The following is a 60,948-nucleotide window of genomic DNA, read 5'->3' on the forward strand; positions in this document are numbered from 1 at the left end:
TATTTTCCAAGGCGCCTGAAGGCAGGCCAAGAAGCAATGGATGGAAACTAATAAAGGAGAGAAGCAACCTACAACTAAGGAGAAACTTCCTGACAGAACAATTAACCAGTGGAACAACCTGACTCCAGAAGTGGTGAATGTTCCAACACTGGAAGTTTTTAAGAAGAAACTGGACAGCCACTTGTCCAAAATGGTATAGGGTTACCTGCCTGAGCAGGGGGTTGGACTTGATGACCTCCAAGGTCCCTTCCAACTTTATTATTATTATTATTATTATTATTATTAGTAGTAGTAGTAGTAGTAGTATTAGTAGTTTCTTAAATTTTGAAAAACATAGAAGTGTCTTGTTTTCCTTCCCCGTTTCTTCTAAACACAAACACACACACACACACACACAGACACAAACATATGCTAATTTTTGAATTCCAGTTCAGCAATTAAATCTCCCGTGTCTCTCAGGAATCTTTGAGGGGATGAGACAGGGCAACATAAGGAAAGACTACCTGGAGTGCTCCTAGTTTTGGTTCTCAAGCCAGTTCAACTAAAACAGACTAACAGAGATTTTGTGACGTGCTTTTTATTGGGAAACTTTGTAGAGTTGGAAAAGTAAAGGACATGAAAGGACATTTTATCAGGCTTGGTGGATATGTAAAAAAGCTTACAAAATTGGATTCAAATGCATACGCAGAGGATTTTAAAAATAAATATTCAGCTGAAGTCAGAATGCTTCCTTTGAAGATTGATAGATAAACAAGTAGAGAAATGCCGTAGATTAGAAGATAATTTCAATATATGATTGCTGTCACAAGATTACTATATGTACAAAGTTAGAAAGAATTCAACATTACCCTTTTGTGTCCTGAGCCTGCAAAAGCAGGCTCGGGATGTTGCATTGGTCCCGGGCATTCCAAAAGCTGCAGGGACCAGACTGAGTGGTGCCAGCCTTGTGCGCATGCGCAGGTCGCGAAAACGCTCTGCTACTTGTTGCCATTGTGTCCGGGTCTCTGGGCAGATAAAGAGAGGCCTGCGTGCCATTTGCGTTGTTGGGGTGTTGCTGTCAAACGAATAAAGAGCTGTTAACTACACAATGTGTCTTCATCATTCACCCACGATCAAAGGACTTAACACTGGCAACGAGGGTGGGATGCTTTACAAGCTGAAAAAAAGAAAGCTTTAAAGACTTACCCAAGAAGTCCTGAAGAGGGGAAGACGGCGTTGGAATCAGCGTTCCAGCCTTCCAGTATAGCATCGCTGGAGGGTAAGCTTGGCTGAAAGACCCTTTCCCCAATAGAAGTTGCAGAGGAGCAAGTGGTGAAGGTTGTAAACTACAGGATGGTGAAGATTGGTCGCTTATCCAAATTTGATGTCTCACACCTAAGAGAGATGGGAATCTTACGTTGCTAGGGTGGAGAATTAGTTCAGGGTAAACCAGATTAGAGAAGATGGCTTGAAGGCTGCAACCCTGTTGTGTGTTTATGGACAGGAAGCTTTTGAAATTGCAGAGAACCTGGTAGCCCCTGCACCTGTGGAGTCAGTAACGTATACAGACTTGAAGAAACTGCTGAAGGAACATTTCCAGCCCAAGCTGTCTGTTATTGCTTGGAGGCACACATTTGAGCAAAGGGACCAGAGGGCAGGTGAATCTGCTAAGGATTTTATTGCAGCCTTAAGGCGAGCAGCCAGACCATGTGAGTTCAAGGATCTGGAAGAGAGGCTGCGAGATTGCTTTGTATGCGGTTTAAGGAACAGAGACTTACAGCAGAAGATTTTTGCAAAAGAAGATATCTCTTTCCAAGATGCTTTATGAGAGGTGACCACTGAGGAAGTAGCAGGCGGGGCAGTAAAGACTTTGCGGCCCACCAGGAGCCCTCCAGAGGCAGCCACCATCCATCAAGAGGACACTCGAGAAGGTTTGAAAGCAGATCCTGAAGAAGAGGTGGATAGGCTTTATCAGACAGTTGAAAGGAGGCAGAAGGAACATCCAGATAAGGCCCCAGCAGCTGTTCAATGCTTCGGGTGTGGAGGACACCACAAGCGAGCTGATTGCAGGTTCTGCTCCGCCATTTGCAGAGCGTGTAGCAGGCAAGGCCACATTGCATCCTTCTGTTTGGGTCACCAGAAGGTCCAACCTCGTGAAGAATTACGTCTGAAAGGTACCAGGGTCCCCAGCCAACACAGGGTGGGTTTCTGTGCATCGCGCAGGAGTATTTTGAGGACAGGCATACATAAACCCCTAAAGAAGAAACTGTCCATTAAAGTAAGGTTGCAAGGGGTTCCTTTATCCATGGAGTTGGACACTGGGTCCGCTCTATCCATTATTTCTATTAACACATTCAAAAGGATTTGCAACAGCAGTGGCCTTCGAGCTAAACTCAGGCCATCCAATATAATACTCACAGATTTTCAGAATTCTATGGTGTGTGTTAAGGGTTTCCTCATTGCTGGAGAGTCATCTCAAAACTTAGCAGAGAGATTAAGGGCTGTCTTGCTTCATTTTCAAAAAGCAGGCCTTAAACTAAAGAAGGATAATTGTAAGATAGAAGTCACTTCTACTGACTTCTTAGGATTTAGGATAGATGCTCAAGGCATTCACCCTGCTGAAACTAAATTGCAAGCTATTCAGCAGGCCCCAAGCCCTAAATCTAAGAGTGAGCTACAAGCCTTTTTGGGCTATTAAATTTTTATCATGCCTTTCTCCCACATAAGGCTGCTGTGGCAGAGCCTTTACACAGGCTCTTGGACAAGCAGGCTCCTTGGCAGTGGACTAAAGTCCATGACAAGAGTTTCAATAGGGTTAAGGCCTTGCTCACGTCTAATGCTGTTTTAGCACATTTCAATGAGCAACCGCCTGTTTGTATCGCCTGCAATGCATCTCCTTATGGGGTGGGAGCTGTACTTAGCCATCTGAAGGCTGAGCAAACTTGAGTCAGCAGTATGATGCTTGTCTGGGGAGACCCCAAATCCAGTAGCAGGTCCTTTTGCAGGCACAATGCTTGGAGAAGACATTGCACAAAAGCTGGGTCAGTTTTGGGGAAAGGCAGAGAAGCCAAAGAAGGGATGCAAAGATCTTTAGCCTTGAGGAACAACCATAAGAAGAAGAGGTATTTGGGTCCATAGGAACTGAAAATCAGAAGGAGTCTGGGAGCATCTTTTCCACCCATCAACTTAAATTCTTTCCAGTCTTAGAAGGGACACCTTTTCCAAATTACAAAATTTCTTAATTGGAGAATGGAGGATACAGCACTTTCCCCATAACTCAGTGGTTCTCAACCTTTTTAATGCCGCAACCCCCAACCGGTCGTAAGTCGAGGACTACTCAACCGGTTGTAAGTCGAGGACTACTCAACTGGTGCAGCACCGTTTGCAGAATGGGACTTTTGGTGGGCTCAGCAGGGCAGAGACAGCCTGGACAATTTCTACTGGCTTTTGAAAGCCAATAGAATTAGTCTCTATTCAAGAGAGTCTATTCTATTGGCTTTCAAAAGCCAATAGAATAAAAGGGAGTAGCACAGCTAAGGAAAAGGGGAAAAAATGGCGGACTGCATTGTTTGGCGACCCCCCTGAAATGGTCATTCGACCCCAAATGGGGTCCCAACCCACAGGTTGAGAACCGCTGCCATATCTGAAAGAAGTTACACAGAAGCTGCAGTTGTGCAGACTATTGTTCCAGACCTATATAGGATAAGTCACAAGAAAGGAGATTCTGGCTGAACAAGAGAAAAAGCATCCTAAAACATTTTTAGAACTGAGCCAGTAAAGCAGAGAAGTCCAGTCTTCCTTAAAAAGGATAGTTTTTGTGCAAGACAGAACATTCACAAATCAGAGAAGCTTTAACTGGGATAACCGTAGGGAGGACGGATTGGCCTAGATGGTCTCAGAGGGTCCTTCAGATTTATCAATGTAAAATTTTATGACGGTAGTCACAAACTAATATATACAGGAATTTATTTCAAAATTCTAACATCCTTTTAAAATTAACATCAAAATTTATCTGTCATGAAATAAGGTCTTTGGAAAAATTTCCCCCAAGCGATTAGATTGGCAAATCAGTTGGCCTCTTGTAGCACAAAGAGGTTGAGATGGTTCCCCTCCTCCTTTGGAATCATTCTCCAAAGGAACTAAATTTGATGGATCCTTGTTGGGACATCATACCTCCCACGGCTGCAGCCTTGGAGTCTCCAAACTCTCTTTATCCTCCTTCCTTCTCCTCCTGGATCTAGAGGAATACACAGTGTTCAGAACATGTGCCAGGGTCATAACAATACTGTAAGCATAGTCAGCATTTGATATCCGTCTTCTGCTCCTTTTGTCTTGGGTCTCTAATGGTGCTTTCTGGGTGCATCTTCTCCGGCCTTTGATAGAAAAGACATGCGTTGAAAAAGAACATTTTTCAAACTGGGGATCTGCAAAGAAATAGGGTTCAAAGCCATCATCTTTTGTCCTTTCTTCCACCTGAAAAGCAAAAGTCCAAATGCTATGAACATATTTGAGAAGTCTGTGTTTTTTCATTGAATATGTCCCCAAGCCTGTCATGATCCAGACTTTCCCTTTGATGGGCCCTGACAAACCTTCAAAAGTTACATGGAAAGGATGAATTCTGTCAAAAATGGAAACATATCCTATGAAGTGAACAAAGACATTGACTTGTCTCCACTTATAGAAGGCATCCGTGATCCGTGCTCCGTGTTCAGGTGTTGAGAACTGTTGTGATATGACAACACAAATTCCATTCCTGACAAGCATAGGAGTAAATGTTCTCATGAAATTCTCTCCATTCTCTGTGTCCGAGGGAAAAAGACCAATCAAGGTCCATCTGAAATGGAGGAGCAGTTGGACAATTCCTGGGTAGTGGAACCCTTCTTTGGGCAGCGTCCGATGGAAAAAAGGGAATTGACTTTTGTCACTCAGAGCCTCTGAAGCAATTCTGTCATTGATCTGAAAAAGCAAGGAAGACTGTTGTGTTATATTTGGGGGTTAGATCAAGTCCTAAATATTGTCTTATAATAAATCAAAGTGTGATTCTAGTGAATATATTAGAATAGTATATTGTTTCCCAATACTGCCGTACCTTCCTTTTGTATAGGAATCTCTTTAGTGCTGCATCTTTTTATTGTACAGAAGATCCTTTTAATGAACACAGATCCTCTCCTCACCTTCACAAGTGTGCAGCAGAAGCCCCCAAAGCAATAGGGATGGTGTGTCGTGAGAGGATCCAGCTGCTTTGAAATTTGCCCCCTCTCCACTAGATGTCTAGCCATGACATCTCCAATGTCCCGGGTGAAATGTGGCTCTTGAATTCCACATAGACGATATGGTTGGATATATTGTTCATCCTCCACCACCTCACTCACTTTACCCATAGAAAAGTACACAAAGAAACCTGTGCCATTTTGTAAGGGTCTACTAATGTTGACATCTGGATGGAGATGTCCCTGGCAGTTCCATCAAGCAGAACCAAAAGGTTATCCTTCCTTCCACAGTTGTAGTTGGGAACATTGGCTTCTCCAGTCGAGAGCATATCCAGCAAGGCATCTGAAGTGCCAGTGGTGTTCAAATAGTTGTCATGGATGTTGTAGCCAAGTGTGAGATTCTGCAGGAGGTGTGGGTTCTTGTTGACCACTTGAATAGCAAAAATGAAGCATAGGATTCTTGACTTATCAAGAAGAAAGCTAGTATAAAAAAAACACTCATATTATCATCACCATCACCAACAGCAATAAAAAATACTTTTCAAAATTTAATCCTCTTTGTTTCCACAAGTCTACTGAGTCCTAAGCCAGTATGAATCCAAACCATAGGCCAATTATAGCCATCCATTAATATTTCATTTTAATGAGTGCTGGGATGATGGTCCACCATCAGGGTTAACAATCAGAAACATTCCACTATTTGTAGCAGTATTAATTTCATCTGCCCAGTAACCAATTTTCAAACTCATTCAATCATTAAAGTAGAACCATCATAAAAGAAAGAGGATGTTTCGTAAGTTACCAGAATAGCTATTCTAAAAACAGGTGAACCTCTATTTCAGTGGTTCTCAACCTGTGGGTCGGGACCCCATTTGGGGTCGAACGACCATTTCACGGGGGTCGCCAAACAACGCAGTCCATCATTTTTTTCCCCTTTTTCTTAGCTGTGCTACTCCCTTTTATTCTATTGGCTTTTGAAAGCCAATAGAATAGACTCTCTTGAATACACCAGTTGAGTAGTCCTCGACGTACGACCGGTTGAGTAGTCCTCGACTTACGACCGGTTGGGGGTCGCGGCATTAAAAAGGTTGAGAACCACTGCTCTATTTCTATAAAGATCAGCACTGACTGACAATAAGCCATTACAACAATAATAAAAAATAAGCACTACTTTAAACAAAACCAATATTGAGGGTGAAGGTTTGTTCTCCGAGCTTGTGGGTTGGTTTCAGAACATTTCATTACCAGGATAGGTAACTTCTTCAGAGGAATTTAAGGGATGTCACTGTCGGTGGTCTTCTGTTTATAAGGGCTTCAGGTGTGGGTGTGACAAGTAAGGGCCTTGTGATTGGTCAGGTATGAACCAAAAGTGAGAGTCTTGTGATGGGTCTTGTGGCTCATAGCTGAACCCATCACAAGACCCTCACTCAACACACCCACACCTGAAGACCTTATAAACAGAGGAACACCGACACTGGCATCCCCTAAACTCCGCTGAAAGATGTTATCTATCCTGCTAATGAAACGTTCTGAAACCAACCCACCAGCTCAGAGAACGGACCTTCACCCTCATCCTACACCTATGCCACTATTGCAAAACCAATATTCAAATTATGAACTCAGTATTGGATAGGGAGAAGAAAATAACTGAGACTTCTTTGAGGAATTTTTTTTTTTGCTTGATCTTTGGATTTCAGTGTCTTCCACTAAATAAGAGAGAAGTCCATGGAAATCAAAACAATTTGAGAATCTAGACAAGTCCTATAGTACAGGAGAAAGTGAAGGAGGAGGAGGAGGAGGAGGAGGAGGAGGAGGAGGAGGAAGAGGAAGAAAAGTGTTAGAACTGCAAATGGAGTGAACCATCACTCTGAATGACTTACAACTGAAACTGACTATAAGGATCCATGCTGAAAGACAACATTGTAGGTGACGTTATTGTTGCTGTGATGACTATACTAATGAGATGGTCTCTTGTGCTATAGAAGTTCCATGGCTTTTTTTCATCTTTGTGCTGCAAAATCTGTGGGCACCTCATTCTAAATTTCTCAGAGACTCCCTGAGGCAGCAGCAGCAACAGAAGCAGAAGCAGGCGCACCATCATTGATGAGACTGAATCAATCCCTTTCCTGTTTCTAAAACATGAAGAACAAGAAGAGTTAGAAGAATTCAAAGGACTCTCACAGGATGGAAATGCTGGTGGCTTTCATGATTCAAAAAGAGACAGACTGATTTTCCCCTGGAAAGGAGAGAAAACTACATTCAAGTGCATAGTCCCTGCCTTTCACACAACTTGTGCTACACAGGGAACACTGTGGCACTTATCCCTTTCTGATGTAAGATCCCTTCCATGTTGCTTCAATCTGATGTTTATATCGAAGGCTGAAGAAGTAACAAGGGAGTATCAAAGACTGAGATGGTGATAATTAGAATGAGAAACAATTTCTCCTCTCAGGATCCTAAACTTCTGGGATCCATGTGCAGAGGGGTAGCAGGAAAAAAAATCATCTCGTCTCCCCTTGGGGCGCTATTCTGTAGTGGTTGCGGTCCTTCCTGCCAGTACATGTCCAGAAAATGATGCTGGAGGAAGATAGTTCAACATCCAGGGAATTGACTTCTGCTGTTGCTAGAGAAGGTCACCCAGATCTATCACGTTTGATGCCATTCTTGATAGATGACACTTAACTCTACTTCTGCCTGTCTTCTAACACCAAGAAAGCAATCAGTGCCGTTGAATGCTCCTAATTTAAGAGTATGGCCTGTTTGTAATTTGCTTTTGTACCTCTATAATTATGTATGTATGTATGTATGTATGTATGTATGTATGTATGTATGTAAGTAAGTATGTAGGTCTTTGGTTATTTGGGTTTTCTACCAAATAAAATTGGAAGTGTCTTGGCAATGTTTCGACGAAATCCCATTTGTCATCTTCAGGCTGGTGTTTTCGGCTTCCTGCTTCTAGGAGCAATGTGTGATCGTAGCTGTTTCTTCCTTTTAACTGCCAGTGGGGGTATGAACTGATTGGGTGGGAGTTTGGCTGTGTTCTGATTGGGTGGAGGTGTGTTCTGATTGGTTAGGGGCTTGACTGTGCTCTGATTGGACGGGGGATTGGCTGTGCTCTGATTGGATGGGGGAGTGTTCTGTTTGGGTGGGGGCTTTGTTGTGCTCAGGTTAGTCTGAGTTGCAGGGGGATGTGAGATGGTGAGCTGTGTTGCTGTTGTTTGGCTTCGCGTTCGTGCCTCATCTTCATGGTGGGTGTCAGTTTGCTTCATGTATGGATTGGAGGGGTTTAAAGTGGCTAATGATGCAGCTGTGGTTTGGCTTCTGGTTTGTGGTTGTGCCTCATCATCGGTGTGGGTTTGGGTTTGCTTTTTGCGTGGATGTGTGATGGTGACATCCTGTGTGGTTTTCGTGAGTGTGGGTCTGATGTCATTCTTTGTGTTAGGGACTTGTTTGTCAATAAGGGCGGGTTTCCAAATGGCCTGTAGGCGGGAGGTATCATCTTGTTTATTCATGCTGTGTGGGCATTTTTCTATCTCGATGGCTTCTCTGATTATTCTGTTCAGTTAAAGTGTTCAGTTTTGGCAATAGTTCTGGTCTTTTAAAGTCAATTTCATGTGCTGTGGCTTTAAGGTATTGGAACAGGGAAGAAGTTGGTTCCTCTTTTTTGACTGAGTTCTTGTGTTCTTCAATGCATGCACTTATTCTTCTGTTGGTTTGTCCGATGTATGTGATGGGGCAAGCGGTGCATGTTTCTAACTCAATTTTGTCTTTGGGGTTTCTTAGGATGGTGGATATTTTTCTGTTTTTGCAGAATGCTGTCTTGATGTTGTGTTTGTGGAAGATCTTGCATGTATGTTTGTATGTATGTATGTATGTATGTATATGTTTGTGTATATGTTTGTGTATAAGTGTGTGTGTGTGTGTGTGTGTCTTCTATAACTTCTATAACTAAACAGAATAGACACAGACTTCAACCAATAGTTAAGCCATCAGAAAAAACAATCACAGCCAGCCTGCCTTCCATTAAAGACCTGTATAATGCATGAGCCAGAAAGAGGGCTCACATCCTGGACATAAACTTTTTAAACCTCTTCCCTCAGAACGATGCTATAGGGCAGAGGTCCCCAACCTATGAGCCACAGTCCTCTACTGGGCCTTGCCCTCTCGGCCACCCAGCCGCGTGAGTAGATGGGCAGTATGCGTGCACACCCTCGCATGCCACCATTGCCATGAGTGTTGTGCAGGTGGTGATAGCGCCATTAATATTGCGCAGGCAATGGTGTTGCCAAGAATATTGCACAGGGGGCAGCAGCACCGTGAGTGGCAGGTGAGTGGCGGTGTGCCACACACAGGTGGCGGTATTGCCATGAATGCTTCTGCAGCCCCCCTGCGGCCCAATCCAGACTCTAGAGGCCTTTTCAAGGTCACTGCCAACTGGATTTGATAACAGGGAATGCTTCCATGCTCCCCCCCCCCCATGGCCTGATCTGGGCTTTGGAGCATTTTCCAGGCCGCTGCCTCACAGATTTGAGGCCGGGAACTGCTTCCGTAGCCCCCCTGTGAACCAATCAGGCCTAGAAAAAGCCTCTGGAGCCTGGATCGGACCACAGGGGGCACAGAAGCATTCCCTGGTGTCAAATCCAGGTGGCAGTGGCCTTGAAAAGGCCTCTGGAGTCTGGATCAGGCCGCAGGGGGCTGCAGAAGCATCCCCCAGCCTTAGATCTGGGCGGCATCAGGAACCGCAACAGAGAGGAGATGGATCTTTTCCAGGTGAATCCGGTGCATCAGGAAGGGAAGGGGAAGCATATGATATATTAGTGGGTCAGGGAGGCTTTGGGGGCCTGTTCCATCACTAGGCCCTCCATGGCCTTCCCCACCCTGAGATACCTCATGTTCACTTAAGGAGCCACGTACGTTTTAACGTACGTGTATATGTTGAAAATTAAAGATTCTTTAAGGTAAACAATGCCTCAAAGTTCTTTGAAGAGCTTCTTCTTTCGGAACCATGACATCCTGAGCACAATTAACAGATATGCAGTGCCTGCAACCAAAGTTTTATTTGCAAAAGGTGGACCTCTCAGTCTGTCATGCAAAGAAACATCTGGTATGAAGATGTGTGATATAAAGCAAAGAATATTTTATACACACTCCTTTCTTTTTCATTCTTTTTCAGGTCAGCTAAGTTTTTGCTGCTCCATTTCAAAGTGATAAAACTCCCCTTCCCCTTTTTCCATCAGAGGTTCTCCGGAGAAGGATCCAGTATCTGGGGATTGTCAAACTTCTCCATTGGACCTTGACTGGTCTCATTGCAAGAAATACTGAAAACGGAGAGGGATTCAGGAGGACCTTTATCCCTGTGCTTCTCCAAAATAATGTTTCTGTTGTTTTGTTACACGTCACATCAAATATGACTGATTTGATCCACACTGCTAGCTTTTTCAACAAATGGAATCACATTACTATCATTATTTCCTATTCAGAGGCTATGATTGAACTTGAGTTCATGATTTCACAAGCTTCTTACTTATAGAATAATAAAAAGTATTGATTATGACAGTTATGTGCAATTTCACTTTGCACTTGTTATGGAGGTCTCTTCCTTGCACAAAAAACCTTTGTTGTTGTTGTTAATTGCGAAGTCGTGTCCGACCCGTCGCAACCCCATGGACAATGTTCCTCCAGGTCTTCCTGTCCTCTACCATCTTCTGGAGTCCATTTAAATTCACACCTACTGCTTCATGACTCCATCCAGCCATCTCATTCTCTGTCGTCCCTTTCTTCTATTGCCCTCAATCTTTCCCAACATTAGGCTCTTCTCCAGTGAATCCTTCCTTCTCATTAGGTGGCCAAAGTACTTGAGTTTCAACTTCAGGATCTGGCCTTGTAAAGAGCAGTCGGGGTTGATCTCTTCTAGGACTGACCGGTTTGAACGGTCAGGGACTCGCAGGAGTCTTCTCCAGCACCATAGTTCAAAGGCCTCAATTCTTTTGCACTCAGCCTTTCTTATGGTCCAACTTTCACAGCCATACATTGCAACTGGGAAAACCATGGCCTGGACTATACGCACTTTTGTTGGCAGGGTGATGTCTCTGCTTTTTAGAATGCTGTCTAGATTTGCCATAGCTTTCCTCCCCAGGAGCAAGCGTCTTTTAATTTCTTGGCTGCAGTCCCCATCTGAGGTGATCTTTGAGCCCAGAAAAATAAAATCTGTCACTACCTCCATTTCTTCCCCATCTATTTGCCAGGAATTGAGAGGGCGGGATGCCATGATTTTGGTTTTCTTAAAAAAAAACCTAGTGCATTTTTTTTCTAAAATAGCAACATCTAGTGATATTTCAGCCCTTTACTTTTCCACTCTACAATTTGTAAATAAAGCATCTCTTTCTACCTATTCCAAACATGGCTTGTCTTTGAAAGGCTGGGCAAAATGTCCAGACAAAGAGGAACTAGAGACATTCTCCCAGGAAGAGACTGAAAGATCTTGCCCATGGACAACCACATCATTTAGTTCACATTCTGGAGACTTTGGTACAGGCCTTAAGAGTGTGTATTCATCCAGGTCCACAAACATTCTTGTAGTCAGGCACTGAGAGTGAAAGTCAAGATCTGTGAAATGGAAATAGATTCAAAAACAAGCCCAGATGTCTCCAAGAATGACCCATCCTATGCACATCACCTGTCAATGCTGCTAACATCAGATGTTCTTGCTTTAACAACAGATGAAAATGTAGCCGTATTTTCTCTATCGCTTTTAGAGTTCGTTGATGCTGGGAGGGGGAATGTGGATGACAGTCCAGCTAGTCATAACAATAATAACTCAACTGTGGGAACCCAAGATTATTAGGTCCAGAGTTGATAGAAATTTGGCAGGCAGGAGAGATGGGGAGAAAGCCCACGCTTCAAGTTAATTGGGGAATGTGATTTATGATCATTAATTGGAAGAGGGAATTGTGCTTTGCGACTTTGTGCCAGGGGAGGGGAATTCAGTTTTTGGCTTCAACTATGTAGTGCCAATACTTTGTTTCTCGAATAAAAGATTCTTTAAGGAAAACAATGCCTGGAAGTTCTTTTAAAGAGATTCATCTGTCACAACCATAACATCACCACCAGGATGCTCCTGCTACCCCTTCTAACTCAATCCCCCAGTTCTCCCTTCTATGCCAAGGTGTACATATCATTGTACCTTCTTTGCAAACAAGAAACATAATCTTTCTGGCAACTGACCCAGATGCACCAGGAACACAGGCATACCCAATCACCCCTTTCAAGCTCTTGGCAGTCATGGGAGGGGGAATCACACACAGCCTCAGAGATGTGAAGGTCAAAGAGCCCCACCATCATAAAGTGCATCCAAACACAACCAGAAGAAGGGAAACCATGTCCCTTCAAACTGGTTTTTGGTGGTGGGGCAATGAATTAGTATCAAGGAAAAAAATATTTGCCCTATATTTTTCTCCATATTTACTCAATGATACCATTCAAAACTATTCAGTGTCCTCAACCTAGAGTGGCATCAAACTCCATAGCTCTGGGTGACCTTACCCAGCAGTCTCTGGAGAAAAGATACCACATTGAAGGACAGCAGAGGTCAACAGCATAGATGTTGAAATACTGTGTCTTCCTGCAGCATCATTTTCTGGATATGTCCTAACAAGACAGACCACAACCACTATAGAACACTGTCCTCAAGGGTGCATATGTAATTTTTCACTAACATGCTGTACTCCAGCTTCCTTTCTGCAAATGGAGCCAAGGAAGAAGTTTAGGATCCCCAGAGAAAAAGTTGTTTGCCACTGTAATTATCACCATCCTGCACTTTGAGATGTCTTCTTCTCCATCTCCAGTGACTGCCTTTGAGGTAAACATCAAACTGAAGCAACATGGAGGGGATCTTGCATCAGAAAAGGATAAAGGCTTCAGGTCACACTCTATGTTGTATGAATTTTAGGACAGGCAGGGACCGTGCTGTTAAATGTACTCTTCTCTCCTTTCCAGGTGAAGTTTGCTTTGTCTCTATCTGAATGAGGAAAGCCACTGGCACTTGTGAGAGGGCTCCTAATTCTTCAACTCTTCTTCCTTGTTTAGAAACGGGATGCAGATTGATTCATCCCCATGAATTATGGACCTCCTGCCTCTGCTTCTAATGCTACTGTTGTCTCTGCCAGTCTCTGGGAATCGTCGAATGAAATGTCCCCTGACTTTGGAGCACCAGGATGAAAAAAAACCATGCAGCTATTATAGACCAGGGGACCATCTTACTAGTATTATCACCACTGCAACAAAAATATCAAATATAATGTTCCCTTTCAATGAAGCTCCTTCTAGTCAGTCTCACTCGTAAGTCATTCAAGATAATGGAGTTGCATACGCACTGTTCATAATTCTAACACTCTCATTTTGTTCTCCATCTGTCCTTAGGCTTTCCTGAATCATTTTGATTTCCATGCTTTCTTTGCCTTATTTTGAGGAAGAGATTCAAATCCAAGATGAGACAGGAAAAAAAAAATCTGAAAGAGGTCCATATTATTTTCTTCTACCCGTTCAATCTTGAATTCATGCCTTGAATACTGAGTTTTATTTAAATTAGTGATTATTTGAGTGTTATCCTGCCCAGCCCATTTCAAATATAACAACTTGTTCATATTTACCTCCTGATCCTTGTAGAAATACAGCATAACCTATTTTTAGAATTGGTTTCTGAGTCACTTTGGAAATATCCTCTTCTTTTTTAGTGGTTCTACTTTAATTATTCAATTATTTTGAACCCTGGTTACTGGGCAGATGAAAATTAGTAGTGCCACAAAGAATTGTGTATTTGTGATTGTTAACCAAGGTGGAGGACTGTGTCAATTCCAACTTCCCAACATTCATGAAAATTAAATGGAGATGGGTGAGTATCATTTGTCTCTGGGTTTGGAGTCAGTATTGGCTTAAGACTCTGTAGGCTTCAAGAGACAAAGTGGATTAGATTGAAAAAAAAAGAATGTTGTTGCTTCTCTTGATGATGGTAATAACATGATCATTTTTACAAAGGTTTATTCAAAAGTGCTATGCTTTATTTTATTTTTGCTTTATTTTCATTAGTCAAGCAAAAATATAAAAAAATATGTAAATATAATTTGCCATTGATGATGGTGGTGATAGTGATGATAAAATGAACATTTTTTTTACAGTACAATATCTTCGGATCAGTCTAAAATCCTATGCTTTATTTTCGCTATTCAAGTGGTCAATAAAAATTCTCAGCTCCTGCACAATCTCACACTTGGCTACAATCTCCATGACAACTATCTGAACACCTTTGTCACTTCAGATGCCTTGCTGGACATGCTCTCCACTGGAGAAGCCAATGTTCCCAACTACAGCTGTGGAAAGAAAGACAACCTTTTGGCTTTTTTTGATGGAGATGACAGAGACAACTCCATCCAGATGTCAACATTACTAGCCCCATACAAAATTCCACAGGTTTGTATGTGTGCCTCTCTTTCTAGTCAAGTGAGTGGATTGGTAGGATGGGTAAGCGTTACATTCAACTATATCTATGGAATTCAAGAGCTACTTTTTTCCATGGACACTCTAGGAATGTTATCTAGTGTTGGGATTGACAATGGGGAGGGAGAAAGCATCAAAGCAATCATGACATCTTATTATACCATCCCTATTGCTTTGGGGGCTTCTGCTGCACCTTTGCGAAGGTAAGGAGAGGCTCTGTGTCCAATCAAAGGGTCTTCTGTACCACAAGAAACACTGATGGAAAGCTCTTATTTTGTTTATCATCTTAGTCAAAGTAATGATACTTTCAATGATGTACAAATCCCAGATTCATGAAAACAATTCCAATGGCTTGTCTTATCTAAAGTTTATAAGACATATAATATATAAGATATGTAAGACAAACTCTGCCCACAGTCTGGAGTTTGATCCTGACAGGGCTCAAAGTTGATTCAGACTTTCATCCTTTCGAGGTTGGTAAAATGAAGAACACAGATTGTTGAGGGCAATATGCTGACATTGTAAACTGCCCTGAGAGTCCTGTAAAGCATTTTGGGGAGGGATATACCCTGTGGTGAAGCTGGAACAATCTGGAGATGAATATATTTAAACCTGTGAAGATGAAAGTGGATATTCTACCACTTCTTACAATATTAGCTAACCCAGTATTAACAGTAGAGGCTTTCAAGCTTCTGGGTTGTATAATCTCCCAGAATTTGAAATGGATGTCTAACATTACGACCATCGTTACAAAGACATAACAAAGAATGTTCTTCCTGTGTCAACTCAGAAAGCTCAGACTGCCCAAGGAGCTGCTGATACAATTCTATAAAGGAATTGTTGAGTCTGTCATTTACACTTCTATAACTGTCTGGTTTGGTACAGCAACTAAACAGGACAGGTACAGACTTCAGCAGATAGTTAGGACTGCAGAAAAAAACAATTGCAACCAGCCTGACTTCCACTGAGGATCTATATACTGCATGAGCCAGAAAAAAGGCTGAGAAAATAAATACAGACCCCTCACATCATGGACATAAATTGTTTCAACTCCCCCCCCTGCCAAAATGAGACACAAAGACAGCTTTTTTTCCTTTGTGCCATCACTCTGCTTGAATACCTAATTACCACAGTTATGTCTTATATCTATGGATATTTACCCATGTAGTATGGCTGTAGTATTATTATCCTTCTCATCTTTTCTACTACCTTCTCCTTTTGCCATCTTATGATTGTATTACCTTTTTGTTTGTACGTACACTTGTTTGTATGCACATGTTGTTTGTATGCACACGTTGTTTGTATGTTTGTATGTACACTGATTGTATTATCTTGTTCTTTGTATATAGAGACAAATTCCTTGTGTGTCCAATCACATTTGGCCAATAAACTATTTTATTCTATATACATCTAAGTGCTATTGCTAATTGATAATAATAATAATAACAATAATAATAATAATAAAGTTGGAAGGACCTTGGAAGTCATCGTGCTCAGGCAGGAAACCGTATACCATTTCGGACAAATGGCTGTCCAGTCTCTTCTTAAAAATGTCCAGTGTTGGAGCATTCACCGCTTCTGGAGGCAGGTTGTTCCACTGGTTAATTGTTCTAATGGTTCATGATCAAATTCATCATATAGGACTTGAAGAGCAATAAAGCTACTGGAAAGGTTTTACTGGTTGAACATTTCAAGAAATATTCCAATCTGTGGGACCCTCTATTAGCCAGTTCTTTTGCACAAATAAATAAAAGCATATCCCACTTGAATGGAATTTGGCCATAGTAATTCCTATATATGTAAATTTAATGAGAAATATATTACAATTACAGCCTGATTAGTCTAATAGATAGCATGGCTAAAAAAATATCTTGTTCCTCTTGTGTAGAATTCAGAATGGGCAGATAAAGAGTGTATCTTTGAAAAAAGACAAAGAATAAGGGGGCTTTAGATACAGATAACCCAGGCAAATTCACAGCTCATTGCCAGTTCAGTCCTGACCCGTTCATGGTTGACTCAGCCTTCCATCCTTCCAGGGTCAGTAAAATGAGGATCCAAATTGTTGGGGGCAATAGGCTGACTCTGTAAACTGCTTAGAGAGTGTTGTAAAAAGCACTGTGAAGTGTTATATAAGTCTAAGTGCTATTGCTATTATTGACAATGGTTTTGTCACGAACCATCTAATTACACAATATGTCAGTCAGGGGAAACAGTGGTTTGCGGACCCAATAGATCTTATTAATAAATCAGACTCAAAAGTTATGGTCTTTGGAAATGACAGCATAGTCATAAATGCCTGTTCAAGTAAGTAACCCCATTCTTTATCTAGAGGTCTTTTTCTCTGAGACAGGAACTTGACTCCCTCACCATCACAGGAGCTCACTTTGGGCAAAAGCACACAGAAATGTTCAGATTAGATTTTTTTAAAAAAACCATAATTGTTTATCTTATTTAACTGCATTTAATAAATTATATAAATCTGAGATTTGCCCGTGCTCTTATATCGAACTGAAGTTTGAGGTTAAAAAGTATCACTGCTAGAATACAGCCAATCGCATCGTTTGAGAAATATCTTCGGGGGTGAATAAAAGTACCTCAGCTGGTGCTCTGAGAGCTGAATTGGGATTTCACAATTACTTCTTTGTCTAAAATCCAGGCACATAATTTTAAAACAAATCATAGCTATCCATCTTCTTCACCCTCATTTATTAAAGTGTGTGATGTCAAGGTTACCCCATGTTCTTATGTGGAGCTGAAGTTTTGGACCTGAAATATATCATTACTAGAAATAACCCAATCATCCCATCTGACAAGTAGCTTGGAGGTAAATAAAAGGCCTTCAGCTTCTGCCTGAGAATTGAATTGGGAGAGGGTTTTTTTTTCCTTGTCTAAAATCCGGACACATAATTACTGGTATAAAATTTAAGCTATGGAAATTGACTGACTCCCAAAATTCTGCCTGCTAGAACGGACATTTCGATTAAAGATCTCTTGGACTGGACAAGTTACAAATTATATTAAGAGATGTGATCTCTCTCTCTCACTCTTGTACACCTGGAGTACAAGCTAAAAGGATGATTGTAGAAAGAATCTGGGATATCAAAGAGAGAAAGATATAGCCATTGTTGTTATGTCCCGAGCCTTGCAAACGGCTCGGGCGTTTGCAGGCAGTCCCGGGCAGGTGCAAAGCTGCCCGGGACCAGACAGGCTGTCGCCAGCGCCGTGCGCATGCGCGGGTGCTGGCGTGGGAAAAGTAACCCTTTACCCGGGAGTTGCCTATATAAGAGGCTGCGAGGCGTTTGGGCGAGGCTGAAGCCATCTTCCTGTAAGCTGAACGCTGAATAAAAGAAACTGAGAACTCCAGCTGCTTCTCGTGTCTGCTTTCCCGCCAAGGACGCAACACTGGCGACGAAGGTGGGATGCCTTGCACTACCTGGAAAGGAAGAAGTGTAAGCTTACCCAAGGAGTCCTGAGCGGCGGAAGAGGAACGGCGTCGACTCGGCAGCTGCCCGCCAATCCGGTGCGCATTCGGGGGTAGGCTGGCTGATAGACCCGTCTCCTGAAGATCCGAAGATGGCGAAAATCGGAAGGCTTTCGGAATTCGACGTCTCACATCCAGAGCGGTGGGAGTCCTACGTATCCAGAATGGAGAACTACTTCAAGGCAAACCAAGTGAGGGAAGATAGCTTGAAGGCCGCCACCCTGCTTTGCGTTTGCGGCCAAGACGCCTTCGAAATCGCAGAAAACCTTGCAGCACCTGTTCCAGTAGAGTCTGTAAGCTACGCAGACCTGAAGAAGCTGATGAAAGAGCACTTCCACCCCAAGGTGTCCGTTATCTCATGGCGCCACACCTTCGAGCAGAGGGATCAACGGTCCGGTGAAACAGCCAAGGAATACATCGCCGCGCTACGGAAGGCCGCCAAGCCCTGCGAGTTCAAGGACCTCGAGGAACGACTGAGGGACCGATTCGTGTGCGGGTTAAGGCATCGCGAGCTACAACAGAGACTTTTCGCAAAGGAAGAATTATCCTTCCAAGACGCCTTAAGGGAAGTCACCGCAGAAGAAGCAGCAGGCGGCGCCATCAAAAACATGCGGCCGATCAGAAACAGTGCAGAGGGTGCGTCCGTGCACCAGGAAGACGTCCGACGAAACTCCGAGGAGGATCCGGACGAGGAAGTCGACCGTCTACACCCCGCGAAGGAAGAGAACCAGAAGGGAAGCTCTTCGGCTCCGCTCAAGTGCATCGGCTGTGGAGGTCGCCACAGAAGAACCGACTGCAAGTTCCGCTCCGCTACCTGCCGGGCATGCGGCAAACAAGGGCACATTGCAGCTGTGTGTCTGAGCCGACGAAAGGCACAACCCCAAGAAGAACGCCTGAAAGGTACCAGATTCCCCAGCCAGAATAGGGTAGGTTTTTGCGCTTCGCGAAGAAGCATCTGTAGAACAGGCACACACAAGCCCATGAAGAAAAAGCTGTCACTCAACGTGAAGCTACAAGGGGTTCCATTATCTATGGAACTAGACACAGGGTCTGCCCTGTCCATCATTTCATTGCATACATTTAGGAAGATTTGTTCCAGAAGTGGGTCTAAGGCCAAGTTAAGGCCTTCTGATATTGTATTAACAGATTTTCAGAACTCAAGAGTGTGTGTTAAGGGGGAGGCCACCCTTAACGTGCAATACAAGAGTTTGAAGGTCCACTAGACTTATTAGTAGTAGGGGGTGAACGAACGAGTCTCATAGGACTCGATTGGTTTGAGGCCCTGGGGATACACGTCACAGGACTCAACAGCTTACAAACACTCGACCTACAGGAAGTCTGCAAAGAATTTGCAGATGTTTTCAGCCCCCAGCTGGGCACATTCAAAGGACCACCTGTGTCCTTAAAGCTAGACCCCACTGTCACTCCCATTAGGATTAAAGCAAGAAGGGTCCCTTTTGCTTTAAAAAGTAAGATTGACACTGAACTAGACAAACTAATCCAACAGGGAATCCTAGAACCTGTTGATTCCAGCCCGTGGGAGACCCCCATTGTCACGCCTCTAAAGGCAAATGGGGACATTCGCATTTGTGCTGATTACAAATGCACACTCAATAAGGCATTGCAGCAACATGCCTATCCTGTTCCTGTGGTCAGTCACATCCTGGCCTCTCTCAAGGGGGGGCGTGTTTTTGCAAAGCTTGACCTAGCTCAAGCATATCAACAGCTGCCTGTTGATGATGATGCTGCCATAGCTCAGACCATTGTGACCCACAGGGGAGCCTTTAAAGTAAAAAGGCTACAGTTTGGAGTAAATGTCGCTCCTGGGATTTTCCAAAGCGTAATGGAAAACACACTACGAGGTATACCAGGGGTCTGCCCCTACTTTGACGATGTCTTGATTGCAGGAGACTCCACACACATTCTAGCTGAAAGACTTAGGGCTGTCCTGTTAAGATTCAGGGAATCAGGCCTCAAGCTCAGAAAAGACAAATGCAAGATTGGGGTGCCTTCTACTGAATTTCTGGGATTCAAAATTGATGCTGCTGGGATTCATCCTGCTGAATCCAAACTAACTGCTATTTTAGAAGCACCCAGGCCAAAGTCTAAGGCCGAACTTCAGGCCTTCTAGGCCTCCTGAATTTCTACAATTCTTTTCTTCCACATAAAGCTAGTGTAGCTGAGCCTCTTCACAGGCTACTAGACAAACAAGCTGTGTGGCTGTGGTCACAAGCACATGAGGCTTGCTTTAAAGAAGTCAAGGCCTTGCTCACTTCTAACAGTGTTCTTGCACATTTCAACGAGTCTCTTCCTGTGTGCATCGCTTGTGATGCATCCCCCTACGGGGTTGGAGCTGTCCTGAGTCACCTCAGGTCTGATGGAACTCAGGTTCCTATTGCATACTACTCCAGAACACTGTCTTCTGCCGAGCGCAACTACGCTCAGATAGACAGGGAGGCTCTGGCTGTTGTTGCTGGAATTAAAAAATTCCACGATTTTCTATATGGCAGGCATTTCACGGTCTTCACTGACCATAAGCCTCTGCTGGGACTGTTTACCACACGTAAGCAGACTCCCCACATCATTTCCCCTAGAATGCTTAGGTGGTCTATTTTCTTGTCTGCATATGATTTTTCATTACTCCACAAGCCTGGGAAAGAAATGGGCCATGCTGATGGCCTCAGTAGGTTGCCTCTGCCAGTAGTAGAAGCTGACCCCGCGCCAGCTGTCAACATTCTATCAATCCAAGCCTTGCCCGAGCTCCCTCTTAGTGCCAGGGATGTTACCGCTGAAACAGGTACAGATCACACACTTTCACGTGTCCGCTCCTGGGTCCTGTCCGGGTGGCCTGAGCACTGCCCTAGTCCTGAGTTTCAGAGTTTCTGGTCCAAAAGAAACGAACTGTCCCTTTCTCAGGGTTGTCTGCTTTGGGGAAACAGAGTTGTCATTCCCACCTCAATGAGGACTAGGGTCTTAGAATCCCTCCACGAGGGTCATCCTGGCATTGTCCGTATGAAGGCTCTTGCACGAAGCCACTTGTGGTGGCCTGGTTTAGATAAAGATATTGAGGCTAAGGTGCACGCATGCCACCTGTGCCAACGATCTCGCCCAGAGATGCCCCAAGCTCCTGTGCATAGATGGGAGGAAACACAGTCCCCATGGTCTAGGGTGCACATTGACTACGCTGGGCCCTTTCAGGGCCAGTTCTTCTTGGTCCTTGTTGACAGCCATTCAAAATGGCTTGAGGTTGTGCCTGTCTCATCCACCACCACTGCAAAGACTATTCAGGTACTGAGGGGGATTTTTGCTGCACACGGGCTGCCAGATGTCATTGTGTCCGACAACGGCCCTCAATTCACCTCCTCCGAATTCCAAGCTTTCTTACAGGCAAACCTGATTCGTCATGCCACGTCTGCGCCTTTTCACCCGTCCACCAACGGTATGGCTGAACGCATGGTGCGCATCGCAAAGGACGCCTTGAAGAGACTCACCTACGGGGACTGGCATCACAGGTTGGCTGACTTTCTCCTTTCTTATCGCACCACACCGTCCACTTCTACAGGGAGAAGTCCAGCTGAACTTCATTGGGGGCGCCAACTTACTACTAGACTTGACCGGTTGCATCCGGACAGACTGCCTTCATCTACCTCACATCCTAGGGCACCTAGACAACTACTTGTGGGTGCCCCGGTTTGGGCTCGCAATTACGGGCCTGGTCATACATGGGTCCCCGCTTCTGTGTCCAGGATCACAGGTCCTCTCTCCTACGAGGTTGCCCTGGACAACGGTCGTGTCCTACGTCGGCACATCGACCAACTTCGCTCTAGGCGAGACTTTTCTGCTGAGACTCCTGGGTCTTTTCCAGGGGGGGAGGGGGACCCTTTGGAGCAAAGGGAAGGGCAAGAGCTACTGCCCATCTCCACTGAGGGAGCCACAAACGGCTCGTCCCAAGATTCCGCAATTGCTCCGAAAAGGAAGTCATGGAGCTTACCCACACAACAGGCACTCACGCCTACTCCAGCCAGGGAGTCACCCCGGGGGCATACTCACTTTCCACACACATCACACAGCACTCCAGCAACGGAGGATACCCGGGGGCATCCCAACAAATCATTCCCCGCAAGAGAGCTGGCACACAATTCCCAAGGTTGGCCTGACCTTACCCCAAATCCTACAGGGGGTCAAACATACACAGAGCTAGTCGAGGAACCAAGTCCCGACTACAACAACCCTAGCACAAATCAGGGAACACCTGAGTTTTGGGAAAGTACAGAAACCCACACGAGCCCGAACACAGAATGGGGTTCAGGGAATGGACAGCCTCCTGACAGGTCTTGGACTGACCTAGGAGGTCCTACAGAGACGCCCAGCAGCGGCTATCACTTCAAGGGGCCCGAGGGTCTACAGCTAGGCAGGTCAACCAGGTCACAAAGCAACAGAAGCCCTGGCCTGACGAGCCCGGTGGGCAAGCGAGCAGGCCAGGCATTGGGGCACAGTCCTTGGAAGACACCAGGGCACAATAGAGAGAAAAGGCTCACGCCTCCCTCCAGTCAGGGGACTTATGCCAGTAATCCAGAGCTAAGAAGGTCACAGAGAGCAAAGAAATCTCCCAAGTACCTAGAAGACTACATAACATTGCTGGCAAAGCAAAAGCCAGTAAACAGTGGGAACATTGGGGAGCAAAATGTCATATAAAATAAATGTTGTATGTTGGTAGTAGTTTTAGCCCGGGGGAAAGGGGTGTTATGTCCCGAGCCTTTGCAAACGGCTCGGGCGTTTGCAGGCAGTCCCGGGCAGGTGCAAAGCTGCCCGGGACCAGACAGGCTGTCGCCAGCGCCGTGCGCATGCGCGGGTGCTGGCGCGGGAAAAGTAACCCTTTTACCCGGGAGTTGCCTATATAAGAGGCTGCGAGGCGTTTGGGCGAGGCTGAAGCCATCTTCCTGTAAGCTGAACGCTGAATAAAAGAAACTGAGAACTCCAGCTGCTTCTCGTGTCTGCTTTCCCGCCAAGGACGCAACAATTGTCAATAAGTCTGGCACACTGAAGTGGATGAGCATCTAATAATGCCTCTTCCAAATTGTGAAATATGTAAATACAGAAATGGCTGCCTATCTTAGGATGGTATTCACATAAGTACTCTGACTCAACAGTTAAATATGGACCCCCTGCTGGAGCAGGAGCCCCTATACCAGTGGTTCTCAACCTGTGGGTCGGGACCGCATTTGGGGTCGAATGACCATTTCACAGGGGTCGCCAAACCATGCTGTCCGCCATTTTTTTCCCTTTTCCCTAGCTGTCCTACTCCTTCTTATTGGTGGCCACACCCACTTGGGGGTCACCACAACATGGGGAACTGTATTATGGGGTCACGGCATTAGAAAGGTTGAGAATCACTTCCCTATACCATTCCAGACAAGTGGCTGTCTAGTCTCTTTTTAAAAGCATCCAGTGATGGAGCACCCACAACTTCTGAAGGAAAATCTGTTCCATTGGTTAATCGTTCTCACTGTTAGGAAGTTTCTCCTTAGCTCTAGGCTGCTTCTCTCCTTGATCAGTTTTGGAGAATAGGTTGACCCCCCCCTCCTTTGTGTCAACTCCTCCAATATTGGAACACTGCTATCATGTCATCCCTACTCCTTCTTTTCACTTGACTAGACATACCCAATTCCTGCAACCATTCTTCATATGTTTCATATATTCTTCATATGTTTTATGCAATAACATATACAACATATAAACACATGTTCATATCAGATTTAACCAAGTCCCTGCTAATGAAAAGATTTGTATTTTTGGAAATCTAGAGACAAAAGACTTAGCACATCTATTATTTCAATGTCAATAGTGGAAGAAAGAGACAGATCAGTACCTTAGACTGCACATTAAATGAATGACCTATTGCAGTCCTTCTATTAAAACAATATATTTCCACTGTGGACAGAATTTAAAACTTCCATATAATATGGCTCTTTGAAGAAAAAAGTCCAGTTGAAATCTGCAAATGTGGGTCTGGTTGAAGAAAAAAATTAGGAGTGATACAGAAATATGATTTGCAGTCTTTATTCTGATTCTTACTTAATATGTTTCTTTTTTTCTGGTCTTCCTAATGTTCTGTGTTTAATATTCTGTATCCTGATATGGTCTACTGGCTAATGGACAATACAATAATATAATATATTCATGACAAAATTTAGATTTATTGAAAGCTAATAAGTGACCCTAATACCATATTTTTCATTGCTTTTTTCAGATCCATTTCACTGCTTCAGAAGCTCTGAGTGATAAAAGTAAATTCCCTTTTTTCTATCAGTTGCTCCCCAAATTAGGGATTCTCTATAGAGGAACTGTCCAACTGCTCCTCCATTTCAGATGGACCTTGATTGGTCTCTTCACTTCAGATACGGAGAAGGGAGAGAATTTCATGAGGACTTTTATTCCTATGCTTGTCAGGAATGGAATTTGTGTTGTTATATCACGACAATTCTCAACCGCTGGAAACACAGCACCCTTCAGGAATGCAGTCTCTCAGTGGAGACAAGTTAATGTCTTTGTTCATTTTACAGAATATTTTTCCCTTCAGGACAGACTTCTTCTTTTCCATTCAACACTTCAAGGTTTGCCTGAACCTATTGAAGAAAAAGTCTGGATAATTGCAAGCTTTGGGGAACCGCCAATAAAAAGGGAGACATTCCTCAAATATGTCCATAGTGTTTGGACCTACAGTTTTCAGTGGAAAAAATGGACAAACAACAGTTCCTTTGAACCAGATCTCTTTGTACAACCACAGTTTGGAGATCAGTCTTTTCGCTGTTCTTTTTCAAAAGACATCATTTCACTCAAAGGCCGGAGAAGATGTACTCAGAAATCACCACTGAAAACCAAAGTGGAAAGAAGCAAGTTCTGGAACCGATCCAACCGCGTTGCTTACACCTTGATTAACACTCTGGCCCATACCTTGAATGCTGCCTATTCCTCCGTATCCAAGAGGAGAAGGAAAGAGGGAGAAGACAGGCTGGGGGCTCAAAGGCTGCAGCCATGGCAGGTATGGGGTTCTGACAATGAACCATCAAACGTACTTTCTTTGGAGAGGGAATACAAAGGAGGAGGGGAACCACCTCAACCTTCTTGTGCTTCAAAAGGCCAACAAGTTTGGCCAACCTAATCCCTTGTGGACAATGTTCCACAGACATATATACTTTGATATTAAACCAGTGTTGATTTTATAAACGATGTGTGCATTTTAAAATAAATTCCCGTCTTTATGAATTGGTGATTAGCATTTTAGAATTTTGTGATCATAAATTTGGAGCAGACCCCGTGACCATGTAATGCAACCCCTCGTCTTTACAGAAATCTCATTGAAAGCTTGTCCAATTGATGGCTTCTGGGTCTTTGCATTAGAATCAGAATCTGAACAGAGCTGGAAAGGACCTTAGAGGTCTTCTAGTCCAGCCCCCTGCTCAAGCGGGAAACCTTATACCAGTGGTGGGGAACTTATGGCATGGCTTCCAGAGGCGGCACTCGGAGCCCTCTCTGTGGGCACACGTGCCATTGCCCATGCCTTGCCTCCCCCCATGACCCCCTCCTCTCTAGCAGCCCCCCTGAAGGAGAGTCGCCCATGACCATGGCCCACACGAAGCAGCGCAGCCAAGGACATGGCAGCCAGGCAGTGTACACAAGACTCTACCCTCACACCCTATCATGCAGTTGATGCTGCAGGGCACGGGCAAAGGATGTGGCCCCCATAGCGCTGCTGGGCTGCCTGGGTGATCTATGGTGGGCCCTGAATGCAGTGAGAGGTCCTGTGGGCAGGTGGGGCAGGGGATAGGGGGGCAGAGCGGCGGAGGGTCAGGGGGGCGGAGCGGGGCCAGTTTTTGGGCACTTGGTCTCTAAAAGGTTCGCCATCACTGCCCTATACCATTTCAGAAAAGTGGCTGTCCAGTCTTTTCTTAAAAACCTCCAGTTTAAAGCACTCACAACATCTGGAAACAAGCTGTTCCACTGGTTAATTGTCCTCACTATTAGGAAGCGTCTCTTTCATTCCATGTTGCTTCTCTCCTTGATTAGTTTCCATCCGCTGCTTCTTGTCTTGCCTTCTGATACCTTGGAAAATAAGTAGACCCCCTCTTCTTTGTGGTAGCCCCTCAAATACTGGAACACTGCCATCATGTCATCCCTTGTCCTTCTTTTAACTAGACTAGTCAAATCCAATTCCTGCAATCGTTCTTCATATGTTGTAATCAGGCCTTTAATCAGTGAAGTGGAGACTAAATCTGTCTGGCTCATTGGATCAGTTCTAAATCTTCTCCTCCTTTTAGGATGTTCTTCACCTCATTCAGCCAGAATCTCCTGTCTTGTGATTGAGCTTATTTTTCCATGTACAACATTGTGGAATAACAGGAGAGTTATCAGAAAATGTTCTATGGAACATTTTTTTTCACATTGGAAGAGTGCCGTGTCCTCCCTACTCCAACCAAGAAATTGTATCATTTGGAAAAAAAGTGATTCCAGACTCCTTCTGATTTTCAGCCCCATAGACAGTGGTGGGATTCAGCCGGTTCGCAACGCTTCGGCAGAACCGGTAGCTAATTTTTTGTTGCCCAGGCCCAGAATGGACTTCCGGAAGTGGCGTCCATACAGAGAACCGGTTGTTCACATATTTGAATCCCACCACTGCCCATAGACCAATATGGCTCTTTTCCTTGTTGCCTTTCCTCAAGGCTAAAAACAGCTCCTTTGATCTCTTCCTTGGCTTCCTTGCTTTTTTGTATAACTGATCCAATATTTGTGCAAAGTGTGGTGCCTGCAAAGTGACTTTGTACTTCAGTTAGTTTCTCTCCAAACCAGGGCATTCGCTCCTGAACCTTTTATGGATGCGTTTGCCTTCTTTCCATGAGCATCAACTCTCGCAACTCACATTTGGTTTGCAAATTACTATTTTGAGATTATTTTCACAAACATTCTTATCAAGTATAATTTTAAGGTGACCAACCGTCCTCCTTTAGGGAGGACAGTCCTTTTGTAAGTTCTGTCCTCCCTCAAAAAGTGACCTCCTTCGTATCCTCCTTTTCGATGTTTGAAGACTAATCTGCAGGGCTTTTTTTTTTTCTCATAGAACGCTCAGAATGGCATTCCATCACCTTTTTTTGATGGGTTTTTTTCAACTTTTGCATGAGCTGTGCTACTCCCACTATTGGCTTTTGAAAGCCAGTAGGAATTGCTGCTGAGCGTGCCAAAACACCTGGCTGGCAAACTTTGCACATGCAAGTTGTCTGTATTATTGTTGCAATGAATAAAATGTTTCTTTTATTTACGATATTTTTTCTTCAATTTATTTGTGTCCTCCTTTTCATTGTAAAAAAGTTGGTCACCTTAATAATTTCCATCATCCTTTCTCCAGTGCATTATTAATACATTGTCATCCAATGACATATGATTATCCAATCATGAACATACTACTAATTTATTATAATCAGTGACCAGCATATACACACACACACACAAGAAAATGTACAAATGAACTCTGAATGAAATGTTGGTATTAAAGCTGCCATCCTTTTTTTCTTATAAGACATGCCATACATTGTTGCTAAAAATCAGATATTTTTCTATTTATGCATTTATCTGTATCAGGAAATCATAAATATTTTTTTCTTTTTAAATAAGCTCAAAATAGTTATGAATTGTTATAAATATTTTTATGAATTGTTATAAATATTTTATCCAAAAATCATGGTTTGTCAACTCTAGTTTTCTGTAATACACAAAATATAGAAGAATAGATGACCAAGAACTAAATGCTATTTATAACTAGCACATTTTATGGGGAACACTGAAAATTAATGAGTACAAGAGTAAAACAATTTTTATCCACATAAAAGAGTAAAAGAGTAAAACAATTTTTATCCACATACCATCCAGTCATCACTTAACTAGATTCCTAATCACATCAAAAAATTGTTTTACTGAAATCATCAGCATTCCCGTAATCTATTTAGGAAATGGAATGGGAATGACTTTTCGGACAAGGAGGGGCGATGCTGCCTAGGGAAGGATCGGATAAGAGGGGAGAAGCCCACAATGGTATAATGTGAGAGAAAGGATTAGTCTAAATATTCAGGCTGAAAAAAAAAAACATTGGTAGGAAATTTGTACTTTCAGAATTGCAAAATTCTGTTAATGTAGCGATCAATCGGGAGGTCCTCTTCCCCGCTCGTTGCCCCTCCAGGGTGACTTTCGACCCTTTTCGGGGTCCCCCGGCAGGAGAAATCCAGACAGCAGAGGGAGCGATCACCCCGCACATCCGGCAGAGCTGCGAGAAAAACCAGAAGCCGCTTGTTCAATTTATTTGTGATCCAGTCTAGAATGCTCCCCATGTTTTACCAATTTTATCAATTATTTGCCAACTCAGGACATTTGCAAATTAGACAACTGTGGAAGAAAGATTCCAATGTGAAAAGACCATGTGGGTTTTTTTAAAAAACACAAGTTTTCTGCTTTTAAAATTCCTGGATATTTCTGTTCTAGTTCCATCCATTTCTGAAGAAGAATGTGTTTTGCAATCTTTCCCACATGAAACTGTACTTGGACCAAAATGGGGATATAGCAGCAGATCTAAACATCATAAGCTTGATAGTTCTCTCCAGGAAGGATCCTATTAGAGAGCAAATGGGGAGTTTTGAAAGACAGAGAATTACTATCAATCAAGATGCTCTTTCACGGCTAAAGTTGCTCAACAAGGTGGGTGAAATATTGGTGTCTTTTCTCTATTTTTCAGAGCCTTACGATGGGTGGCTATTCACCAAATACAGTGATCTTCAGTGAGAACTGAATGTGGAGAGTAGAATGGAATGGAGTGGAGTGGAATAAATATCAGAGTTGAAAGGGACCTTGGAGATCTTCTAGTCCAACCCCCTGCTCAAGCAGAATTTCAGACAGGTAGCTCTCCAATCTCTTCTTAAAAACTTCCAGCATTGGAGCACCCATAATTTCTAAAGGCAAGCTGTTACACTGGTTGATTGTTCTCACTGTCAGGATATTTTTCCTTAGTTCTAGGTTGATTCTCTCTTTGATTAGTTTCTATCTGTTGTTTCTTGTCTTGCCTTAGGGTCTTTGGAAAATAGGCTGACCCCCCCTTATATATACAATTGGCAAGAAGTCCTTCAGATGCTATAATATGAAACACTGTTTTAAATTGATTCAGTTGTGTCCAAAATGGGATGCTGGAAGATGATTCTTTAGGACACTGATCATGACCATTTTGTGTCTCCTGTGCAACCTGATATCTGTATAAAACTGTATAAAAAGGGAACATCAAGTTCTGGGGATTTTGATGCTCATGATATCAACTAGTCTTGCTTCCGTGCCTAAAATTAGCAAAATAGAATGAAAGTCTTTTGACTAATGTCCAAGTTCCCAATGGGATGAAAGAGGCAAGGATAACTCTAATCAAGACTAGAAACACTTCCTGTTGATACCATTGGGAAATATGCTGCGGAATTCAAATTTAGCTTGCCATGGTTCAGCAAGTTTATATTCTTAAACATATCATACTCGGCAGAATTTTCCATACTTGTCTTTCATACCATGGGGACAGAAGAATGGGTCTTCTGCTCCTAGGGAGAAGATCCAAGGCTTTCAGTTAACATGAAATAATAATAATAATAATAATAATAATAACAACAACAACAACAACCACAAAGTTGGAAGGGATCTTGGAGGTCATCTAGTCCAACCCCCTGCTCAGGCATGAAACTCTGTACCACTTCAGAGAAATGGCTGTCCAGTCTCTTCTTAAAAACTTTCAGTGTTGGAGCATTCACTGCTTCTGGAGGCAGGTTGTTCCACTGGTTAATTGTTCTAACTGTCAGGAAGTTTCTCCTTAGTTCTAGGTTGCTTCTCTCCTTCATTAGTTTCCATCCGTTGCTTCTTGTCCTGCCTTTAGGTGCTTTGGAGAATAGCTTGACTCCCTCTTCTTTGTGGCAGCCCCTGAGATACTGGAACACTGCTATCATGTCCCCTCCTCGTCCTTTTCTTGATTAAACCAGACATATCCAATTCCAGCAATCGTTCCTTATATGTTTTAGCCTCCAGTCTCCTAATCATCTTTGTTACTCTTCTCTGTATTCTTTCTAAAGTCTCAACATCTTTTTTACATCGTGGGGACCAAAGCTGGATACAGTATTCCAAGTGTAGCCTTACCAAGGCATTGTAAAGTGGTAGTAATACTTCATGTGATCTTGATTCTATCCCTTAATGCAGCCTAGCATTATGTTGGCTTTTTTGGCAGCTGCAGCACACTGCTGGCTCATATTTAAGTGATTGTCCACTAGGACTCTCACAGTCAATTCTATTGAGCAAGGTACCACCTATTCTACACCTGTACATTTGGTTTTTCTTGCAGAACCTTACTTTATTCACCATTGAATTTCATTTTCTTAGATATTGCCCAATGTTCAAGTCTCTCAAGATCCTTCTGTATCTTAAGCTTATCTTCTGGAGTGTTGGCTATTCTTGCCAGCTTGGTGTCATCTACAGATTTGATGAGTTTCCCATCTATCCCCTCATCCAAATAATTGATGGATATGTTGAAGAGCACTGGGCCCAGAACAGAGCCCTGGGGCATCCCACTACATACTTCCCTCCATGTAGATGCAGTTCCATTGAGGACCACACGCTGAGTACAGCCAGTCAGCCAGCTACGAATCCATCTGGTGGTGATGCTGTCTAACGCACATTTTTCTATCTTATCAAGTAGTAGGTTATGATCTACTTTATCAAATGCCTTACTGAAGTCCAAGTAAATTATATCCACAGAATTCCTCTGGTCCACTGATTTTGTCACCTGGTCAAAGAATGAAATAAGATTTGTCTGGCATGATCTATTTTTGACAAACCCACGTTGGCTTTTGATAATGTCTTTGTTTGCCTCTAGGTGTTTGTTGATTGGTTGCTTCATTATCTTTTCTAGAATTTTCCCAGCTACTGAGGTCAGGCTGATAGGTCTGTAGTTTCCTGGATGCATTTTTCCCATCAGCTCTTTTCCAGTCCTCTGGTAGTTTCCCAATGCTCCAGGATCTTTTTTCAAAGGTATAGTTCAATGGTTCTGAGATCACATCTGCCAGTTCCTTCAGAACCTTGGGGTGTAATCCATCTGCTCCTGGTAATTTGAACTCGTCTAGGGTGGACAGGTGCTCACTTACCATTTTCTTGCCTATCTTAACTTGTGTTTCTAATCTGTTTTTTACAGTACTGTTTTTGATAGGTTGGACTTTTTTTTCCCTTTGTGTAAAGATGGATGCAAAAAATGAGTTAAGTAGTTCTGCTTTCTCCCTGTGGCTTGTCATCTTCTTGCCACTTTCTTCCACTAATGGACCAATCATTTCCTTAACGTTTTTCTTGTTTTTTTACATGTTGAAAGAAGCTTTTTTTTGTTATTTTTGACTTTTGTCGCAAGCCTTAGTTCATTGTGAGCTTTAGCTTTCCTCACTTCATCTTTGCAGGCTTGGGCTATTTGCTGATATTCTGCCTTAGTTATGTGCCCTCTTTCCACTTTTTATACTTCTCCTTTTTGTCTTTCCATTTATCAGAGAAGCCATGCTGCTTTCTTTTGAGAACTGTTATTTTTCTTCTTCATTGGTATTGTGTTAATCTGGGCTTTTATAATCTCACTTTTCAAAATTTCCCAAGCTTCTTGAGTTGTTTTCCCTTTGAGGATCCTCATCCATGAAATCCTTCCCAAGCTCTCTCTAAGTTTACTGAACAGCCCTAATCTGTAATGAAATTTTCCTTTATATTTTAACTGGAAGTGGTGGTTCTGGATCACTTTCAAATGGGGGTGGCTTTGCAATGATACCTATAGTCCAGAAGAAACTTTTCCAGATCCCACCTATCAGAAGTTTCTTTCTTCAACAGATTTTTATTCTGTTCTAATAAATTTAGTAGGATAAAATTTTCACAAGCCTTTCAGAATAAATTCCATTCTAAACTTTAATATGACTTAAGCATCATACTTTAAATACTCGGCTTTATGAAGAAAGGAGGGATGCATTTTAATGCAAACATGTGGAGGAACCACTATTTGTCACTTCATGCTTAAATCTTTTCTCAATTGCTTCTCTCCAGAATTTATTAAGTAGAAATGTCCTGTATTACAACGAGATATTCTAGAAGCAAAAGGAAGGAACTAAATGAAGACTCTGCCAGTAGTTGTATTCCCTGCAATGTTGAGAGTTAATTAAAATTTTCTTATTTACCTAAATGAAGTCCAGCAACTGCTTGACTAATGTTTATGTCTACCTCCATTTTTCACTGATAGTTAGTTCAAACATACTTCTTTTGGCATTCCTTCTTTTTCTCCTTAGTCTCTGCCTCAGTCCAAATGTGTGGAAAATTGTCGCCCCGGATTTTTCAAGCGGGCTCGGAAAGGAGAGCCAGTTTGCTGCTATGATTGTGTTCCTTGTCCAGAAGGGACCATCTCCACTCAGGAAGGTGAGTCACACCAGAGGAAAGGGTACTGATTCATCCACAACATTTTGATCAATGTGCATTTTAAAAGAGACACATCTAAGGTTGACAATTTTGTGGTTCTTAATTTTCAAGGTGCCCAATTTCTTCCATAATGGGAGGAATAAGGAAAAGATCTTGAAGGAAGAAGTAGGAAGAGATAGAAGAACACGCTGGATTGTGCAAGATTACTTGCATCACAGGAAAATTCTCTTTTCTTGCCAGTTTGGAACTGTCCTCCCATGTTCTTAGGAATATCTGCATTCTTTGAAATTGAGAAATGGTTTCAGATCAATGGCTTTTGCTCACCCAAACCCAGTTTATATTACAGGCCAAAAGACTGATTAATTAATCAGTCAATCTTTATTAAGGTCATGGAACCACATAAGCTGAAAGATCTAATTCAGGGATCCAAGGAGGTGGATTCAAGGGATGAGAGAAATACACACAGAAGACTTGCCATAGAAAACGTGGAGGGGTTATCTGTGTGAAAGAAAGGACATAAATTAAACTTACCATTATTAGGGGTAAAATCTGCCACTTTTACTTTTAGAGCTTTAATTTTCCATATAATGGATTAAGAGGTAAAACACAAATATTGTTTTTAGGCCAGTTTAACATTCCCAGATTCAGCATAACCACCCTCATGATTTCCTTGGTTGGATGGCTATTGTGACTTCCCTTTTCTTCTTATCTTTCAATTTCCTTGGATATTAAATAATGAAATACAAACAGTTATAACAGCAACAAAAAAGGAATACAGTTGTTCTAAAAAAGAGGGGGGAAGCCTTATTTTCACTTTTGGGAATAAAAGGAACCAGATCTAACAGAAAGCAGGGAGAAAAGAACCAACTAATTAATTTATTTATTTTGTATGGTGTAACAGAATACAGCATTAATACATAAAATTAGCAGAAACATCAAATGAAAATGTGTATCAAAATATAAAACACCAGAACAGTGAATTATTTCAAAAATGCATAATATGAATGATGGGGACAATTATGAATAAAATTAAATTACGTATGAGCAGTTACTAGAGTGGCAAAGCCTATGGCTGGATATCTAGATAGTTTAGCCATTGGGCAGCAATGCCCTCAGGGAAATGTATTTCATGCAGGGATCCAGGGAACCTTCTGAGGGGGCATACCATCCCAATATGATGTAAAGTTTGTGGGACGTTCCCACGTCACACTTAGTATTATCAATCAGCCCTCATTTGTATTTTCAATATTGGGACCTGCCATGGTTGGTCAGTATCATCTGACATCCAAAGAAGATCTTTCTGGAAAGGTGAAAAGAGATATAAAAGAAATATTATCTTCTGTTTTTCTCAGATACTGAAAAATGCAGCAAGTGCCCAGATGATCAATATCCAACCAAGAAGAGAATTCAGTGTATCCAGAAAAGAATAACCTTCCTGTCCTATGAAGAACATCTGGGCATCATCCTGGTCTCCTCTGCCCTACTCTTGTTCCTAACCAATGGATTCATTTTAATCATATTCATTAAATATCTAGAAACTCCCATTGTCAAAGCCAACAACCGTGACCTCTCCTTCATCCTCCTGGTTTCCCTCTTGCTTTGTTTCTTGTCCTCCTTTTTTTTCATCGGACAACCAAGGAAAGCCACCTGTCTTCTCCGACAAACAGTGTTCAGCATTGTTTTCTCAATAGCCGTGTCTTCTGTGTTGGCCAAAACGGTCACAGTGGTGCTGGCATTCCTAGCCTCAAAACCAGGGAACAATGTGAGAAGATGGTTGGGGAAGACCTTGGCCAACTCCATCATCCTTTCTGGTTCTGCTGGCCAAATTTTCATCTGTGCCTTATGGCTGGGAATTTCTCCCCCATTCCCTGACTCTGACTTACACTCCCAACCTGGAGATATCATCCTTCAATGCAATGAAGGCTCTGACACCATGTTTTATCTTGTCCTTGGCTATATGTGTTTCCTAGCTGCCATTTGCTTCACTGTAGCTTTCCTGGCCAGGGATCTGCCTGGAGCCTTCAACGAAGCCAAGCTGATCACCTTCAGCATGCTGGTCTTCTGCAGTGTCTGGGTCTCCTTCCTGCCCACTTACCTGAGCACCAAAGGAAAGTCCATGGTGATTGTGCAGATCTTCTCCATTTTGACCTCCAGTGCTGGACTGCTGGGTTGTATCTTCTTCCCCAAATGCTACATTATTATCCTGAAGCCAGATCTAAACACTAAGGAACATCTAATGATAAAAGTGCGGAAATGATTGTGAAATTGTTTCTTCAGCTCAGAACATTTAATTTTTTCATTGCAGTTATTGAGCTTTTGTATTCTTCCTTTGCACCAATGTAAAAATTAAGGTCATTTAAAACAGAAGGAAATAAACATATGAAGAGCATAAGATTAATGAAATTAAATTCCAACATAATCATGAAATAGCTAAATAAACCAATTAATAATTAAAATTGTCATGCAGCCATGGATGATCAAGCTAAGTAATAAGATAGTAATATTAAGACTCTCCAAAGAGAAGGAGTCTTTTGCCTGAAGTGTCTTGAATATGAAACTCTAAATCTGTATGAACATGATCACTTTCTCTATGACTTTTTCTTGAAAATAAAACCACCTCCAAAGTGTGAGGCCTTCTAGAAATTCCTAACAATGCGGGGTGTTTTTGACAGTCTTAGAGATCCCCTAGTTACAAGGGCCCTGTCTGCTGGTTGCATGATAGGTAGCATCTTGATGTACTCCTCTCTTGCTTTCTTAGCGTTTATATCTCATTGTTTTAATGTTTAATTGTTGGTTTAATTGTATGCCACCAAGAGTCACTTAGTCTGAAATAGATAGCCAGATAAATTTTATAAATATATAGCACCACCCCCATAGGGACCTCTGAAGTCCAGGCCCTCCTGGCCTCCTCTTGACCCTGGCTGCCAGTCCAAACCATCTCTCACTTTGGCACCTCTGCTTGACAGGGGCACGTAGTACGGTGATACTCAGTCACGGTTGGCAGCCACTCACTTGGGGCAGTGATGATCGATCTCTCTCAGCGGTCACTCACGTGGAATAATGATGGTCGATCCCAAGCAGTAAGAGCTTACACGGGACGATGGTAGTCCATCCCTGGTAACAGCAACTTGCATGTGACAATGGTCATCAGTCCCTGATAACAGCAGCCGGCGTACAATGATGGTAGTCAGTTCCTGGTAACAGAAGCTTGCATAAGACGATGATGGTCAGTCCCTCGTAACAGCAGCTGGCGTACGACGATGGTAGTCAATCTCTCTCTGGAGCTCACAGGGACCTTCCTTCTCCACTCTCCTCATCTCTCTCTGCCCTCTCTCTACGTAATCCTCCCCTTCTCTGTCCCCTTTGCCTCTTCCAGCTGATCATACAAAAAAACCTCCCTATGCCCCCCCTCCCTCTAACTCTTCCCTATTAAAAAATTACATTACACCCAGTCAAACTCTTCCCTCCCTCTCCCTCCGCCTAGCTTGCCCCAACGAAGGAAAAGAAATAACAATCCCCCGACCTACCCTCTCTCCCACTCTTCGTCTGGCTTGCCACAACGAAGAAAATGATAAAAACTTCAGCTCCCCACTCCCTCCACCTGCCTTACCCACAATGAAGCAAGAAAAAAGGACACAAAAACCCTCACTTTCTTACTCTCTCTCTCTCTCCCTCTTCTCCCGGCTTGTTTTTTTTTTTTTCCATTTTTATTCATAATACAATTAAAACAACAATGGACAAACATGACATTCCAGAGTGAATTTTTCTATCAGTTCCTATCATAGTACAAAAATTTTATACATTGTTCTTAACCTCTATATAAACTTCATCTTTTATACAATACAATTATATATACAATTATATGTACAGTTATGTATATCTTTTAATTCTACCATTAGTTTGAAGTCCGAGCAGTTCTTAATTCATACCAGCGGTAAAATTTGCCCCAGATTTCGAAGTATTCGTGTTCCGTTTTGTCTTTCATAATCATTGTAAGCCTGTCCATCTCAGCACATATTAGAATTTTATGCAGGATCTCTTCTTCCGTTGGGGTTTCCTTGTTCCTCCAATTTTGAGCAAAAACCAGCCTGGAGGCCGTTAAAATGTGTAGCATTAAATAAAATACGCCTTTGTCATGTTTTTGCGTAGTTAAACCTAATAGAAAGAGTTCTGGTTTTGGTTCTACCGCTTGCTCTAATATTTCCTCCAACCATGTTTTAATCCTGTTCCAAAAATCACAAGCTCGCGTGCATTCCCACCACATATGATAGTAAGTTCCACTTTTCAAATTACATTTCCAACATTTAGGGGAGACATTGGTATACATTTTAGACAATCTTGTGGGTGGGAGATGCCATCTATAAAACATTTTGTAAAGGTTCTCTTTGTAAGAGGTGGCCAAAGTAAGCTTCTTGTTTCTTGCCCATAGTTCTTGCCATATATGCAGATCAAAATTAAGACCAAAATCCTTACTCCAATTCAACATAGTCACTTTTACTTGTTCCTCGTACGTTGCCTGATCTAGCAAATAGTAGTATAATTTTTTAATCATTTTATCCTCCGACCCCAAAATTATTTTATCCAATTCTATTGGTTCTAATTTAATGCCTAACTCTTTTTTGTCTTTCCGATATCTTGCCTGCAGTTGCAGGTATGCCCACCATTCTAATTCTATCCCTTCATCGTGGATGGTTTTCCTGGATTTCAATTCCCCTCTTTCATCTAAGATATTTTTATATGTTATGATCTTGTCTAATTGAGTAAATTTTGGGTGTACATATATTTCTAATGGTGAGATCCAACTAGGTACTTGGGTATAATTTGGTTGCCAAATTTTTGTCCATACATCAATAAGAGCTTGCCTAATATAGTGACTTCGAAAATATTTATGTACTTTATATTTATGATCCCATAATATGGCATGCCATCCTATTTGTAGGTCATGGCCCTCCAGACACAATAGTCTCCTATTTTTTAGTAATATCCAATCTCTTACCCATACTAATGCTGCGGCCTGGTAATATTTCTCCAAGTCTGGAAGACCAAATCCCCCCCTTTCCTTTAAGTCCTGTAGTAATTTTAATTTAATCCTTGCTCTTTTTCCTTGCCAGATGAATTTACGCATCATTTTGTTCAAATTTTGAAAAAATTTCTTGTCCAATTTTATAGGTATACATTGGAACAAAAATAAGATTTTTGGCAACACATTCATTTTAATCACCGCAATTCTGCCCATAAAAGAGAGCTGTAGGTTAGTCCAAATATCAAAGTCCTTTTGAATCTGTTCTATTAACTTATCATAGTTATCCCTTTTAAGCGTAGCGCATTTGGCAGTCAGTTGTATCCCTAAATATCTAATTTTATTTGTAATTTGAACACCAATTCTGTCAACCAATTCATTTTTCTGTATTTTAGTCATATTTTTGACAAGCATTTTAGTTTTTTCTTTATTTATTTTTAAACCTGCTATTTCCCCGTATCTATTCAATGTTTCCATCAGTCTAATCCCTGATTGTAGTGGTTCTTCAATAATAAAAACTAAATCATCTGCAAAGGCTTGTATTTTAAATGTCTCTTTCTTGATTTCTAGACCTTGGATCTGTTCATCTTGCCGGATTGCTCTAGTTAATACCTCAAGAGATAATATAAATAACAATGGTGATAGTGGGCAGCCTTGCCTTGTGCCTTTTTGCATTTGGAAACTCTCAGTCAGTTCTCCATTGATTATTACTTTGGCCACCTGCTTAGAGTAAACTGATTTAAACATATTTAAGAAATTTTCCCCAAAGTCCATATACAATAATTGATTAAACATAAAATCCCATTTTACATTGTCGAATGCTTTTTGGGCATCAAGAAAAATTAAACACATTTGCTTTTCATTATGTACTTCATAATATTCCAATATGTCCAAAACAGTCCTAATATTGTTTCTTATATATCTTTTAGATAGAAAGCCGTTTTGATCAATATGTATAAAATCCACTAAGAACCTTTCCAATCTTTGTGCCATTATTGCCATGAAAATTTTGTAATCTGAATTCAAAAGAGAAATGGGTCTATAGTTCTTAATTTGTGTCAGATTGGTGTTTTCTTTAGGAATCAACGTGAGGAAGGCTTCTTCCCATGAAGCTGGTATTTTAGCTTGGGTTAAAACCTCGTTAAATAAGTCCAACAGCATTGGGCTTAAAGATTCTTGTGCAATTTTATACATTTCTGCAGGTATACCATCTGGCCCAGGTGTTTTATTATTCTTCTGTTTCTTAATTGCGACCGAGAGTTCTAAATGTGTTATCTCTTTATTTAGGAGAGTTTTAAATTCTTCTGGCACCTTGGGTAAATCGACTAGTTGTAAATACTGTACTATGTCATGGTTATTTCTCTTTTCGTCGTCCTTATATAAATTCTTGTAAAACTCATATGCCACTAGCTTTTTTCCTTCGTTCTGGCACACCATATCACCTTTGGCGTTATAAAGGTTGGTAACTCTCTGCTTATTATTGTGTTTTTTGATTTTATAAGCCAACCATCTCCCTGGTTTATTAGCATTTTCAAAGAAATTTTGTTTAGTACGTTTTATCTGCTGTCCTAGATCTTCCTTCGTAATAATATCCATCTTATGTTTAATTAAATCAATCTGTTGTTTCAAATCACATCTTTGTGGTTCATTTTGCAGGTTATCCTCAACTTTACGTAGTTCTTCTTCCAGTTGTCTTTGGCGTTGTGTTTTGATTTTGTGTTGCCTAGCCATATAAGAAATTACAACGCCTCTCATGTAGGCTTTGGTTGTATCCCATAAATTTTGGCAGTTTGTATCCTCCTTCTTGTTTGACTTAAAAAACAGATCCAATTGTTCTTCTAATTTTGATTTGAATTCTTTATGATTTAAGATTGCCCTTTTTAGAGTCCATCTCCTCGTGTTTTTTTGCCCCTTCCATTTAATTCTAATCGGATTGTGATCAGCCCAGGTATTTGTATCAATCATAATCTCCTCTACTTCTAAATTTAAGTCAGCTGACATCCACACCATATCAATTCTGGACCAAGATTGATGACGTCCAGAATAAAAAGTAAACTGTTTTTTCCCAGGATTCCTTTCTCTCCAAATATCCTGTATATTAAACTCATCTACCATTTTAAAGAAAATATCAGATATTGTTCCTCTAATTCTTTTTCTATTCTTTCCACATTTATAATCTAGATTATTATCCACAATTGCATTATAGTCACCCATTATACAAATGCTATCATGTTCCAATTGGCTAATAATGTTGTAGAGTTTTTTATAGAAATGTTTTTGCCCCTCATTCGGGGCATAAATTCCAACCAAAAGAATTTTGGTTTTATTCAAAATTACTTCCACAATTAGAATTCTGCCATCTTCGTCCTTATAAATTTGCTTAGCCACAATTTCTTGTTTAATATATACTACCACACCTCCTTTCTTATATTGCGAAAGTGCTGCGAACATATTCCCCAGTTTAGGACAATTTAATAAATATTGATGTTGTTTTTTAATGTGGACTTCTTGTAACATTATTATATCTAAATTCATCTTATTGAGCCTATTGAAAAACTTCTTCCTTTTTGTTGGAGAGTTGAGGCCATTAACGTTGATAGATACAGATTCAACACATTTCTTCCCCTCCTTATCTATGTTTAGATCTAGTTACTATTGCTGGTCTAGACACTTGAGTTTGTAAATCCTTCCCTCTTTCCACTGTTGATCTTATTGGTCTAGCCTCTTTAATTTCCTTAAACCTACTCACCTCCTGCTTTTCTTCATTTTTCCCTTCATCAGTGTCCTCTCGAAGCTCAACTCTTTTACCTCTAGCTTCAATGGCTTGCACCAGTGTCTCTCCTTCCTCTCTTGTTTCTCTTTCGACTAAATCTTCCTTACTACCAAAGTTTTCCCTGTAGAATTCCTCTGCTTTTTCTATTGAGTCTAGGCGAAACTTTTTCTCCTGCCATGTTACCAGAATTCCTTCCGGAGTTAGCCATCTAAAATTAATATTTTTCCTTATCAGTTTGGAAGTTATGTATTGGTAAGGCCTTCGCAGGTCTCTCACTCTTTTGGGCACTTGTTTAAGTACAATCAGCTGTTTACCTCGATATTCCAGTGTATCATCTCTGAATCTGAAAAGAATTTCATCCCTAACTGATTTCTTAATAAACCTAATGTGCACTTCTCTGGGAAGATTGTGTCGTCTTGCGTAATTTGTGTGTATTCTATAGGTTTCATCTATCTCATTGGCCATCTCCTCTCTTGTAGACCCCAACGCTCCTGCTAGAATATCTGACATTATTACTGGGAGGTCTTCACCTTTCATCTCTCCTACATTTTGAAACCGTAGATAATGAGCAGCCTTCTCAAGTTCCAAAGAAATAACTGTGGTTTCTAATTCTTTATTGGCTTGAATTAGCCTTTCATTCATTTCATCCACTCTCTGCTCTTCTTTATCCATCCTTTCCTCCATTTCTACTAGTTTTTGTTCATTTTTCATAAGTTGGTGGTGGAAGGATTCAAATTTCCCATCCATAGATTTAATTTTATCTTTAAGTTCACCTGTATCATTCCTTATTTCACCTATTTCTTTTTTCAGATCTTCATGGTTTTTACACATTAACTCTTGCATTGATTGCAGCATTTGTTGCAAGTCTTTAAGTGGGTTTGCCCTATCTTTTTGAGCCATTTCTTCTAGTGATCTTTGCCTAACAGAACCTGGTTCCAGCAATGTAGTTTGAAATGTCTGCTTTCTCCCTATTCCAGCCCTTGTAAGATTTGGAGTACTAGACATTTTTTTCAATTTTCCAAACCAACCTCCCCACTTATTTACAATTGTTAAAATGTTTTCCAGAGTATCAAAGTTGTTACTAAGAATCAAGAAGTTCTTAACATTACAAGGCAAGGGCAAATTTGCTACACAGTCTCTTTCTCTAGTAGTTTTTCCCTTCCCACTCTTACAGCAATTCTCGATTTAACCAGCAGGTGTCACTCTAATATTGTCTCTGGTATTAATATTGTCTCTGGTATTAAATTTGTCTATTCATTCCAAAATGTCTACCTCCGTTTTTTTTCTTCCAAGCGATCTCCCTTGTGCCTTAGAGTAGCTAGCCTTCCAGGGCTAAATTTCAGTCTCTGGAGTAGGGGAAGAAGGAGGACGCCCCTTTTCTCTTCTCCACAAATCCAGCCAACGTAGCAGGTAAGCAGGCAAGCCTTTTTAGCCAAACCTTCCTTTTCGCCGCTTTTCCAGGAGCGAGGGAAATCCCTCCTCCCCTCTTGTAGGCTACTAAAGTCAGTAAGTTTCAAGCGAAATCCTCCAGTACGATCTCACACCGGATCCCTTGTAGTCAGAATCTCTGCTCAGATGAATTTGACTGGAACTGTCATGTCACCGTCCAGCTTTTCCACCGCTAAGCTTCGGCCAGCTGACTGCTGTCATTTCTTCACTGTCGCCATTGTCGGCCGTTTCCCCTTCTCCGCTTGACTTGTCAAAGCTTCTCCTGGGTTCGTGGCTCCTGGCTGCCGCCTGAATCCACTCCCCAGGGCGCCTTGTTGTTCCCAGTCCCCCTCCAGGGAACTAGGGACCCCAAAGGATCTGTCAAACAGTCGGGAACGGGGTTAGATGCTTCAGAGAATCATCCAACACACCCGTTCTTCCTGGCAGCTGGCCCCGCCCCCTCCCGGCTCCCGGCTTGTTTTTAACGGAAAGAACTCCAGCAAGCTACTCTCTCTCTCTCTCTCCCTCTCTCTCCCTCTCTCTCTCTCTCTCTCTCTCTCTCTCTCTCTCTCTCTCTCTCTCTTCATCCCTCTTTCTTCACCCAACCTCCAAGAATCGCCACCTTCCATTTCTTTTTCCTCCCCTCAGTCAACTTCCTCCTTTTTGATCCCTCCCAAGGGACACGCCCACCACCAGACGAACAGCGGCTGCCGGAGCTTCTCACTTCCCTGCCTCATCGGCAGGGCTCCAACAAAGCCTCTCAGCTGGCCCCAATCTCTCCCCAGCTCTGCTACAAATATAATAATAATAATAATAATAATAATAATAATAATAATAATAATAATAATAATAATAATAATAATAATAATAAAGTTGGAAGGGACCTTGGAGGTCATCCAGTCCAACCCCCTGCTCAGGCAGGAAACTGGATGCATCAGTCCCCTAATCATCTTTGTTGCTCTTCTCTGTACTCTTTCTAGAGTCTCAACATCTTTTTTACATCATGGTGACCAAACCTGGATGCAGTATTCCAAGTGTGGCCTTACCAAGGCATTGTAAAGTGGTATTAACACTTCATGTGATCTTGATTCTATCCCTCTGTTAATGCAGCCAAGTACTGTGTTGGCCTTTTTGGCAGCTGCAGCACAATGCTGGCTCAAATTTAGGTGATTGTCCACTAGGACTCCGAGGTCCCTCTCACAGTTACTACTATTGAGCAAGGTACCCCCTATACTATACCTGTGCATTTGGTTTTTCTTGCCTAAATGTAGAACCTTGCTTTTTTCACCATTGAATTTCATTTTGTTAGATAGTGCCCAAAGTCCAACTCTGTCCAGTTCCTTCTGTATCTTAAGCCTGTCTTCTGGAGTGTTGGCTATTCCTGCCAGCTTGGTGTCGTCTGCAAATTTGATGAGTTCCCCATCTATCCCCTCATCCAAATCGTTGATGAAGATGTTGAAGAGCACTGGGCCCAGAACGGAGCCCTGGGGCACCCACTACACACTTCGCTCCATGTAGATGCAGTTCCATTGAGGACCACTTGCTGAGTACAGTCGGTCAGCCAGCTACAGATCCATCTGGTGGTGATGCTTTCTACCCCACATTTTTCTATCTTGTCAAGTAGTAGGTTGTGATCTACTTTATCAAATGCCTTACTGAAGTCCAAGTAAATTATGTCCACAGCATTCCTCTGATCCACTAATTTCACTGTACCTTCTTTGCAACAAGAAACATAATTTTTCTGACAACTGACCCAGATACACCAGGAACACAGGCATACCCAATCACCCCTTTCAAGCTCTTGGCAGTCATGGGAGGGGGAATCACACACAGCCTCAGAGATGTGAAGGTCAAAGAGCCCCACCATTATAAAGTGCATCCAAACACAACCAGAAGAAGGGAAACCATGTCCCTTCAAACTGGTTTTTGGTGGTGGGGCAATGAATTAGTATCAAGGGAAAAAATATTTGCCCTATATTTTTCTCCATATTTACTCAATGATACCATTCAAAACCATTCAGTGTCCTCAACCTAGAGTGGCACCAAACTCCATCGCTCTGGATGACCTTACCCAGCAGTCTCTGGAGAAAAGATACCACGTTGAAGGAAGAGCAGAGGTCAACAACATAGATGTTGAAATACTGTGTCTTCCTGCAGCATCATTTTCTGGATATGTCCTAACAGGACAGACCATAACCACTATGTAACACTGCCCTCAAGGGTGTATGTGTAATTTTTCACTAACGTGCTGTACTCCAGAAGAAGTTCAGGATCCCCAGAGGAAAAGTTGTTTGCCACTGTAATTATCACCATCCTGCTCTTTGAGATGTCTTCTTCTCCATCTCCAGTGACTGCCTTTGAGGTAAACATCAAACTGAAGCAACATGGAGGGGATCTTGCATCAGAAAAGGATAAAGGCTTCAGGTTACACTCTGTGTTGTATGAATTTTAGGACTGGCACGGACTGTGCTGTTAAATGTACCCTTCTCTCCTTTCCAGGTGAAGTTTGCTTTGTCTCTGTCTGAATCAGGAAAGCCACTGGCACTTATGAGAGGGCTCCTAATTCTTCAACTCTTCTTCCTTGTTTAGAAACGGGACATGGATTGATTCATCCCCATGAATTATGGACCTCCTGCCTCTGCTTCTAATGCTACTGTTGTCTCTGCCAGTCTCTAGCAATCATCGAATGAAATGTCCCCTGACTTTGGAGTACCAGGATGAAAAAAAACCATGCAGCTATTATAGACCAGGGGACCATCTTACTAGTATTATCACCACTGCAACAAAAATATCAAATATAATGTTCCCTTTCAATGAAGCTCCTTCTAGTCAGTCTCACTCGTAAGTCATTCAAGATAATGGAGTTGCATACGCACTGTTCATAATTCTAACACCCTCATTTTGTTCTCCACCTGTCCTTAGGCTTTCCTGAATCATTTTGATTTCCATGCTTTCTTTGTCTTATTTTGAGGAAGAGATTCAAATCCAAAGATGAGACAGGAAAAAAAAATCTGAAAGAGGTCCATATTATTTTCTTCTACCCGTTCAATCTTGAATTCATGCCTTGAATACTGAGTTTTATTTAAATTAGTGATTATTTGAATGTTATTCTGCCCAGCCCATTTCAAATATAACAACTTGTTCATATTTACCTCCTGATCCTTGTAGAAATACAGCATAACCTATTTTGAGAATTGGTTTTGAGTCATTTTGGAAACATCCTCTTCTTTTTTTAGTGGTTCTACTTTAATTATTCAATTATTTTGAACCCTGGTTACTGGGCAGATGAAAATTAGTACTGCCACAAAGAATTTGTATTTGTGATTGTTAACCCAGATGGAGGACTGTGTCAATTCCATCTTCCCAACATTCATGAAAATTAAATGGAGATGGGTGAGTATTGGCTTAAGACTCTGTAGGCTTCAAGAGACAAAGTGGATTAGATTGGGGAAAAAAAGAATGTTGTTGCTTCTGTTGATGATGGTAATAACATGATCATTTTTACAAAGGTTTATTCAAAAGTGCTATGCTTTATTTTATTTTTGCTTTATTTTTATTAGTCAAGCAAAAATATAACAAATATGTAAAATATAATTTGCCATTGATGATGGTGGTGATAGTGATTGTAAAATGAACATTTTTTTTACAGTACAATATCTTCCGATCAGTCTAAAATCCTACGCTTTATTTTTGCTATTCAAGTGGTCAATAAAAATTCTCAGCTCCTGCGCAATCTCACACTTGGCTACAATCTCCATGACAACTATCTGAACACCTTTGTCACTTCAGATGCCTTGCTGGACATGCTCTCGACTGGAGAAGCCAATGTTCCCAACTACAGCTGTGGAAAGAAAGACAATCTTTTGGCTTTTTTTGATGGAGATGACAGAGACAACTCCATCCAGATGTCAACATTACTAGCCCCATACAAAATTCCACAGGTTTGTATGTGTGCTTCTCTTTCTAGTCAAGTGAGTGAATTGTTAGGATGGGTAAGCAATACATCCAACTATATCTATGGAATTCAAGAGCTGCTTTTTTCCATGAAAACTCTAGGAATGTTATCTAGTGTTGGGATTGACAATGGGGAGGGAGAAAGCATCAAAGCAACCATGACATCTTATTACACCATCCCCATTGCTTTGGGGGCTTCTGCTGCACCTTTGTGAAGGTAAGGAGAGACTCTGTGTCCAATCAAAGGGTCTTCTGTACCACAAGAAACACTGATGGAAAGCACTTATTTTTTTATCATCTTAGTCAAAGTAATGATACTTTCAATGATGTACAAATCCCAGATTCATGAAAAGAATTCCAACGGCTTGTCTTATCTAAAGTTTATAAGACATATAATATATAAGATATGTAAGACAAACTCTGCCCACAATCTGGAGTTTGATCCTGACAGGGCTCAAAATTGATTCAGACTTTCATCCTTTCGAGGTTGGTAAAATGAAGGACACAGATTGTTGAGGGCAATATGCTGACATTGTAAACTGCCCATAGAGTGCTGTAAAGCATTTTGGGGAAGTATATATCCTGTGGTGAAGCTGGAACAATCTGGAGATGAACATATTTAAACCTGTGAAGATGAAAGTGGATATTCTATCACTTCTTACAATATTAGCTAACACAGTATTAACAGGAGAGGCTTTCAAGCTTCTGGGTTGTATAATCTCCCAGAATTTGAAATGGATGCCTAATATTACGACCATCATTACAAAGACACAACAAAGAATGTTCTTCCTGCATCAACTCAGAAAGCTCAGACTGCCCAAGGAGCTGCTGATACAATTCTATAAAGGAATTGTTGAGTCTGTCATTTACACTTCTATAACTGTCTGGTATGGTACAGCAACTAAACAGGACAGGTACAGACTTCAGCAGATAGTTAGGACTGCAGAAAAAACAATTGCAACCAGCCTGACTTCCACTGAGGATCTATATACTGCATGAGCCAGAAAAAAGGCTGAGAAAATAAATACAGACCCCTCACATCATGGACATAAATTGTTTCAACTCCTCCCCTGCCAAAACAACGAGACACAAAGACAGCTTTTTTTCCTTTGTGCCATCACTCTGCTTGAATACCTAATTACCACAGTTATGTCTTATATCTATGGATATTTACCCATGTAGTATGGCTATAGTATTATTATCCTTCTCATCTTTTCTACTACCTTCTCCTTTTGGCATCTTATGATTGTATTACCTTTTTGTTTGTATGTACACTTGTTTGTATGCACATGTTGTTTGTATGCACATGTTGTTTGTTTGTTTGTATGTACACTGATTGTATTATCTTGTTGTTTGTATATAGAGACAAATTCCCTGTGTGTCCAATCACATTTGGCCAATAAACTATTTTATTCTATATACATCTAAGTGCTATTGCTATTGCTAATGGTAATAATAATAATAGTAATAATAATAATAATAAAGTTGGAAGGACCTTGGAGGTCATCTTGCTCAGGCAGGAAACCCTATACCATTTTGGACAAATGGCTGTCTAGTCTCTTCTTAAAAACATGTTGGAGCATTCACCGCTTCTGGAGGCCGGTTGTTCCACTGGTTAATTGTTCTAATGGTTCATGATCAAATTCATCATAAAGGACTTGAAGAGCAATAAAGCTACTGGAAAGGTTTTACTGGTTGAACATTTCAAGAAATATCCCAATCTGTGGGACCCTCTATTAACTGGTTCTTTTGCACAAATAAATAATAGCTGCCATATCCCACTTGAATGGAAGATGGCCATAGTAATTCATATATATGTAAATTTAATGAGAAATATATTATAATTACAGCCTGATTAGTCTAATAGATACCATGGCTAAAACAATATCTTGTTCCTCTTGAGTAGAATTCAGAATGGGCAGATAAAGAGTGTACCTTTGAAAAAAAGACAAAGAATAAGAGGGCTTTAGGTACAGATAACCCAGGCAAATTCACAGCTCATTGCCAGTTCAATCCTGACCCTTTCATGGTTGACTCAGCCTTCCATCCTTCCAGGGTCAGTAAAATGAGGATCCAAATTGTTGGGGGCAATAGGCTGACTCTGTAAACTGCTTAGAGCAGTGGTTCTCAACCTTCCTAATGCCGTGACCCTTTAATACAGTTCCTCATGTTGTGGTGACCCCCAACCCTAAGTGGTCTCCAAGCGCACACTGACGCCGCCCACTCACCTACCGCTCCTGGGGCTCAGTCGCCTCACCTGTCCTCGCCTCACTTCCAAAGGTCACCGGCCTGCCCGGCTCCAGCTGGCCAGGGAGAGGGGGCAGGAAGGCCACTCCGCCGGCTCTGCCCAGCCTGGTTGGAGAAGCACCCAGGTGGGGAGAGGGAGAGAGAGAGAGAGAGAGAGAAGAGGGCGACAGCACTGGCAGAGCTTAGTTCAGCCTCCTCCATGGAAAGGGCCGCGAAGCAGTGCAGTCTCCCTTAGGAGATGCTCGACGGAAGTGAATCCGGCGCTACAATGGCCCCCAGCTCAAAGCTGTGCGAAGACGGATAGAGGAGCGGTATCTCGGTTCCTAAGACCATCGGAAATATTGCCGATGGTCTTAGGCGACCCCTGTGAAAAGGTCGTTCGACCCCCAAAGGGGTCGTGACCCACAGGTTGAGAACCGCTGGCTTAGAGAGTGCTGTAAAAAGCATTGTGAAGTGTTATATAAGCCTAAGTGCTATTGCTATTATTGACAATGGTTTTGTCACAAACCAACTAATTACACAATATGTCAGTCAGGGGAAACAGTGGTTTGCGGACCCAATATATCTTATTAATGCATATTAACAAATCAGACTCAAAAGTTATGGTCTTTGGAAATGACAGCATAGTCATAAATGCCTGTTCAAGTAAGTAACCCCATTCTTTATCTAGAGGTCTTTTTCTCTGAGACAGGAACTTGACTCCCTCACCATCACAGGAGCTCACTTCGGGCAAAGGCACACGGAAATGTTCAGATTAGATTTTTTTTTAAAAAAATCATAATTGTTTATCTTACTTAACTGCATTTAATAAATTATATAAAGCTGAGATTTGCCCGTGCTCTTATATCGATCTGAAGTTTGGGGTATCACTACTAGAATACAGCCAATCGCATCGTTTGAGAAATATCTTGGGGGTGAATAAAAGTACCTCAGCTGGTGCTCTGAGAGCTGAATTGGGATTTCACAATTACTTCTTTGTCTAAAATCCGGGCACATAATTTTAAAACAAATCATAGCTATCCATCTTCTTCACCCTCATTTATTAAAGTGTGTGATGTCAAGGTTACCCCATGTTCTTATGTAGAGCTGAAGTTTTGGACCTGAAATATATCATTACTAGAAATAACCCAATCATCCCATCTGACAAGTAGCTTGGAGGTAAATAAAAGGCCTTCAGCTTCTGCTGAGAATTGAATTGGGAGAGGGTTTTTTTTTTCCTTGTCTAAAATCCGGGCACATAATTACTGGTATAAAATTTAAGCTATGGAAATTGACTGACTCCCAAAATTCTGCCTGCTAGAACGGACATTTCGATTAAAGATCTCTTGGACTGGGAAAGTTACAAATTATATTAAGAGATGTGATCTCTCTCTCTCACTCTTGTACAACTGGAGTACAAGCTAAAAAGATGGCTGTAGAAAGAACCTGGGATACCAAAGAGAGGAAGATATAGTCATTGTCAGTAAGTCTGGCAAACTGAAGTGGATGAGCGTCTAATAATGCCTCTTCCAAATTGTGAAATATGTAAATACAAAAATGGCTGCCTATCTTAGGATGGTATTCACATAAGTACTCTGACTCAACAGTTAAATATGGACCCCCTGCTGGAGCAGGAGCCCCTATACCATTCCAGACAAGTGGCTGTCCAGTCTCTTTTAAAAAGCATCCAGTGATGGAGCACCCACAACCTCTGAAGGAAAATCTATCCCATTGGTTAATCGTTCTCACTGTTAGGAAGTTTCTCGTTAGCTCTAGGCTGCTTCTCTCCTTGATCAGTTTCCATCCATTGCTTCTTGTCTTCCTTCTGGTGCTTTGGAGAATAGGTTCATCCACCCCTCCTTTGTGGCAACTCCTCCAATATTGGAAGACTGCTATCATGTCATCCCTACTCCTTCTTTTCACTTGACTAGACATACCCAATTCCTGCAACCATTCTTCATATATTCTTCATATGTTTCATATGTTTTATGCAATAACATATACAACATATAAACACATGTTCATATCAGATTTAACCAAGTCCCTGCTAATGATTTGTATTTTTGGAAATCTAGAGACAAAAGACTTAGCACATCTATTATTTCAATGTCAATAGTGGAAGAAAGAGACAGATCAGTACCTTAGACTGCACATTAAATGAATGACCTATTGCAATCCTTCTATTAAAACAATATATTTCCTCTGTGGATAGAATTTAAAACTTCCATATAATATGGCTCTTTATTTGAAGAAAAAAGTTCAGCTGACATCTGCAAATGTGGGTGTGGTTGCAGAAAAAAGTAGGAGTGATACAGAAATATGATTTGCACTCTTTATTCTGATTCTTACTTAATATGTTTCTTATTTTTCTGGTCTTGCTAATGTTCTGTGTTTAATATTCTGTATCTTGATATGGTCTACTGGCTAATCGACAATACAATAGTATAATATACTCATGACAAAATTTAGATTTATTGAAAGCTAATAAGTGATCCTAATACCGTATTTTTCACTGCTTTTTTCAGATCCATTTCATTGCTTCAGAAGCTCTGAGTGATAAAAGTAAATTCCCTTTTTTCTATCAGATGCTCCCCAAATTAGGGATTCTCTATAGAGGAACTGTCCAACTGCTCCTCCATTTCAGATGGACCTTGATTGGTCTCTTCACTTTAGATACGGAGAAGGGAGAGAATTTCATGAGGACTTTTACTCCCATGCTTGTCAGGAATGGAATTTGTGTTGTTATATCACGACAATTCTCAACCGCTGGAAAAACAGCACCCTTCAGGGATGCAGTCTCTCAGTGGAGACAAGTTAATGTCTTTGTTCATTTTACAGAATATTTTTCCCTTCAGGACAGACTTCTTCTTTTCCATTCAACACTTCAAGGTTTGCCTGAACCTATTGAAGAAAAAGTCTGGATAATTGCAAGCTTTGGGGAGCGGCAAATAAAAAGGCAGACATTCCTCAAATATGTCCATAGTGTTTGGACCTATGGTTTTCAGTGGAAAAAATGGACAAACAACAGTTCCTTCAAACCAGATCTCTTTGTGCAACCACAGTTTGGAGATCAGTCTTTTCGCTGTTCTTTTTCAAAAGACATCATTTCTCTCAAAGGCCGGAGAAGATGTACTCAGAAATCACCACTGAAAACCAAAGTGGAAAAAAGCAGGTTCTGGAACCGATCTAACCGCGTTGCTTACACCTTGATTAACACTCTGGCCCATACCTTGAATGCTGCCTATTCCTCCGTATCCAAGAGGAGAAGAAAAGAGGGAGAAGACAGGCTGGGGGCTCAAAGGCTGCAGCCATGGCAGGTATGGGGTTCCAACAATGAACCATCAAACGTACTTTCTTTGGAGAGGGAATACAAAGGAGGAGGGAAACCGCCTCAACCTTCTTGTGCTTCAAAAGGCCAACAAGTTTGGCCAACCTAATCCCTTGTGGACAATGTTCCACAGACATATATACTTTGATATTAAACCAGTGTTGATTTTATAAGCATTTTAAAATAAATTCCCATCTTTATGAATTGGTGATTAGCATTTTAGAATTTTGTGATCATAAATTTGAAGCAGACCCCGTGACCATGTAATGCAACCCCTTGTCTTTACAGAAATCTCAGTGAAAGCTTCTCCAATTGATGGCTTCTGGGCCTTTTCATTAAAACAGAATCAGAATCTGAACAGAGCTGGAAAGGACCTTGGAGGTCTTCTAGTCCAGCCCCCTGCTCAAGCAGGAGACCCTATACCAGTGGTGGGGAACCTATGGCATGGGTGCCAGAGGCGGCACTCGGAGCCCTCTCTGTGGGCACACGTGCCGTTGCCCCAGCCTTGCCTCCCTCCGCAACCCCCTCCTCTCCAGAAGCCCCCCTGAAGGAGAGTCACCCTCGACCATGGCCCACACGAAGCAGCGCAGCCAAGGACATGGCAGCCAGGCAGACAAGACTCTGCCCTCACACCCCATCATGCAGTTGATGCTGCAGGGCACGGGCAGAGGGTGTGGCCCCCCATAGCACTGCTGGGCTGCCTGGGTGATCTGCGGTGGGCCCTGAATGCGATGAGAGGTCCTGTGGGCAGGCGGGGCAGGGGATAGGGGGGCAGAGCGGGGGCGGGGCAGGGGGATGGAGCAAGGCCAGTTTTGGGGCACTTGGTCTCTAAAAGGTTCACCATCACTGCCCTATACCATTTCAGACAAGTGGCTGTCCAGTCTTTTCTTAAAAACCTCCAGTTTAAAGCACCCACAACATCTGGAGACAAGCTGTTCCACTGGTTAATTGTCCTCACTATTAGGAAGCGTCTCTTTCATTCCATGTTGCTTCTCTCCTTGATTAGTTTCCATCCGCTGCTTCTTGTCTTGCCTTCTGATACCTTGGAAAATAAGTAGACCTCCTCTTCTTTGTGGCAGCCCCTCAAATACTGGAACACTGCCATCATGTCACCCCTCGTCCTTCTTTTAACTAGACTAGTCAAACCCAATTCCTGCAATCGTTCTTCATATGTTGTAATCAGGCCTTTAATCAGTGAAGTGGAGACTAAACCTGTCTGGCTCATTGGATCAGTTCTAAATTTTTTCCTCCTTTTAGGATGTTCTTCACCTCATTCAGCCAGAATCTCCTGTCTTGTAATTGCGCTTATTTTTCCATGTCCAACATTGTGGAATAACAGCAGAGTTATAAGAAAATGTTCTATGGAACATTTTTTTTCACTTGTTGGAAGAGTGTCGTGTCCTCCCTACTCCAACCAAGAAATTGTATCATTTGGAAAAAGTGATTCCAGACTCCTTCTGGTTTTCAACCTCATAGGCAGTGGTGGGATTCAGCCGTTTCATACCACTTTGGCAGAACCGGTAGCTAATTTTTTGTTGCCCAGGCCCAGAATGGACTTCCGGAAGTGGCGTCCATACAGAGAACCGGTTATTCACATATTTGAATCCCACCACTGCCCATTGACCAGTATGGCTCTTTTCCTTGTTGCCTTTCCTCAAGGCTAAAAGCAGCTCCTTTGCTCTCTTCCTTGGCTTCCTTGCTTTTTTGTATAACTGATCCAATATTTGTGCAAAGTGTGGTGCCTGCAAAGTGACTTTGTACTTCAGTTAGTGTCTCTCCAAACCAGGGCATTCACTCCTGAACCTTTTATGGATGCTTTTGCCTTCTTTCCATGAGCATCAACTCTCGCAACTCACATTTGGTTTGCAAATGACTATTTTGAGATTATTTTCACAAATATTCTTTTTTTATTATTGAAAATTTTTAAAATTTTACAAAAAAGTTCCCTTGCCCAGACCCTCCCAACCCACCCCAACCCTCCCCCAGCCTTCCCAGAGCTGAATACAGGCTTAATTAAAATTTAAAAGAAAAAATTTTAAACACAAATAAACCATATACAAATTTGGTTACAATAATTAAACAAATTATAAAATACTTTAACACCAATATTTAAAAAGCAGAAAGAGAAAAAGAAAAGAAACAAGAAAAAGAAAAAAAATAGAAAAAAAAGAATATCTAAAAATATCTTAAACTTTGAATATAAATTATTCGAAAGCTAAATAATATTTTTTATATCATACTTGTATTGTATAAAATTTATCCATCTTTTCCATACCAAAAGGTACTTCTCTTGCGATTGATCTTTCAAGAAAGCCGAAATCTTTGCCATTTCCGCTAAGTAAGAAACTTTAAAAAACCATTCTTGCAAAGTAGGCAAAGATTCCTTCTTCCAACATTGCCCTACTAACAACCTAGCCGCTGTAATTAAATTTAACATTAATATAGTTTCTTTACTGTCACAATCGGAAACAATACCCAGCAAAAACAATTGTGGAGTAAATTTTATCCTTCTTTTGAAAATTCTTTGAATATTCCACCATATCTTAATCCAAAAAGCTTTTATATTTTTGCATAGCCACCAAATATGATAATAAGTGGCGTCCAAGCAACCACATCTCCAACATTTAGGCTGCAAGTTTGAATACATACGAGACATTTTTTGTGGATCAAGGTGCCATCTGTAAAACATTTTATAAAAGTTTTCCCGTAAATTTTGGGCTTGTGTAAATTTGACATTCCTCATTTCACAAATATTCTTATCAAGTATAATTTTAAGGTGACCAACCGTCCTCCTTTAGGGAGGACAGTCCTCCTTTTGTAAGTTCTGTCCTCCCTCAAAAACTGACCTCCTTCATGTCCTCCTTTTCGATGTTTGAAGACTAACCTGCAGGGCTTTTTTTCCCCTCATAGAACGCTCAGAACGGTGTTCCGGCACCTTTTTTTGATGGTTTTTTTTCAACCTTTGCATGAGCTGTGCTACTCCCACTATTGGCTTTTGAAAGCCAATAGGAATTGCTGCTGAGCGTGCCAAAACACCCGGCTGGCAAACTTTGCACATGCAAGTTGTCTGTATTATTGTTGCAATGAATAAAATGTTTCTTTTATTTACGATATTTTTTCTTCAATTTATTTGTGTCCTCCTTTTCATTATAAAAAAGTTGGTCACCTTAATAATTTCCATCATCCTTTCTCCAGTGCATTATTAATACATTGTCATCCAATGACATATGTTTATTATCCAATCATGAACATACTACTAATTTATTATAATCAGTGACCAGCATACACACCCACACAGACACATAAGAAAATGAACAAATGAACTCTGAATGAAATGTTGGTATTAAAGCTGCCGTCCTTTTTTTCTTATAAGACATGCCATACATTGTTGCTAAAAATCAGATATTTTTCTATTTATGCATTTATCTGTATCAGGAAATCATAATTTTTTTTTCTTTTTAAATAAGCTCAAAATAGTTTTGTCTATGAATTGTTATAAATATTTTATCCAAAAATCATGGTTTGTCAACTCTAGTTTTCTGTAATACACAAAATATAGAAGAATAGATGACCAAGAACTAAATGCTATTTATAACTAGCACATTTTATGGGGAACACTGAAAATTATTGAGTACAAGAGTAAAACAATTTTTATCCACATAAAAGAGTAAAAGAGTAAAACAATTTTTATCCACATACCATCCAGTCATCACTTAACTAGATTCCTAATCACATCAAAAAATTGTTTTACTGAAATCATCAGCATTCCCGTAATCTATTTAGGAAATGGAATGGGAATGACTTTTCGGACAGGGAGGAGCAATGCTGCCTAGGGAAGGATCGGATAAGAGGGGAGAAGCCCACAATGGTATAATGTGAGAGAAAGGATTAGTCTAAATATTCAGGCTGAAAAAAAAAAAACATTGGTAGGAAATTTGTACTTTCAGAATTGCAAAATTCTGTTAATGTAGCGATCAATCGGGACGTCCTCTTCCCCACTTGTTGCCCCTCCAGGGTGACTTTCGACCCTTTTCAGGGTCCCCCAGTGGGAGAAATCCAGACGGCAGAGGGAGTGATCATCCCACCCATCCGCCAGAGCTGCGAGAACAAACCAGAAGCCGCTTGTTCAATTTATTTGTGATCCAGTCTAGAATGCTCCCCATGTTTTACCAATTTTATCAATTATTTGCCAACTCAGGACATTTGCAAATTAGACAACTGTAGAAGAAAGATTCCAATGTGAAAAGACCATGTGGGTTTTTTTAAAAAAAAAAACAAGTTTTCTGCTTTTAAAATTCCTGGATATTTCTGTTCTAGTTCCATCCATTTCTGAAGAAGAATGTGTTTCACAATCTTTCCCACATGAAACTGTACTTGGACCAAAATGGGGATATAACAGCAGATCTGAACATCATAAGCTTGATAGTTCTCTCCAGGGAGGATCCCATTAGAGAGCAAATGGGGAGTTTTGAAAGACAGAGAATTACTATCAATCAAGATGCTCTTTCACGGCTAAAGTTGCTCAACAAGGTGGGTGAAATATTGGTGTCTTTTCTTTATTTTTCAGAGCCTTACGATGGGTGGCTATTCACCAAATACAATGATCTTCAGTGAGAACTGAATGTGGAGAGTAGAATGGAATGAAGTGGAGTGGAATAAATATCAGAGTTGAAAGGGACCTTGGAGGTCTTCTAGTCCAACCCCCTGCTCAAGCAGAATTTCAGACAGGTGGCTCTCCAATCTCTTCTTAAAAACTTCCAGCATTGGAGCACCCATAATTTCTGAAGGCAAGCTGCTACACTGGTTGATTGTTCTCACTGTCAGGATATATTTCCTTAGTTCTAGGTTGCTTCTCTCTTTGATTAGTTTCTATCTGTTGTTTCTTGTCTTGCCTTAGGGCAGTGGTTCTCAAACTTTTTCATGCCGCGACCCCCAACCGGTCGTAAGTCGGGGACTAATCAACTGGTCGTAAGTCGAGGACTACTCAACTGGTGCAGCACCGTTTGCAGAATGGGACTTTTGGTGGGCTCAGCAGGGCAGAGACAGCCTGGACAATTCCTATTGGCTTTTGAAAGCCAATAGAATTAGACTCTATTCAAGAGACTCTATTCTATTGGCTTTCAAAAGCCAATAGAATAAAAGGGAGTAGCATAGCTAAGGAAAAGGGGAAAAAATGGCAGACTGCATTGTTTGGCGACCCCCGTGAAATGGTCGTTCGGCCCCAAATGGGGTCCCGACCCACAGGTTGAGAACCATTGCCTTAGGGTCTTTGGAAAATAGGCTGATCTCCTTATATATATACAATTGGCAAGAAGTCCTTCAGATGCTATAATATGAAACACTGTTTTAAATTGATTCAGTTGTGTCCAAAATGGGATGCTGGAAGATGATTCTTTAGGACACTGATCATAACCATTTTGTGTCTCCTGTGCAACCTGATATCTATATAAAACTCTATAAAAAGGGAACATCAAGTGCTGGGGATTTTGGTGCTCATGGTATCAACTAGTCTTGCTTCCGTGCCTAAAATTAGCAAAATAAAATGAAAGTCTTTTGACTAATGTCCAAGTTCCCAGTGGGACGAAAGAGGCAAGGATAACTCTAATCAAGACTGGACACACTTCCTGTTGATACCATTGGGAAATACGCTTCGGAATTCAAATTTAGCTTGCCATGGCTGGGCATGTTTATATTCTTAAGCATATCATACTGGGCAGAATTTTCCATACTTGTCTTCCATACCATGGGGACAGAAGAATAGGTCTTCTGCTCCTAGGGAGAAGATCCAAGGCTTTCAGTTCACATAAAATAACAACAACAACAACAACAACAACAAAGTTGGAAGGGACCTTGGAGGTTGTCTACTCCAACCCTCTGCTCAGGCATGAAACTCTATACCATTTCAGACAAATGGCTTCCAGTATTGGATCATTCACCGCTTCTGGAGGCAGGTTGTTCAACTGGTTAATTGTTCTAACTGTCAGGAAGTTTCTCCTTAGTTCTAGGTTGCTTCTCTCCTTGATTAGTTACCATCCGTTGCTTCTTGTCCTGCCTTCAGGTGCTTTGGAGAATAGCTTGACTCCCTCTTCTTTGTGGCAGCCCCTGAGATACAGGAACACTGCTATCATGTCCCCCTTCGTCCTTCTCTTCATTAAACTAGACATACCCAATTCCAGCAATCGTTCCTTATATGTTTTAGCCTCCAGTCTCCTAATCATCTTTGTTGCTCTTCTCTGTATTCTTTCTAAAGTCTCAACATCTTTTTTACATCGAGGTGATCAAAACTGGATGCAGTATTCCAAGTATAGCCTTACCAAGGCATTGTAAAGTGGTAGTAATACTTCATGTGATCTTGATTCTATCCCTTAATGCAGCCTAGCATTATGTTGGCTTTTTTGGCAGCTGCAGCACACTGCTGGCTCATATTTAAGTGATTGTCCGCTAGGACTCCGAGATCCCTCTCACAGTCACTTCTATTGAGCAAGGTACTACCTATTCTACACCTGTACATTTGGTTTTTATTATTATAATAATAATAATAATAATAATAATAATAATGACTCGATAGGTAGACAAAATGCCAAATCCAGTCTGAACATCTGGCTGACTGTGCGATGAATGATAATAATAATAATAATAATAGTAAAGTTGGAAGGGACCTTGGAGGTCATCTAGTCCAACCCCCTGCTCGGGCAGGAAACCCTACACCATTTCGGACAAATGGCTGTCCAGTCTATTCTTAAAAACTTCAAGTGTTGGAGCATTTACTGCTTCTGGAGGCAAGCTGTTCCACTGATTAATTGTTCTCACTGTCAGGAAGTTTCTCCTTAGTTCTAGGTTGCTTCTCTCCTTTATTAGTTTCCACCCGTTGCTTCTTGTCCTGCCTTCAGGTGCTTTGGAAAATAACTTAATTCCCTCTTCTTTATGGCAGCCCCTGAGATATTGGAATACTGCTATCATGTCCCCCCCTTGTCCTTCTCTTCGTTAAACTAGACATACCCAATTCTCGCAACCGTTCCTTATATGAACGGTTCTTGCAGAACCTTACTTTTTTCACCACTGAATTTCATTTTGTTAGATAGTGCCCAATGTTCAAGTCTGTCAAGATCCTTCTGTATCTTAAGCTTATCTTCTGGAGTGTTGGCTATTCTTGCCAGCTTGGTGTCATCTGCAAATTTGATGAGTTTCCCATCTATCCCCTCCTTCAAATAATTGATGGAAATGTTGAAAAGCACTGGGCCCAGAACAGAGCCCTGGGGCACCCCACTACATACTTCCCTCCATGTAGATGCAGTTCCATTGAGGATCATACACTGAGTACAGCCAACTCCAAATCCATTTGGTGGTGATGCTGTCTAACGCACATTTTTCTATCTTATCAAGTAGTAGGTTATGGTGTACTTTATCAAATGCCTTACTGAAGTCCGAGTAAATTATATCCACAGAATTCCTCTGGTCCACTAATTTTGTCACCTGGTCAAAGAATGCAATAAGATTTGTCTGGCATGATCTATTTTTGACAAACCCACGTTGGCTTTTGATAATGTCTTTGTTTGCCTCTAGGTGTTTGCTGATTGGTTGCTTCATTATCTTTTCTAGAATTTTCCCAGCTACTGAGGTCAGGCTGATAGGTCTGTAGTTTCCTGGATGCATTTTTCCCATCAGCTCTTTTCCAGTCCTCTGGTAGTTTCCCAGTACTCCAGGATCTTTTTTGAAAGGTATAGTTCAGTGGTTCTGAGATCACATCTGCCAGTTCCTTCAGAACCTTGGGGTGTAATCCATCTGCTCCTGGTAATTTGAACTCGTCTAGGGTGGACAGATGCTCACTTACCATTTTCTTCCCTATCTTAACTTGTGTTTCTAATCTGTTTTTTACAGTACTGTTTTTGATAGGTTGGACTTTTTTTTTTCCCTTTGTGTAAAGATGGATGCAAAAAATGAGTTAAGTAGTTCTGCTTTCTCCCTGTTGTTTGTCATCTTCTTGCCACTTTCTTCCACTAATGGACCAATCATTTCCGTAACATTTTTTTTGTTTTTTTACATGTTGAAAGAAGCTTTTTTTTGTTATTTTTGACTTTTGTCGCAAGCCTTAGTTCATTTTGAGCTTTAGCTTTCCTCACTTCATCTTTGCAGGCTTGGGCTATTTGCTGATATTCTGCCTTACTTATGTGCCCCTCTTTTCACTTTTTATACTTATCACTTTTGTCTTTCCATTTATCAGAGAAGTCATGCTGGTTTCTTTTGAGAACTGTTATTTTTCTTCTTCGTTGGTATTGTGCTAGACTGGGTTTTTATAATCTCACTTTTCAAAATTTCCCAAGCTTCTTGAGTTGTTTTCCCCTTAAGGATCCTCATCCATGAAATCCTTCCCAAGCTCTCTCTAAGTTTATTGAACAGCCCTAATTTGTAATGAAATTTTCTTTTATATTTTAATGGGGTGGTGGTTCTGGATCACTTTCAAATGGGGGTGGCTTTGCAATGATACCTATAGTCCAGAAGAAACTTTTCCAGATCCCACCTATCAGAAGTTTCTTTCTTCACCAGATTTTTATTCTGTTCTAATAAATTTAGTAGGATAAAATTTTCACAAGCCTTTCAGAATAAATTCCATTCTAAACTTTAATATGACTAAAGCATCATACCTTAAATACTCGGATTTATGAAGAAAGGAGGGATGCATTTTAATGCAAACATGTGGAGGAATCACTATTTGTCACTTCATGCTTAAATCCTTTCTCAATTGCTTATCTCCAGAATTTATTAAGTAGAAATGTCCTGTATTACAACGAGATATTCTAGAAGCAAAAGGAAGGAACTAAATGAAGACTCTGCCAGTAGTTGTATTCCCTGCAATGTTGAGAGTTAATTAAAATTTTCTTATTTACCTAAATGAAGTCCAGCAACTGCTTGACTAATGTTTATGTCTACCTCCATTTTTCACTGATAGTTAGTTCAAACATACTTCTTTTGGCATTCCTTCTTTTTCTCCTTAGTCTCTGCCTCAGTCCAAATGTGTGGAAAATTGTCGCCCCGGATTTTTCAAGCGGGCTCGGAAAGGAGAGCCAGTTTGCTGCTATGATTGTGTTCCTTGTCAAGAAGGGACCATCTCCACTCAGGAAGGTGAGTCTCACCAGAGGAAAGGGTACTGGATTCATCCACAACATTTTGATCAATGTGCATTTTAAAAGAGACACATCTAAGGTTGACAATTTTGTGGTTCTTAATTTTCAAGGTGCCCAATTTCTTCCATAATGGGAGGAATAAGAAAAAGATCTTGAAGGAAGAAGTAGGAAGAGATAGAAGAACACGCTGGATTGTGCAAGATTACTTGAATCACAGGAAAATTCTCTTTTCTTGCCAGTTTGGAACTGTCCTCCCATGTTCTTAGGAACATCTGCATTCTTTGAAATTGAGAAATGGTTTCAGATCAATGGCTTTTGCTCACCCAAACCCAGTTTATATTACAGGCCAAAAGACTGATTAATTAATCAGTCAATCTTTATTAAGGTCATGGAACCATATAAGCCGAAAGATCTAATTCAGGGATCCAAGGAGGTGGATTCAAGG

At 41.4% G+C, this 60,948-nt stretch overlaps 1 protein-coding gene across 1 annotated transcript; it reads left to right on the plus strand.

Moving 5' to 3' along the window:
- The first annotated feature begins 41,622 nt into the window (after positions 1–41,622).
- LOC120318234 (vomeronasal type-2 receptor 1-like) lies at positions 41,623–60,747 on the plus strand. Its single transcript, XM_039365666.1, has 6 exons — positions 41,623–41,855; positions 44,373–44,714; positions 45,663–45,814; positions 55,699–55,911; positions 60,375–60,501; positions 60,614–60,747. Exons 2-6 carry the CDS (start codon positions 44,687–44,689, stop codon positions 60,631–60,633), a joined length of 540 nt encoding a protein of 179 aa, XP_039221600.1. The 5' UTR covers positions 41,623–41,855; positions 44,373–44,686; the 3' UTR covers positions 60,634–60,747.
- The last annotated feature ends 201 nt before the right edge of the window (positions 60,748–60,948 follow it).

Source organism: Crotalus tigris, unplaced genomic scaffold, assembly GCF_016545835.1.
Source record: "Crotalus tigris isolate CLP2741 ecotype Arizona unplaced genomic scaffold, ASM1654583v1 scf7180000020145.1122116, whole genome shotgun sequence".
Classification (NCBI taxonomy): domain Eukaryota; kingdom Metazoa; phylum Chordata; class Lepidosauria; order Squamata; family Viperidae; genus Crotalus; species Crotalus tigris.

Bases quoted from the DNA above. Each gene is read 5' to 3' on its own strand.
- LOC120318234 (XM_039365666.1), top strand. From the start codon at position 44,687: ATGAAGCTCCTTCTAGTCAGTCTCACTC. The intron at 44,715-45,662 runs GTAAGTCATTCA...TTGTCACTTCAG, and splicing joins CCTTCTAGTCAGTCTCACTC to ATGCCTTGCTGGACATGCTC. The intron at 45,815-55,698 runs GTTTGTATGTGT...TTTCTGTTCTAG, and splicing joins CCCCATACAAAATTCCACAG to TTCCATCCATTTCTGAAGAA.